Source organism: Chenopodium album, chromosome 5 (assembly GCF_948465745.1).
Source record: "Chenopodium album chromosome 5, dcCheAlbu1.1, whole genome shotgun sequence".
Classification (NCBI taxonomy): Eukaryota; Viridiplantae; Streptophyta; class Magnoliopsida; order Caryophyllales; family Amaranthaceae; genus Chenopodium; species Chenopodium album.
Window position 1 is genome coordinate 51,088,261 of NC_137838.1, and position 72,089 is coordinate 51,160,349.

Consider the following 72,089-nt stretch of genomic DNA (forward strand, 5'->3'; position numbering starts at 1 on the left):
TGAGTGACTAAGTGATGTTATAAGACTCGTGGTATGATCGTATGGCTAGACATGTGAACAATAACCCAAATGACTGACGCGACGACCAAATTAACACGGAAGACTTAATTGACGCGGTTTTTTTTTTTTTTTTTTTGGGAAATCCACTATGTCACGGTGGAAATTGCCGTGACACGGTGAACTTTCCCGTGCCACGGTGGATGCTGACGTGGCACGAGATTTTTTTTATTTTTTATTTTTTATTTTTTTAAAAAATCCACCATGTCACGGTGGAAATTTGCCGTGACACGGTAGAGTTTCCCGTGGTGCGACTGACTTGTTTTTTTTTTTTTTTTTTTTTTTTTGCTGTAAGTCCACTGCGCCACGTTGGACTGTGCCGTGACACGGTGGACAGTCCCGTGTCGCGGCAACTCTTCCCCTTTTTTTTTTTTGGAAAATCCACCGTATCTCATGACAAAAATGATGTTCCCCCTGTTTTTTTTTTTTTTTTTTTTTTTTTTTGCTAATTACTAAGTGAGTACATTCCATTGGCAATCGTTAGTCATAAAATAATCCACCATAGACAAAGAAAGATCATTAAGGTTAGGATCAAAACGACCAAATATAAAACATGTAGGCACAATGATGCAAAGAATAGTTCGCAACCTAAGGTCAAGTTATATATTCGACTATGGTCAAGTTTATTTGGTGTCAATAGGGTACCATGGTTAAGAGTTTGGACGCGTTATCAAGGAAGCCTCCCTTGAGGGTGTATGCCAACAGGCGGCTCCGCGAGTTCGTGATGAAATCGAACTCGACTCCATAGTTTGGGTTGATATAATAACTCGGATGAACCCTTATTGCCATGAGCGTTTTTGGGTTGATAGAGCTTAAATCCCCCGGGGCTAAGACATATGTAGAACACATACGTTTTTTCAGAAAAATCAAAGGAAGTTGACTGTGAGAAGAGAAAATAAGCCACCGGACTGATTTTAGGACTGCCGTGACACGGCAAAGATTCCCGTGCCACAGTACGGCACACCGTCAGACGGTGCACTGTACCGTGACACGGCAGATTTTGCCGTGGCACGGCAGTCAGAAAATCTGACTAGTGCCCTGTTTTCCTTCATACCCAATCACGTTTTTCAATTTTTCCTACGGGACAGACCTAAATGCGACGTTAAAACGTCTATTCGTATGCAAAAATGCCAAATTAATCACAGGAATATTTTTAAAGAATCTTTCAAGTCTCATCCACTCATCTTAATTTAATATTGATCACTCAAATCGATAAATAACCAAGAATCCTCCCCAGTGGAGTCGCCAAATTGTAGGCGTCGCTCGAAGTGCACCTACGTTAAAACTTGTTGTGAATACGCTTGGCACTCATAGGAAGTGGGAATTGACATAATACAATTAGGGACAAATAAAGTAGGGAGCCGCCAACAATTTTTTAAGGAACTTGTAAACCGTTCACGGATCATAAAAAGGCAACCACGATAAGGGACAACGATAGGCAACAACGATTAACCCGTGAAGGTTACACCCCATTCATAATCCATGAGATTACTAACTCCATATGGTTCGGAACCACGAAAGGAGGATCGGGGATGATGGTACGAAGTGAGTCATGGAGTCACATTCGCCCGTATTGGCCTCTACTCGATTCTTATAGTGAAAAGTGATTCCTGCGATCTCAAAGGCATACAAATAAACTATTCAATTTGCTCCAAACTATTATTAAGCTAAATTGGTTTAATATTAAATACAACACATAATTCTAAAATATTAGTGATCACTTTAATTAAAAACAAGATTAAAAAGGATCCTAAACCGGTTGTCCAAATTTTCTTATTAGGCGTGATTTTCAATTACGTATTCCCTTTAACATGCAATATGGTGATCATAAATAAATAATAGAATATACAATAATATTGGAAGCAATTTAACCATAATAGCTTTAGTCAAATTAAATATAAAATAACCTAATCATGATACTAGCAATAAGAAAATAAAATAAGAGTAATTAAATTAATTAATTACTCACATTCCGCGCGTTCCTTTAAATTACTACATCATGAACAAATTGTTAGTAACTTCAATAAAAAATATAAATCAAATGGAAATTAAATTAAAAAAAGATTAGATTTGATTTGGTCCAAACCCTCAAACAATTATACCTTTCACGCCTTGGTTAAAGTATAGAACTTCAGGTATTGTATGGACTCCTTGGAGTGCTTAGGGGAAGGAATGAAAGAATATGGAGGCTAGTGTTAGGCTAAAGAGGGAGAAGAGAATGATTTTGTGACCAAGCTTGTTGATGATGGAAAAGGGTAAATATGACCTCTATTTATAGAGAAAAAAAAAGGTCGAAGAATCAAGAAAAGATAAGAATTCTAATCGGATAAAACTCTTGCGATAGACAGCAGTTTTTGCGGTTTTTGTTTTCATCATATCGTTTGATACAGAAATCGGAATAAGATGAATAAGATATTGTTGAAAAGCTCTTGAAGTCTACTTTTTAACACAATTAGAATCAGATTAAAATATTTTTTAGAAGAAAAGATATAGCCGAAATAGTGAGACGGTGTCTGTTTTGGATAGAGTTTGACATTTTATTCATATCTTTTCGGTTATAGCTCGGAATTGATATTATAATATATCATTTTAAAGATAATTTCAAAGGCTATCCAACCATATAAAATTTAGATAAAAACTATAAGACACGAAAATATTATCTGTCTATCTTTGAACGTCTTTCAATTCGGATAGAAATGGGATTTTCAAAAAGAAAAATTTTATTCAATTTCAAACTCTTTAATCTTATCTTTTCAAAAAGGATAATTAGGATCTTTTAGAAACCTATAGAAGCTTCCAATTAATCCTAATTGGTTTAGGAATTGGATTAAATCATTTGGACCCTACACATGATCATTGGGTCGTAGGTAAGGTGGACTTAGGTTCGATTTGGGCTCAATTTAATATTTTGGTCATAATTTATTCGTTATAACTCGGACTTGGGCTTATAATATATCGTTGGAAAGCTATTTTCAAGTCTCATCCAACTATTTAATCAATGGACCCATGTTATGGACCAAAATAAACTGGAATAAACGTTTTTATATAAAGGACACGAAATGAATTATTTTAAAGGACATGAAATGAATTATTTTGGGTTTAAAGGCATGAAAAGATGAAAATAAGTTATGGTTTTTGGAAATGGGCTAGGAATTAGGTTGGTTTATGAAATGAAAATATGGAATTAAGCACTCCAAAAATTAAATACTCAACCCGACCAATAATGACGGTGAAAGGTGTTCATCATCGGGTTTGGTTTTGGTGAGACATTTTTAGGTGTCTACACCCTACGATGGGATCACCCTCCTTACATGGTCTGGCTGCGGTCCCACCACGGGCGCGGCCCCTTCGTGCCCTGTTTCATGCAACTTCCCCTGCTCCCCCTCACGCACCTCCTTTCCACCTCTTATTCGATCAACTAAAAAATAACCAAATCCACCACTTTCACACTTTATTGCAGCCGAACCTGACCACCACCTCACCGACCAGCCACAACTGTTAATTCATCCCCCGCAACAACTCATAGCCACCTTTCTCCCTCATACAGCAAACTGCACCTTCCTCTGTTCTCCCACGCAAACTCCGGCAGCCCACTGAATTCACCACCAACATACCGCAACAATAAACGACCAACCGAAATTCCCTAATCCGACACCAATTTCACCACCGCAGTAGCAGTCCCGCAAGTGCCTCCGAGCAGCCCTGCCATCATTCGAACCTCAGCAGGCGCGGGCGCGCATTAATTAATCGCGGTCGAGAACTTCTGTGTTTGACTTTTGGCCGTTGATATTGATTAAATTGATGATCGAACGGTTATGATGGTGTGTGATTGGTGATGCGCAAATCAGGGGATAATTTCCCATTTTCACGAGCTTCGAATTATCGAAGTTAGTGGTCTTCGTTTTCCCCTTTTAATTTTACTTTGTTTTTCTTTTAATTTCCTTTAGTTTCCTTTTATCATTATTTTTCTTTTTCTTTTCTTTTCCTGTCTTATTTATTTTATTTTCCTTTTCTTTTCTTTTATTGTCTTTCCTCTTTTATTTTCACTTAACCTTGTAATTATAAATACCAAATTTTGGGTTAGAGAGAAAAACAATTAGAGAATTAGAATTAGAATTAGACCACATATTTCTTAGCTTAGTTGAGAGCTTCTCTATCTAGATATAGGGTTAGTTTTAAGAGTAGACTTTAGAGAGAGAATGTGAGGAATTTCAATGGTTATTTGAGAGGTTGAAGATTCAAGATGACAATTTTAGTGAAAATCTCCATTATCAATCAAATAAGATTTCTAAATCTCTCTCCTCTTTACTGCTTTATACAATTTCATGTTTGTTTGGTTTAATTTTGATGCTTGATTAGTGTAATTGTTCTTGATATATTGTTGATTCTTGATTTCTATAGTTGTTTATTGATAGATGATGATACTTGAGTAGTTGTTGGCTAGGAATTGGGTGAAACTTGTATTATTGATTAATTGGGATTAATTTAGGAATTGTGTGGATTGATTGTTGAGATTAAAGAGATTAATGAAGGTTTGCATGTGTGTAATTCAAATAGGCCTTGAGAATTATAATAGATTGCATTGTAATTGCTAATGACACGAACAATTGATTTAGGAACTGCAATTAATCGATTGGTTTTGATTGTGATTCTCTTGGTTTGTTATTCATAGTGAACCCTAGCTTAACAATTAGGAGATAGCTCTTTGATTCCAATTGATTGCTCTTATCATTAGTCTTCACAACCTTTGATTGGCATGCTCTTCCTAAGTTGTTGCAATTGACATGATTACTTGTTGATCCCCGTTCCTAGTGTTTTATTTCCTTGGTTACATTTTTCGTTAGTTGTTAGTATTCTCTCTTATCTTCGTCTTCGACCTAGCTTAGGCGCACAATTGAAAGTGCTTGAACATTACAGTTCCTTTGGGTTTGACCCTTGACTTGCCTCTATACTCGTATTTAGGTTTGTTAAGTGTTTATAAATTTAGTTTGACGGAAGGAAGATTAGATAACGACCTAGTTTTCCCCTTGTCAAAATGGCGCCGTTGCCGGGGAACGGTTTATATGTTAGAGTGTTTTTTATTGCTTGAGTCTAGGTCTTTGTGTATACTTTTCATTTATTTAATTTTAATTTTTTTGTGGAAATAAAATAAAATAAAATAAAATAAAAATGGTATGTCTATCATTTCCTCAATATGACAATGAGCCTTTTTATGAATATTTCAATAGACCTGAGGGATTTTTAGACTATAATTGTTGTAATATTTGGGAGGCTTGTGAGAGTTGTTATTTTGGTTTGAATGAGCAAACTAGGGATGAAGTTTAATGCATGCATGATGGTGAATTTAGAGCATTGTCAATAAATAATGCTTGGGATGTTTATGTTGGGTTTGCTAGGGATTTCTATAATAGGGGTAATCATGTTTCTAATATTGATGTGCAATGTCTTGCTTCTTCTAGTATTAGCATGAATTCCCATGATTTGTCACATGATCCCTTAAGTGAACCTAGAACACATGATTTCAACTTTATTTCTACTTTTGTTCATGATGATGAAGTGCATGGTCAAGTTGATGCTAATGGTGTGTTGTAATATTCTTCATTATTTATCATGCCTTCTTGCGATGTGCTTCGTTCCCTTAATGATGAATCTCATGTTAATAATTGTGCCCCCACTCCCCAATGTGATGTATATGCTCATGATCTTAATGTTGATTCTTCTAATCTTGGTTGTACTTATTCCTCTCTTGTTGAGCCTTAATTTTCTACATCTTTTGAATCTCTTGTTGATATATTTGAGTCTCAAATTAGGCGTATTGAGCTTGATAACGACCTTGGGCCTAGTAATCGGATGAGTCTTCAATCTATGAGAGGTTAATTAGAGATAATAAAAAAGAATGTGGAGTTTCTTGAAGAGGGAAGGAGAAGAAAAGAAGAGTTAGAAAGCCAATTGTCATCCTTGATGCTTGGTTTTGAAAAATCGCAATTTAATGAGTGTGTTGAGGATGATGATGATCATTTTGAGGAACCAAGAGAGTGTGAGGTTCTCAATGGTGAGCAATTGAGTGATGGTGAAGGAGTTGAGAATGAAGATCGAGAGTATTGATTTTGAAAATCCTAACCCTCTTTTTAATCTTGATGAGTCTCAAGTGCATGATTGTGATCCTTTTATCCATGAGTATTTTAATTCATTTGAGGTTATGTCCAATGTATTCTTTGAGTGTCAAATGAAAACCCATAGCCTTTTTAGTGAGTTCATTAAGAATGCTTCATGGGAGAGAGATGAGTTTGAATTGAATTTTCATCCATTCATGCATGGTTTTGAGACGTTAGGCTTTAAGGAAGTTGAGGGAGTTGTTGTTCATGGTTGTAGTGAAGGGGCTTATGTAGTTCCTCTTAGAAGTTAGATGTTTGAGGGAGATAATGATCATGAGTGTTCTTCTTTTGAGGATTATATGATTGAATTTCATGCTCTTATTGGTGATTTGAGGCATGGTGGTGAGAAATAGTTCATTTGTGAGACCATAACCCCTATTCCCTCCTATCATGTCCCTTTTTCAAGTAATTTCAACCACATCCCCTACACTCCTATATCCCTCCCTTCCTTTGTTGATGAGCCTATTGGGGACCCCCTTGTCTATGATGATTTTCATGTCCCTCATTTGTCTTATATTGAGGAAAATGATGATGTAGCCACCCAAAATATTTTGAGGAAAGTTTGCCTTCTTCTTCTTCTTCTTTTTCATTTTCTTATTTTGTTGAATTTTCTTTTGATTCTTCTTCCTTTTCTTGGCATGTTTCTCCTCATTTGCGTGCACTATCCTTGTTGCATGTACCCTTCTAGTCACTTGCCTACCTTTAATCATATGAAATGTGTATTAGTGCATTTGACAAGCTCTTGCATGCGTTGAATTATTATTTTCTAGAGCGGTCAAGCTTGGACCTTAAGCAAGCCTTTCTTCAGAAGTAACCCGTGTTTTATTGCTTTCATTTTCTTTTCTCTTTAGAATAAATTTTCTCTCATGGAAATGTTTGTGTGCCTTTTGCTAGGTACATGACTTGATGATACACTTTGGTGCATTGGTTTGGATCAAGAATTAAGGAAGATTGGCACCACAATTGCTAGCACATGGAAAGCAAGTTTCAATTCTTGAAAAAATTAGCTTTGAAAGGTTAAATTGGGTCATTTGCGGGTATTTACACCCACGTAAATCCGGTAATATCTTTCCTTGCTCTCTCTCTAATGGTTGATGCCTTGTTGGACGTGTGTTGGTATTGTTGGAATAATCTCTTTATTTTCCCCTCTCGTGGAATATTTGATTTAGGTTTGAGCATGTTGTCTCATTCAAGATTGGGGGAGGGTATTCTATCATGTTTGGTGGAATGTTGATTCATATATGCCATGCACAGTTGTATATGTTTTTCCATGTTCTTTATTTTGAAAAATCCTAAAAAGATTTATGTTTCTATCAAGGCAAATTTGCAATGTGTTTTCTTTTATTCTTGCTTTGGACATAATACTTTTTGACTTGTATAGTTGAATGCTTTTCTTCTTAAATGGTAACGGTGTGCACGGTTTGAGAGTACGCTTGGTTTATTCTAGGATAAAGCATGCTAAGGTAGTTGGTTAGAACTAGTGGGACCATGAAACCGGATTCTACTAGTTTGTGGCATGATGGTAGTTGCTTCCTATAGTAAATTTGACACCAATAGTGAGTTTTTGCTACATCCATGTGAGGTTCATTATTTTTCAAGACTTCAACAAATATTTGCATGAGCAGCATGGATCCTTGACAAATGTGGACCTAATCTAGAATCTTGACTCATAATTCTCAAACTCGAGACCGAACCATCTAGAGAGGACAAAGGCATCTTTTCGGGGTTGTAATTTTTCATTTCTAGGTTAATTTTCTTTCTTTTTTAGTTCATTGGGTTTACATTTTCTTTCTTGCTAACCATTTGAGTCTTTTCCCTTCTTTTCAAGCCACATCTTTAGATCTTGAGCCTTTTGTTTCATTTTCGTTTCCATTCTTTGTTTTTGTGAACCAATTGCTCATTATTGTTTGATTTTGTGGTGGAGGAGTTTGGATATTTGGTTCTCTTGAAAGCTAGTTTATGTTGTAATAATTGTGTGAATAATGGAAAATGAATAAATGAAAAAGCTGTCCAAACTTACAATAAAAAAAAAAAAAAAGCAAGCACAAAGCAAATGCAAAATTGTAAAAGCTGTCCTGAGTTAAAGAGGCATGGATAATTGCTTTGAAAGAAATGAAAATTAAAAAAAAAAGGAAATGAAAATAAGAAGAATAAAAAATAATTTGATGTGATTCTTTTCCCTTTTTTCAAGCATTGAGGACAATGCTTCCTTTAAGCTTCGGGGAGAAGCGTTTACGCTTTTTGTATATATGCTTGTGGATATAGCTTTGAGGGGTGTTAGTTTGTTTTTGTTTGGCGATTGCTTGGTTATGAGTTGAAGGTTTGATCACCCTTTGCTTCACTAGATTACCGCCAAATTTTAAAATTTTAAGCCTACCCTCACCCTTTTTGCCCTTACGTTACCTCCTTTGGGAAACTCCTTTTACCCTAGAGGTTGAGTCACATACCGATGGAGGGCATTATGAGTTTAAGCCTAAGGGCAGGGTATGCATTTTCAAGACGTCGAGTAGCCTAAAATTATCTCTTTTTTCGGTTTCTTCGTGGAACTTTTGAGATGCTCACTAGGGGAAGATATGAGACTAGTAGGGAGAACGCGGTAAGACCATTTGGGATGAAAGTGGATTGTGAAAACTAGTTCCTATGCTTAGCATATTTATGTTTCAATCAACCTTGGGTATCTTGAAACGTGCACTCCCTTACTTGTTTAGAAAGATTTGCATTCATTTGTGCTTGTACATTGGGAAAAGTCCTTTCATGAACATGTGTTTGCTCTTCTTTTATTTTCATTTCCTTCTCATGCTTTGCCTTACTTGTATTAATATGAGAGTTATATGTTAATCTCTTATTGTACATTGGGAAAAGTCCTTCCATGAACATGTGTTTGCTCTTCTTGTATTTTCATTTCCTTCTCATGCTTTGCCTTACTTGTATTAATATTAGAGTTATAGGTTAATCTCTTAGGAAACCTTTACAAGAGCATCACTCGTCCTCTAGGGCGATCTAGGGGTTTAAATGGCTTGTCATTTGTTGCTAAAATTGACCGTGATTCCTACGAAAGTGAGTTAGCGTATATTCCTATCCTCTCTAGTTTTCTTGTTTCTTTCTTTACGTGAATAATGTCATCATTTTTCCCTTTGGTTGGATTTTGTTTTGCTCGAGGACGAGCAAAAGTTTAGTTTGGGGGAATTTGATGAGGGTCAATTATGGCGCTCAAAAGAATAAGATTTAGGTCCTTTTTCTATATTTTCTTTCTATATTTTCATATAATTTTCTTAGTTTTCCATTTTAATAACTTATTTTGGGTTTTGATTAGTGTTTATTAGTTTTTCATGATTTCAGTCCTTAATTCACAGTTTAAGTTTTATTTCTTTTATTTTTACTTTATTTATTTCCATTGTATTTATTTTATTTTGTTTGTCTCCTATTTCTCCCTTATGATTGGTTGTTCGTGTAGGTGATTGCTCGGGACAACACACGACTCAAATTGTCATATTCGGAGTTCCGATGTTCAAGCTTGATGTTTTGAGGTTTTAGATTCAAAATAAATTAAGTGTTGCAACATAACAAACCAACAAGTCTCATCACAATCCGACAACAATGATAGCCGCGGACGTGAATCTACAAGCCGCCGGCGCGAGCTTTATTGCACCAAAATAACAAAATCAACCAGGAACTCTCTGCGGTCTGGCCGCGGGCGCGACTCTAGCATTGCGGGCACGATCCCTTCGTACCCTATTTCACGCAGCTTCCCTTGCTCCCCCTCACGCACCTTCTTTCAACCACCAATTCAATCAACCAAACAGAGTAACCAAATCCACCACCTTTGCACTTCATTGCAGCCGCACCTGATCACCACCTCATCGACCAGCCACAACCGTTAATTCTACCCCCGCAATAACCCATAGCCACCTCTCTCCCTCATACAGCAAACTGCACCTTCCTCTATTCTCCCACGCAAACTCCGGCATCCCGCACCAACATCCCGCAACAATAAATGACCAGCCGAAATTCCCTAATCCGGCACCAATTGCACCACTGCAGCAGCAGTCTCGCAAGTGCCTCCGAGCAGCCCTGCCTTCATTGGAACCTCAACAGACGTGGGCGCACATTCAATAATCGCGGTCGCGCACTTCTGACTTCGATTTTCGGCCGTTGATCTTGATTAAATTGATGATCGAACGGTTGTGATGGTGTGTGATTGGTGATGCGCAAAGTAGGGGATAATTTCCCATTTTCATGAGCTTCGAATTATTGAAGCCAGTAGACTTCGTTTTCCCCTTTTAATTTTGCTTTATTTTTTTTTTTTTTTTTGTTTTTTTTTTTGAAAGAAACGGAGTGATCGAAATATATTAAATCAAGCTCCGCCAAATATGGAGTGTTTGAGGGAAAGATTTCATACATATTCGTTCCTCATATCGATTTGTATCCCACCTAGCCACCGTATGAGCAACACTATTACCCGCTCGCTTAATGTGATTACATGAGAAATAAGAAAAACTACCACTCAATCTAGCAATATCCTCATAGAATAGGAAAATAGGAGCTGCACCCATAGTTTGCTGTTGAATTGCTCGAACAGTAGAACTTGCTTCACATTCCAGAATGACCATATCGAAGCCCAACCTTAAGGCCAATTCAACCCCATACTTAGATGCACCTGCTTCTGCCATTTCGGGGGTCCAGTTGGCATTAATTCTCTTCACCGCCGCTGCCAACAAACCACCTTAGTCACATCGAAACACCACCCCCAGCTGCACAAATCCCTGACCAGAAATGTGAGCATCGACATTAAGTTTAAATACCCTAGTTGGAGGACACAACCAACGAGTTGCAGATAGTACCTGAGCTCCCCTAAATACACCCCCAACTCGTGCTCTATAGAGGCAATAATCAACACATAATATGGAAAAACCAGCAACCACCATGACATGATTGAAGTTGTCATCCTTCTCCATCACGTGCAAGTTCCTGCAATACCAAGACGCCCAAGCAAGGGCTGCAAAGACCCTCAAATTGTCTTTATTAATTTTCTTCGCACACCACACTAGACAATCAGCAAAAGAAGAAATAGGGGCTTCATTTAAAAGCTCCAAGAAATCACTAGTTGCTCGAATTTCCTTTGCATACTTAAAGTGAAAGATAGTGTGCATAATTGTCTCTTCATTTGCACCACAAATTGTACAAGCCATGGAGTCTTGCATATGATGTTTGTGTAGCACCCCCATGACTGCCATTTACCCTTTGCACGCTCTCTAGAGGAAGTGGCTTAGCTTTGGCGGACCGTCAATATTATTCCATATAAAACTCCAGCAGTCTGTCTCACCTAATCCATGAAACAGCTCCTGTAGACACCCATTTGTGTCTCCCCAAAACCAAACCCAGTGATGAGTACCTTTCATGTCGAATCATAATCGAATGAAGTGAAAGTGTGGAAAGTTTAGTGTTACGGATAGTTTTTAATTTCTTTTCTCTTCTCTCTGTTTTTGAAAACTTATTTTAAGAAAACATTTAATCATGTTTGGTTGGTCCATCATATGGGTCCAATAGTAGTGTATTTGGATGGTGCTTGACAAGAGCTTTCAAACGATATATTATAAGCCCAATTCCGATGAATATTGAGGAAGTTATGGCCAATTTACTGAACTGGGCCCGGTTTGAGCCTTATATGCGGCCCAATGATCTAGGGGAGGGCCTAATATAGATTTATCATTCCTAATGCAATTAGGAATGGTTTTAGTGTTCTAGATTCTTCTAGAAGAAACTTTTCATTCCTAATTCAATTAGCATTGATAAATTGACTTTCGTTGACTTTTTAAGAGTTTTAATTAAAATCAAAGAACATATTTGAGGGAAACGATTTTATCCTCCTGTACGGCAATTTTTATATGATTTTAAGAAAACGCGTGAATTTCCAGATCAGCGCCAAACGCCAGCTGTAGCGCCTGGCGCCAAAAGCCAGCATTGGCGCTGATCAGGTTTTATCTGCGCAAGAACTCTATTTTGATATTTTATCTTTTAGCTGATTTTCTTTATAAATAACGTCGTAAAAACTCCGTTTTCGATAATCAGTTTTCACTTACAATTATCGATTCTCTCTTTTACCAACTCTCATCAAGATTTTCTTGATTACTCTCTCTCTTCTAAACTAGCTTCTCTCAAATATAAAAATTCCGCATTCACTAGATTTAGATACACCATGCCATATTCAAAGTTGCTTTCGTCCTAGACGTGAAAGGTTTAATTTCTAAGGGTTTGGTTCCAAATCTCTCTTTCAATTATTTAATTTAATTGTTTTGTTTATTTTTTTCCTTGAAGTTACTAACGCGTGCATTTTGTTATTAGAAAGAGGTACGAGGTATCAAAGTCAGTATCTTAATTGATTTATTGATATTATGATATAGAAATCATGTCTAGGTTGTTATTATGATTCCTAGTATCATGTTTAGGGAAAATGTTATAATATCAAATATGCTTATTCTGATTCCTACAATGCTTCCTATTTTCTTACCTAGTATATATTCATGTTAGTATCATGTTAGGGTTAAAGATTTGATCTTTATATGTTTAGTGACATGCTAGAGTTTGTTATTAATCTTGTTAGTATCATGCCTAGAATCTTGCTATTTTTATTATGGTTTAACATGACTCATGATTATTATTATGATAATGATTGTATTATTATTATTATTATTATTATTATTATTATTATTATTATTATTATTATTATTATTATTATTATTATTATTATTATTATTATTATTATTATTATTATTATTATTATTATTATTATTATTATTATTATTATTATTATTATTATTATTATTATTATTATTATTATTATTATTATTATTATTATTATTATTATTATTATTATTATTATTATTATTATTATTATTATTATTATTATTATTATTATTATTATTATTATTATTATTATTATTATTATTATTATTATTATTATTATTATTATTATTATTATTATTATTATTATTATTATTATTTTTATTATTATTATTATTATGATGATGATGAATATTATTTTGTTACTTGATACACATTTTTATTGTTATTGCTTGATCACGCCTTTTATGCATCTTTAAAGGGAATTGGTACTTATAATCACTCTTAATAAGATATTTAATAACCTTTTTTAGGGTTAATTATGATTATAATTCAAGTGATCGCCAATAATAGATTTATTTGTGCATTAAATTCAACCAACATAGATTAAATAGGTTTAGGGTTAATACTATTGATTGTATGTTAGTCAGAAAGCGCACATGATTACGATCTGAATAAAGTAGAGGCCTATTATTAGGGCAGGTTCAATCTCTTTTAGGTTGAATTTGTACATTCATCCCCGAATCCTGTTTGGTTCAAGACCTTATGGAGTTGACGATCTCTTGGATCGTTAAGGGGTGTAACCTTCACCTCGTGAACGGTTTACAAGTTCCTTAAAAAACTTGTTGGCGTCTCTTTTGCTCTATCTTTTTTCCCTTTGGACGCCACCGTACTTTAGTGTATGATCACAGTGGGGTTCAAGCTAGGGGATTAACGCTTGAAATATTCCCTAAATTTTTTGGTGACTCCGCTGGGGAAGATTTCTATTTTAATTCCTTAATTTGTTTCGGCAATGATTTAGAATGAGTGGATGAGGCTCGAAACGTTCTAAGTATTTCATGTGCGTAATTTTGATTAACATTATCGTCATATGCATAAAAAAGATCTCATTGGAAAGACAATCCGTAATGAGTTAAAAACATAGGATTTTACACGTAGGAAATTTGAGAAATATCTTTCACAACTAGGACCGAAATAACACTGCGCGAAACTGGAAAATTTTATCGAGCATAGAAAGCTGATGAGGCATGTAGGAATTAGCGTCAGCGAATAGAAGCTGGCGCCAGACATTTAACTGTACCGCCAGACGACAGCTTTGTCGCAAGGCGCTACAACTAAATCCTGGCGCCAACCTCTGTTTGCTGGCTTCAAATTCTTTCAATATCGAGCCAGAAATATGCGTTCTAATTTCGACCAGTTTTTCGCATTGTTTGCTCGATCCTACTTCCTGATTGAGTTTTTCTCTCTTTTTTGAAACCCATATGTGTTCTACATATGGACATAACACTCTGGGAATTCATGCTCCATCTACCTGATTGAACGCTCTGTGCAACAAAGGGTACATCCAAGAATGTTGAATTCACCAAACCATGGAAGCGAGTTTTTTCTAAAACTCGCGGTGTCCCATCCACTCGCGCCAATCCTTCACGGTTAGGCTTCCGCACGGTGCATCCGGACAATTAACCATGGACCCTCTATTGACTAAACCATATCCCGAACTTTAGAGAACTAGAACCATGGTTAGGTTGCAAACTCATTGCATCATATTGTGCCTACTTGACTAATTGTCCATTAATTGTTGTGCATATATTTTATGTTTCTCTTAACCGTTTGTTTGACTTGTGTTGAGATTTAATAAATTAATGACTTAAAGAACTTTGCCTAATTGATTAATTACTTTGAGTAAATAAAGTCTAATTTTTTTTAATCAGAATTGACCTAGTACGACTTTAGGCATACCCTTGTTGATTAATAACACCGAAATAGTCTCAGATTGAAGTTCCAGCATTTGCGCCAAAGTCTGGACTGTAGCGCCACTCTGTGGAGTGTGGCGCCTGGCGACAACTCTGTCGTTTGGCGCTACACTACACTGTGCGACGCCATTCCTGTCGTTTTGCCGACAGTTCGGATTATTGGTCGAGTCATCACCTAGTGTCTAATTAACCAGTTTGCTAATTAATTCGGCTGATTTTCGCTGTCAATAATACCTTGTTAAGTCATTAATTGAGTCTAGGCACTAAGTCCCATGGTCTTACACAAGAGTCCAAACATTTCACCTACACTCACTAGTCTTAGCACACACTTTGAGTATATGTCACCATGACCATGTCTTAGGTTCATGCATGAGTCGGTTTTTTCCGTCATTTAAGTTGGGGGTACATTATATTCCTAGTTCTTCATATCCCTCCATCTACATTAGTTTCCTTCACATTGTATTCCAATCTTTCTTCACTCCCTCCATCCATTGCATGTTGAATAAAGTTTGAGTCAAATATTTAACAATGAATATCCCCAAATTCCTTTTCCACAGTACTTGGTCGAGGAGAGAAGGGCGATTAATCAAGGACAACCTCTTTATTCAAGTTTCACTTTTTGATAAACCAATTCGTCAAAAGAGGAAGGCTAAAAAGATAATGGCAAGTCAAGAAGAGGTCAATGAACTTAGGAATCAACTGAATGACGTGACTGAGGTGTTAAAGGCTTTAACCCTCAAAATTGATGACCTTGTGAAGCAACAACAAATGAACCTCATGCAAGAAAGTTTGAGAAAGCTGTCTAGTGACTATAAATTTCAGGGCATGAGTTCACAAGGGGTCTCGCTGGACAAGGAACTTCTTCCTCATAAGTTCAACGCCACTGACATCCCTAAATTCAAGGCAACAGATAACCCTTACTTTCATCTAAGAGCTTTTGAAACTATAATGAGCATTAAGGGTATCGATAAGAAAGTATTTCCCTCTCTGTTCCCTCTATCTCTTGAGACCGTTTGCCAACAATGGTTCTTTTCCCTTGACAAAGAGAAAACCTCTTCTTGGGAGTCGATAGCAAACGCTTTCATAGATAGATATAAGTGCAACATCCAAAACGAAACAGACTATAGACAACTTGAGATGTTAAAACAAAAAGGAAACGAAGGGTTCACTTCTTTCTTCAATAAATGGAGGGAAACTTTCGCTAATATGGTGAAGTCTCCTACCGAAAAAGAATCTGTGAGGATGTTTATCAAGAATCTCCAAGGGAAGTATTCAAAGCACTTAAAGTATCAACACAACTTGAATACCTTCAAGGTTGTCTATGATATAGGTATTGACATTGAAGATGACCTTCTGAAAGATAATAGTGCAAGAGGAAAGAAGAACGACCATCCTTCTTCCTCCTCTCCCATTAATGAAGTACGTGCTACGAACGCCTCTAAATCACGAATCCAAAGGTCGAAAAGAGTGTTCACTCCACTTGGTATGAGTTATGAAATAGCTTTCGAGAAGCTACACCACAAAGGACTAGTCATGCCCATAGGGCCCATCAAATATCCAGTTCCAGAAGCCAGGCCACCTAAGTGGGACCCCAATATGCACTGCAAATATCACCAAGGAAAGGGTCACGACACTGAGGAGTGTTGGAAACTCAAAGAAGCTATTCAAGATCTGATCAATAACAATGAAATTTCCGAGATTCTAGCCATCGAAGATGATCAAACATCCTTCGATCCATCACTTCTTATCACACCTGTAGGAGAGCCCATGATCGAGACAGCTTATATAACCTCTCTCGATGAAGGGGCCATGATTGGGGAGGATGGAAGTCTTTTCTTAGATAGTACCAGGGAAGACTCGTCAACTCTAAAAGAGAACGTTCGAAAATTGCAAGATGTCGTTGCCATGCTCTTAAACGTGGTATAAGGATTAGCAAATCGGGTGATGGTCATCGAACAAAATCCTCGCCAAGGGTTTAATGAAGAACTCAATGCTCTTAAGCCACGGGAAAAACGGACCATTGAAGAATACACACCAATAGGAATGACTTACAATGAAGCTTTTGACTGTCTTCACGATCAAGGTCATATTCACTCCATTGGTCCCAGTCAAGACCTTCCACATGAAAAACGTTTTCCTAATTGGGATCCAAATTCCTATTGCCGATACCATAAAGGTCGCGGTCACACTATTGAAAAGTTTCTCGCCCTCAAGGATCGTGTTAAAGACTTCATTGATTCAAATCTCCTTCATGTTCCTCCGCGCGACAAGAAGGCCAAGATCAGTAACAATAACAACAGTGGCTGTAAAAAGGAAGAAGAACGACTATCCTTCTTCTTCCGAAAACACCTACTCTAGCAACAGTGTTGGTACTTTCAACCTTAGTGAGATCCTAGCCATGGATAGTCGAGGATTTAGAAAGCAACATAAAAGGGATTTTACCCCTATTGGAATTAGCTACGATGACGCTTTCGATCGACTCCATGCCAAGGGACTCATTAATCCTATTGGACCTTTTCAAGATCCCCCGCTTGAGAAGAGATTGCCTAATTGGAATCCAAATGTGCGCTGCAAGTACCATCAAGGTAGGGGTTATGCTACTGAGAGCTGTTGGAAGCTAAAGGAGGCTATCCAACATTTGATTGATAATAACAAGCTTCCCATACCTCCAGTTAACAAGAAGAGTGATTGATGATAAAACAAACAACACAGGACAAGAGGCGAGCTTCAAAGACGAGATTTCATGACATCTTTTTTCTTTTTCTCTATTTACCCTTTCCCTAATAAGTCCAGCATAGGCACCTTTTCTTTTTCCATTATATTAATTTTGTAGATTCTTTCTTTTCCCCTTCTTAATAAAATGAGAATTTATTCTCTTACATATGATCATTTCATTGCATTGCATAAAAAAAAAAACAAAAACAAATCCATGTCGAATTAAGCACAAGGTATACCGATGATTTAAGGCACCCTTTGTAGGCACATGATATTGCCTTTCACCTTTCTAATTTACAATCCTTTCTTGATAAACCCCTTTGAGCCTTGTCTAACGATAGACCTTTCTTTTTTCAACCCACATCTACCTAACCTTGGGATGGGATGGTGTGTAACTTATGCAATCTCAAGAGCTTGAGTGATTTCAAAAAAAATAAAAAGCAAAAAAAAAAAAAAAAGTGTACAAAAGGGTAAATGTTCCAATGTCTTTGACATGAACATGTCTTTAATATGAACACATCTCAGATTGCGTCTCTGTCGAGTGCTCGGTACCGTGCTTGAGAAACATGAATGTCAAGTGAGTGATAGACCGCATGATTAGGATTGCCCACACTTTTAAAAATGAAATAAGTGCTAAAGCAATAGAAAAAGCTAAAAAAAAAGAGTAAAAAGCCTCAAGCATAAAAATACAAAGATTTAAAAGCATGGTTGCACACCTTGGGGGTTTATCTAGGGTCTTGAGCCTTTATCCCCTTCTTCTTCAACCTTTAGCCTAACCACGTTACAACCCTTAAAAAGACCTTTTTGAGGTATACATGCTTGTGCGAGGTTCGGCTAGAGCTACGTCCGGCATGATTCCTAACGGATACGTAGGCAACCTCACATTAAGGTGCGACCGTAATAAAAATGCATTCATATTCACATTCATACACCATGATCATATCAAGGGATCTCCTACGCTCATCCCTATTCATGTAGAGCTAGACTTGGGGGGCTTGATCCCTACATCATTAGCTTACCTAGCCTAAGAGTCACCACCATTTGACTTTTTTTTAATATCTTTCCACACACTTAGCCCTTGTGGCCTAACCTTAGTGTCACTTTCACACACCGCACAGATACATGACCAAATATACCTTCCATTAGGAACCCTTTGTCATAAAATCTTAACAAAACACTGAAGCATGCCTAGTCATGTCAAAATGCCCAACATCACTCATCATTGCATCACGAAGTATGAAGTGCTTAGCCTCCGTGCCTAAGTTACCTAAATACTTTCATTATCGAGTCAACTAGGATAGTCTAAGATGTTACATTCCTTGTACTGTGAGAAACAATATTTGACTAAGATCATTCAACATGCACCTTCAAAACCTTCGATTCTTTTTCGTGTCTTTCTTTTTCGGGAGAAAGTCGGTACCCTTAACAAAAATGACGAAATTTTTTGCCTTTTTGCATTTTCGAGTCGCACAATCACATTACGATGCACACACGGGTCATGAGTCACACGTGTGATTTCACTTTGAGTCGAGTCAACCTCGAGTCAATCACAGAGAGTCAAGTTTATACCTTGAGTCGTGTCGTGTCAATGAGTCAAGCGACGTTAAACCTTAGGTCAACCCTAAGATAATTAAAGAGATTAGCAAAGTTCTATAAATAAAAAAATAAATACAGGTGCAGCAGAATAGGGAAGACCCTACTCCAGCGCCAGACGACAACATCTAGCGTATGGAAATAGATTTCAGCGCTTAGCGCTAGATCTCAGCGTCTGGCGGCAGAGTTAATTCTTGGCGCCAGAGATATTTCAGCAGCGATAGAGCTCGAAGCCTCTCAGAAAGGTGATTTCGACCTCATACACCAATTTCGGGTTCCTTGGTACGCCAGTTAGCCCCTTTAAGCAATTTGACATGATTAAGTAGTCAGTTTGATTACAATCGCAACGATCGACCTGATGAAAGATCGTCTCACTTAGCTTAAAGCGCCTAAGAATTGGCTCATCACGGAGAGATCGACATACTGGTTTTAGCGGAGGCTAAGTTCAAGCAAGCTTTAGAGATTGACAAGCGTTGGTCTTCAGAATTTTTTTTTCGGAATATTATCATTCAAGCTCTTTTGTTCAGAGACGGGTGGACAATCCTTTCAAGCTCTTTTGTTCAGAGATGCTTGGACATACCATTCAAAGCTCTCTTGTTCAGAGACGCGTTGACATGTCATTCAAGCTCCTTTGTTCAGAGACGCGTGGACATATCATCAAAGCTCTTTGCTCCAGAGACGCGTGGGCATATCATTCAAGCTCTTTTGTTCAGAGACGCGTGGACATATCATCAAAGCTCTTTGATCCAGAGACGTGTGGGCATATTATCAAAGCTCTATTGTTCAGAGACGCGTGGGCATATCATCAAAGCTCTTTGCTCCAGAGACGTGTGGGCATATTATCAAAGCTCTATTGTTCAGAGATGCGTGGACATTTCTTTCAAGCTCTTTTGCTCAAGAGACGCGTGGGCATCCTATTATCAAGCTCTTTGTTTAAAGACGTGTGGACACATCATTCAGAAGTTCATATCCAAAAATTAAAGAAGCTCTATTGTTCAGAGACGCGTGGACATATCCAAAAAAAGAAGCTCTTTGTTCAGAGGCGCGTGAACATATCCAAAATAAGAAGCTCTTTGTTCAGAGACGAGTGAACATCGAAACAACAAGATGACGTTCCCTAGATTGTGGAGAGTTGTCATAAACAACTAAAGGTAATTTCAAGCGAAGTTGTCTTCGATCATGTTCCCTTAGACGTGGAGGATGGTCATAAAGCGGAAGAGGATTGTTTTAAGTGAAGAAATCTTCGATAGTATTCCCTTGGACGTATAATATTATCAAAGCGGAAGAGGATTGTTTTAGGTGAAGAAATCTTCAATATTTGAAGCAGTTACAAGCGTAGCAGTTTTCAAGCGGGATGACATTCTCTTGGCAGAAGGTCATCAAAACAATATAAAAGCGGCAACAAATCGGTTACCTTCGAGACGTGTGCTCAACAATGCAAGATACGCGTTTCTTAACTCTTTTATCTGTTTAACTAATGCTAGTTTGCAGGTATCGACGTTACAAGAGTGATTTAGGATCGCAGAACATTCGGAATCATTCTCCGTCCCTATCGCTAATTTGACTTTTGTTTTCGAAACTCGCGTTTCTCCAAACTCAATAATAGTGGGGGCTTCTGTAGACACCCATTTGTGTCTCCCCAAAACAAAACCAAGTGATGATTACCTTTCACGTCGAATCATAATCGAATGAAGTGAAAGTGTGGAAAGTTTAGTGTTGCGGACAGTTTTTAATTTATTTTCTCTTCTCTCTGTTATTGAAAACTTATTTTTAGAAAATAGCCAATCCAGTTTGGTTGGTCCATGATATGGGTCCAATAGTAGTGTAGTTGGATGGGTCTTGACAAGAGCTTTCCAATGATATATTATAAGCCCAATTCCGATGTATATTGAGGAAGTTATGGCCAATTTACTGATCTGGGCCCGATTTGAGCCTTATATGCGGCCCAATGATCTAGGGGAGGGCCTAATATAGATTTATCATTCCTAATGCAATTAGGAATGGTTTTAGTCTTCTAGATTCTTCTAGAACGTTCTTTTCATTCCTAATTCAATTAGCATTGATAAATTGACTTTTGTTGACTTTTTCAGAGTTTTAATTAAAATCAAAGAACATTTTTGAGGGAAATACGATTTTATCCTCCTGTACGACAATTTTTATCTGATTTTAAGAAAACGCGTGAATTTCCAGATTAGCGCCAAACGCCAGCTGTAGCGCCTGGCGTTAGCATTGGCGCCTAGCGCTAATGTTGGCGCCTAGCGCCATTAGCCAGCGTTGGCGCTGATCAGGTTTTATCTGCGCCAGAACTCTGTTTTGATATTTTATCTTTTTGGCTGATTTCTTTATAAATAACGTCGTAAAAACTCCGTTTTCGATAATCAGTTTTCACCTACAATCATCGATTCTTTCTTTTACCAACTCTCATCAAGATTTTCTTGATTACTCTCTCTCTCTCTCTTCTAAACTAGCTTCTCTCAAATATAAAAATTATGCATTCATTAGATTTAGATACACCTAGCCATATTCGAAGTTGCCTTCGCCCTAGACGTGAAAGGTTTAATTTCTGAGGGTTTGGTCCCAAATCTCTCTATCAATTATTTAATTTAATTGTTTTGTTTATTATTTTCCTTGAAGTTACTAACGCGTGTATTTTGTTATTAGAAAGAGGTACGAGGTATCAAAGTAAGTATCTTAATTGATTTATTGATATTATGATATAGAAATCATGTCTTGGTTGTTATTATGATTCCTAGTATCATGTTTAGGGAAAATGTTATAATATCAAATATGCTTATTATGATTCCTGCTATGCTTCCTATTTTCTTTCCTAATATATATATTCATGTTAGTATCATGTTAGGGTTAAAGATTTGATCTTTATATGTTTAGTGACATGCTAGGGTTTGTTATTAATCTTGTTAGTATCATGCCTAGGATCTTGCCTTTTTTATTATGCTTTAACATGACTCATGATTATTATTATGATAATGATTTTATTGTTATTATTATTATTATTATTATTATTATTATTATTATTATTATTATTATTATTATTATTATTATTATTATTATTATTATTATTATTATTATTATTATTATTATTATTATTATTATTATTATTATTATTATTATTATTATTATTATTATTATTTTTATTATTATTATTATTATTTTTATTATTTTTTTTATTGTTATTGCTTGATCACACCTTTTATGCATGTTTAAAAGGAATTGGTACTTGTAATCACGCTAATAAGATAATTAATAATCTTGTTTAGGGTTAATTATGATTATAATTCAAGTGATCGCCAATAATAGATTTATTTGTGCATTAAATTTAACCAACATATATTAAACAGGTTTAGGGTTAATCCTATTGATTGTAGGTTAGTCAGAAAGCGCACATGAATACGATCTGAATAAAGAAGAGGCCTATTATTAGGGCAGGTTCAATCTCTTTTAGGTTGGATTTGTACCTTCATCCCCAAACCCTATTTGGTTCAAGACTTTATGGAGTTGACGATCTCTTGGATCGTTAAGGGGTGTAACCTTCACCTCGTGAATGGTTTACAAGTTCCTAAAAAAACTTGTTGGCGACTCTTTTGCTCTATCTTCTTTCCCTTTGGACGCCACCGTACTTTAGTGTATGATCACAGTGGGGTTCAAGGTAGGGGATTAACGCTTGAAATATTCCCTACAGCTCCCAAGTCCTCAAATTCCCAAGACGCCCAAGCCAATACCCACTCTTAACAGTATAAATACCGTTCGATGTAGGCTACCAATACCGTCTGTCACACGGCCAAGAATTAGAGAGAGGCAAATTGAGGATTTCCCTCCTATCATTCACTGCAAATGTGGCGTCAATCACCTCCCTATCCTAGCAACCCCTTTCAACATCTATCAGATCACATACCCTCAAATTCGTCTCGCTATTCGGTGAAGGTGTTGGCATAATGTAAGATCCTTCTCCCATCAACCATGCATCATCCCAAACTCGAATTGAAGAACCGTTTCCATCTCTCCATTTCATCCCATCAAGCAACAAAGCCTTAGAACCCCATATGCTCCTCCAACTATAAATCAGATCATACCCCAATGAAGCATGAATGAAATCGGTGTTCTTGTAGTACCTAGCCTTCAACACTTTATATAGCATCGAAGAATTGTTGTTGCTAAGCCTCCACCCTTGTTTAGCTAGCATTGCTTGATTAAAAACCCGAAGATCTCTAAAACCCATACCACCCATAGATTTCGGGAAACAGAGGGCATCCCACTTTTACCAATGCATTTTACGCGTCGTGTCTGTTGAACCACACAAAAAGCGAGCCAAAATAGCACGGATCTCATCAATTAAACCATCGGGAATGCGAAAAATACTCATCATGTAAGTAGGAATTGCTTGAGCTACCGCTTTGATGAGAACCTCTTTTCCCGGCCGAGACAACAATTTTGTCCTTCTAACCCTGAAGCTTTTTCCATATCCGAGCTTTCAAACCTGCAAAAATTGCTTTCTTCGATCTCCCAATAATGGTAGGTAGTCCCAAATACTTCTCATGCCTATCGACCACTCGAACTCCAAGGGTTTCCACAATAGCATTCCTTCTTTCCAGATTCACACATTGTATTTGAAAGAAAAAGAGATGTACTGATTCACACATTTGCTAAAGGCTACTTCTGTCTTGCTTAGATTAACATTCTGACCGGAAGCCCTTTCATATGTACTGATAATTTCAGCAATTTTAGAGCATTCTTGCAATGTAGCTTTTGCAAACAATATACTATCGTCTGCAAAAAACAAATGTGAAATCCTAGGAGCTCCTCTGCAAACACGAGCCCCATGGATGGCATTATCCCTAGAAGCTTTCGAAATAAGAGAAGAGAAAGCATCAGCACATATCAGGAATAAATATGGGGATATAGGATAACCTTGCCGCAGACCCCGAGACGGAATCAACGACCCAGAAATTCCACCATTGTATTTGAAAGAAAAAGATACACTAGTCAAACATTGCATAATTCGACTAATCCAACTCTGCGGAAAACCCATTTTTTCCATCAGTTTTCCCATAAAACTCCACTCCACCCTGTCATACGCTTTACTCATATCAAGTTTAAGCGCAATTGTACCATCCTTCCCTTCCCCTTTCCATTTCATACTATGAAAAATCTCGAAAGCAATAAGAGCGTTGTCCGTGATAAGTCTATTAGGGACAAAAGTACTCTGATTTTTCGAAATAATCGAGCCAAGTATTGTCTTCATCTTAATTGCAAGAGTTTTAGAAATAATTTTGTACAACACGTTGCACAAACTAATGGGTCTAAACTCCATCATCATCTTAGGCTCTTCGCATTTCGGGATCAAGACTATACACGTACGGTTCACCTCCCCCAAATCCACCCTCCCATGCCACCAAGATTTTACAAACCTGATAACATCCCCTCTAATAGTATCCCAAAATTTCTGGAAAAATAATGCATGCATCCCATCAGGCCCCGGCGCCTTGGTTGGTTGCATTTGAAATAAAGCTTCCCAAATCTCTATACTAGTAGGCTCCTTCTCCAATTCTCTACGCATTTCTGAAGTGACAAGTGGTTCAATCTCGCTTACTGCCTCCTCAAAGTTACTTTTATGGTCTGAAGCAAATAGACCACCAAAGTATGAAGATATAATGGTATCCAACTCCTTCTTTGTCGTTCTCCACTCACCATGCTCGTCAAATAAGACCATAATTGCATTGCGTTTCTTCCGTTGACTCGCCTTATGATGAAAGTAAGTGGTATTTTTATCACCATCCTGGAGTTCATTAGATCTTGCCCTTGCATACCAATAAGACTCTTCAAGTCTCCGCAGCTCATCAATCTCCTTTCTAATTGCATTACACTGATCAAGCAAAGCCTCATCAAGTCTACTACCCTGGATTTCTCTAAGACGACTTTCGGCATTTTTAATTTTCTTTTTAAGAACTCCAAAAGTCTTGGCTGCCCAAGTAGAAAGACCCCCAACAACATTTGCGATCCTAGCATGCATAGGCTCCCCTACCCTCGCACTCCAACAATCCGACACTACCTTGGCACATTCCTCATTCGACAACCATATTGATTCAAACCTGAAAATTTTCTTTTTCTTTTTTTTCTCTAACATCCTCCTTCCCACATTTTAATAGAATAGCTCCGTGATGCGAGTGACAAAAGGGGAAATTAATTACCTCATTATACGGGAACAACGAGCACCATCCCTCCATAGCAATGAACCTGTCAAGCCGTTCTTGAACTAAAGTTTCCATACAAGTCCCTCGCAGCCACGTGAAAGTATTGCCTTTGAACCCAAGATCACGAAAACCACATTCATCCATGACCTCTCTAAAAGCATCCATTTCCATTTCACCTCTCACCGCCCCACCACATTTTTCGTTCATGCTAAGAATCTCATTGAAATCACCGAAACCCAATATAGGAATGTTGCTTCTATTTTTTATCTGCTTCAAAAGTTTCCACGTCCGATACTTATTATTTGCCTTGGGCCATCCGTACACTCCTAGAGCTTTCCAACTTGGAACTCCATTATTATCACACACATTTGCTTCGAAGTGATGAGCTGAGTACGAACACATACTCACCTCGATATCTCTCCACCAAAAACACATACCACCCGACCTCCCATTACTACTCAAACATATGCCATTTGTGAAACCACATATGTTTCTGATTACTTCTAGTCTTTGTGCATCAATTTTCGCCTCCATTAAAAACACGATATTTGGCATGTCCCTCCAACACCAATCTTGGAGGGCTTTTACTGTTGACGAGTTGCCAAGCCCATAACAGTTCCAGCTCAATATTTTCATTGTCCTTCGCGGTGTTGGTCATCACGAACCACCGCTACTTGGATAGTTTGCAACCCATCCGAACCATCAAAACACATCTCCACTTTCTTTGCCTCTCCTTCATCCGGAATATCCACCGTACCACTCACATTACACACACTCTTGCACTTACCCATGCTTGTCTCATCAACAGCCTCATCTGTCACCATAGCAGTTTGTCTAGTCCCCTGCTTACAGACAAATTTTTTAACCCTTCTAATATTAGCATTTGTAGGCAGAGTACCACTTGAAAAAACAAGAGGAGGAGTAACTGGTATCTTTGTAGCAGAATGTTCCGAAGTCAACAATTGATCACCAACCCCATCACAATTATTATTCTGACTCTCCCCAATCACAATATTAATATCATAAGAATTTCCACCCATAGGTCCCACCTTATAATTCAATGATTCCTGCTCATGAAAATAAGGAGTAGACTTTTCCCCACTAGCAGAGGAAGTTGTTTGTACCTAAGTAGTATCATTGTCTCTAGTAACAAACAATTACTTCCTACTTTTTTTAATCTGAGCCATCTCATCAGCATTTTTAACAACCCCTTTTCGAGGGGAGGCCCTTAGGAAGAGCCCCCACCCAAGCCTTTTCTCCTTTTCCTCATCAGATAGAGCCACACAGTCTTTTTCGGAATGTCCAATTCTACCACAAGCAAAGCAAAAATACGGCAATCGTTCATATTTAAATTTAACTTTCATATGCTCCCCACGCTTATCTTTCATCCATTGATATCGACGCAAAGGCTTTCTTATATCTACCATCACCCTAACCCGTCTATATCTATCCAGACCAAATTTAACATCCTCAATATCAATGAATTCCCCTAAATTAGCATAGATTGCTTTTACAAAAGAATTCAAATGACAATTAAAAGGTAGATTCATAACCCTTACCCAAAACGGAGAAAAATTTAACTCGACTTGATCCGGCTGTTCATTGCCTTCAACCTCCTTTAGCACGAGCATGTGATTTTCCCAACACTACGGTCGTCCTTGTCATACTTTCTCCTTGTCCCTCTAGTGAAAAAAAAATGAAAACCATACAAATTAGGGCTAAGGACTCTAATTATCAACTTGTCCTGGAGCGCCCAGACCTTCAGCATTGTTCTTTTGAACGCATCAAAATTATGTGGTCGTTCAGTGCATTGCCTACCCACCAATAATAGATCAATATTATCGGCGGCCTCCTCATAGTCAATGTTACCAACATCAATAAGATCCCTATCTTCCTCTTCGAGTCTAAGAGAAGAACACGTCAGAGCCAATTCGTCGGCCATAATACGGAAGCTTTTCGTCCAGGACGGAGACACAGCGTTCAAAACGGAGAAACTTCTGTCTTTTGAGAGAGCAAACCCTATCTTTCGAGGGAGTTTTTCTCTTTTGCTTTGTTTTTCTTTTATTCTTTCTTTTAATTTCTTTTAGTTTCCTTTTATTATTATTTTTCTTTTACTTTTCTTTTCCTTTCTTATTTATTTTATTTTATTTTTCCTTTCTTTTATTTTCTGTTCTCTTTTATTTTCTCTTAACCTTGTAATTATAAATACGCATATTTGGGTTAGAGAAAAAATAATTAGAGAATTAGAATTACATAATTCCTAGCTAAGTTGAGAGCTTCTCTCTCTTGATCTACGGTTAGTTTTAAGAGTAGATTTTAAAGAGAGAAAGTGAGGAATTTCAATGGTTATTTGAGAGGTTGAAAACTCAAAATGACAATTGTATTGAATATCTCCATTATCAATCAAAAAAGATTTCTCACACTCTCCCCTCTTTATTGATTTATTCAATTTCAAGCTTGTTTGGTTTAATTTTGATGCTTGATTAGTGTAATTGTTCTTGATATATCAAAAAAGATTTCTCACACTCTCCCCTCTTTATTTTTTTAGTTGTTTGTAGATAGATGATTATATTTGAGTTGTTATTGGCTAGGAATTGGGTAATGCAATTATCGATTGGTTTTGATTGTGATTCTCTTTGTTTGTTATTCATAGTGAACCCTAACTTAACAATTAGGAGATAGCTCTTATATTCCTATTGATTGCTCTTCTCATTAGTCTTGACAACCCTTAATTGGCATGCTCTTCCAAAGTTGCGACGAATGACATGATTACTTGTTTATCCCCATTCTTAGTGTTTTATTTCCTTGGTTACTTGTTTCGTTAGTTGTTAGTATTCTCTCTTACCTTCGTCTTTGACCTAGTTTAGGTGCATAATTGAAAGTGCTTGAAAATTATTGTTCCTTTGGGTTCAGTTTAGGTTAAAAATACCCTAGACAAGTGGACCAATGAGAGGAGGCCACGTGGTGAGTTTAGGATGGCCCAAGTGGCCCAATACCCTCTTGACACTTGGCCCCTTCATTTAAGCCCCTGAAATGGCGGCCTTCAAGGGCCTAAATCCAAAGAAGCGCTGTAAAATGGCGCAGCCTACTAAAATCTAGGTCAAGTGACCTATATTGGGGCACACTCTCCAATGATCCTATAAATAGGGAGATATTTCCCCATTTTGGGGACACATTGAATCATTTTTTATACCAACTTTCTCTCTCATCAGAGAAACACCTGAGCTTGGAATCGGAGCAGATCCCCACCTAAATTTCCGCACTCTTTATTCTTCTTGAAGTTACTAACTTGATCATCGGAGGCGGAGCTCCACCACCCGGAGTCTCCGTTGCTTTTGCAAGTACAGCTCAACCGGACCAATCTTTGTGGCGTAACTCTCCCGAGGGACAAAAACACCTAAAACATTTTGCGCCGTCTGTGGAAAGAGTACCTCAGGCATGGTTCAAGATTCTGTACCGCCTCCTGATCGCCCGGTCAATGAACCGGAAGTTTTTACGGACCAGGAAGATGATGATCCTCAGGTCGAGACCTATATAGCTAGTGATGGCTCTCTGATAACCAAGCGTGTCCGGCCCAGAGACACTCTGGAGCGGGGTACCAGCCAGGCGGGTACAAACCGACCCCCTGGACAGCCGGAAGGGGAAACCCATATAGCCAGTGGATCAGCTCCCATCACTCGAGACGAACTCATGAAATTCATGACAAGTTTCAAGGGTAAAATTAAAGATCTGATCACGAAGAGTCGGGCAAGAGAAATACACGCTGTCTAAGTCGGCAAGAGAAATACACACATCTGCAGGGAATTTACCTTCCCTTTATGAGAGCCATACAGGTTGTAATACGGTCCATTATGGTCCTCAGATGATTGGGATTGCACCGTGTGTACCGTCTCTGTTCTACGGTCCATATTCTCCCCATTTCATGCAGCAGGCCCTCTTCGGAGGTGAGTAGGCATACAACAATGTCCTGCCACTGGACTGGTAGCTTCGTCTGCTCCGCGTGGGTGAACAACCTTCTGCGTTCACTCGGGAGATAACTAAGGCGGCACAGCCGGCCAAGGTTAAAAATGTGTTGGTAGGCACCTATGACGGTACCTCCAACCCGGAAGATCACCTCATGGCTTACACAAATCTCATGTACTTACAGGGGTTGGATGATGTCACTTGGTGCCGATGCTTCCCGGCTACATTGAAGGGCATTGCCCAACAATGGTTTGGCAACTTGCCAGCCGGGTCCATCGATATTTTCAGGAAGCTTGCCTTCTTGTTTGCTTCCAACTTCTCGATGAAAATCCTTGCGAAGAAAATAAGTCTTGACTTGAGCACCATTAAGCAGGGAGAGAGAGAAGGATTGCGCTCCTATGTTAGGCGGTTCAATCTGATCAGAATTCAGATTAAAGAACTGTCCAATGAGGTAGCTTTTACAGACTTTTTTAAGGGTCTGAGAGACGGGTCGACCTTTTAGTTTGACCTAGTCAGAAAAGGGGCTTTCACTTTACAGGAGGCTCTAAGGGAGGCGGAAATCTATATTCAAGCAACCAACCTTTGCTCGCCTGGTAACCAATCGGACTCTAAGAAATCTGACAGGCAGAAATAAAGTCGGACTACTCAGCCGGCCAAGGAAAAAGAAGAGAGAAAGAAGAGAAAAGAAGTGTGGGCGGTTAGCCGTCTCAAAGAAGAAGAAAGAATTTAAACCGTACGTCCCTAGGTACAAGTTTAACAAGGATTGCAACTCCATAGCAAGCGGGTTCTCATGCGGTGGCCCTACCATCCGGGGAACCAAGAGCCATCTTCGAAAGATGGACAATGATGATGATGATGATTAGGCAGGAAGTTCCTCCTTCCTAGACATTCTGATCACTGAAAGGGATAGGGGCACTGTCCGGCGTCCGCATGATGACCTGGTTGTCATTGAATGTAAGGTCGCTAACCAGCTGGTTGGACGAATCCTTATTGACATCTGCAGCTCGTCAGACATCATCAGTCTCCGGTGCTTGTAAAAGCTGAAATACAACCTAAGCAACATGCATCCGGTTACGCACCCCTTGGTTGGTTTTGGGGGTGGGATGGTTTACCTAGTCGGTAGGATTGGTTGACCAATCCGGCTGGGTGAAAAAGGAAAAGGACGACACCTGGTCGTCAAGTTCTTAGTCGTTAAGGAATTGACCGCCTATAACATTATCCTAGGATGGCCAACCCTCAACGAGGCCAAGCCTGTAATCATCCCTTCTCTCGTGCTCATCAAGTATGAGAGGGATGATGGCTTTGTTGGTTCCTTAAATATGGATCAAAAGACGACCCGGGAGTGTTACTTCTTAGCCTTTAAGGATACGATGGTCCTAGACGGGAAAGCCCCGGAACCAATAGAACTTAGTAATGTCAAGGATGCCGCTCCAGCCCCACAAGCAGCCGGGAAGAAAAGAAAGGCTCCTTTGCTGGTGGAGGTGAAAAAAGAGAAAAAATAGCAATCACTAACCGGGGAGCGGTCAGCTGAGCTCTGTCCCCAACCAGCTGGAGGCCATATTAATATACCTCTGGACGACAGCCGTTAAGAGCGTATTGTCAAGGTTAGGACGGCTTCTTATGCTAAGCTGGGTGCAGACCTGCACCTATTGCTGAAAGAATTCAAAGACATCTTTGCTTTTGAAGTGGAAGAGACGCCATGTGTCAGCCCGGATCTTGCTGTCCACAAACTCGTCGTGGATCCAAAAAAGAAGCCTATCCGGCAAAAGAAAAGAAACCACGACGAGGAAAGAAGTCAGGCGGCAGCTGCCGAAGTAAAAAAGTTGTTGGAAGCCGGGTTCATTCGGCCATGTAATTTTCTCGCCTAGGTGGCGAATGTTGTGCTTGTAAAGAAGCCGAATGGTACCTGGCGTATGTGTGTTGATTACACAGACCTCAACAAGGCATCTCCCAAGGATATTTACCCATTTCCAAAGATCGACAGTCTTGTGGATTCGACAGCCGGGCAAGCCTTGATGAGTTTCATGGATGCCTACTCCGACTTCCATCAGATACCCCTGTGGAAAAAAGATCAAGAGAAGACGACCTTCGTCACTGAGCAGGGGTTATTCTGTTACACTGTGATGCCGTTTGGCTTGAAAAATGCGTCGGCTACATTCCAACGGTTGATTAATACGGTCTTCATTAATCAAATTGGGAGAAATGTGGAGGCGTACATTGATGATATGATAGTTAAATCCAAGCAGCAGGCGGATCACCTTGCTGGTCTCCGAGAAACCTTCACCACACTCAGGCGGCATAAGGTTATGTTAAATCCTAAGAAATGCTTCTTTGGTGTTGAGTTTGGGAAGTTTCTCGGATTCCTGATTGATCAAAGGTGGATATAGGCTAACCCCGAGAAGATACAGGCGGTAATTGATATGAAGTCACCCCGCACTGTCAAGGAAGCACAGAGACTAACTAGTTTCTTGGCGGCACAGGGGAGGTTCGTCAGACGGTCAGGTGACAAATGCCTTTACTTCTTCCAAGCAATCAGAAAGAAGACCAAATTTGAATGGGAGGATGATGCCGAGGCGGCCTTTCAAAAGCTGAAAGAACATCTGCACTCTTTGCCAAGGCTTGTTAGCCCTCTGCCCAAAGAGACGTTATATATGTACCTAGCCGTCTAAGATCATGCTCTCAATGCTGTTCTCCTTGCTGAGAGACACGACATTCAACTCCCGGTTTATTTCATTAGCCATGTGCTAAAAAATGCTGAACTCCTGCACCTGATCGAGGTTAGATAGTGTCGTTAGTCTACTAACCCTAATCAAATTAACAATTTATAATACCTAAACTACCCTAATACGAGTATAGGGGTAAGTAAAGGGTCGAACCCAAAAGGACTAAGTGTATCAATCTATGCTAATTAGACTACTAGGAAAGCTTGTGAGGTAAGAGAGGTTCAATTAAACACTACTAAGAGCAAATAACTAAAACTAGGGAAAGTGGAATCCAATTACATCAATACATTCAACAACATCAAACAATTAGATGAAAATGACCTCAATTAGGACGATTTACACATTTAACTCACTCTCGCGCAATTAAACATGTTAATAATCCTACTAGACTAATTCACTCTCGTGCAACTAGCCTAGCAAAGATATGGAGGAATTTAGGGCTCTCAACCAACTCACTCTCGCACAATCGATTGAAAACACAATTAAAAGCATAGAATCAATTAGCTAGAAAGATTCTAATACATAAAAGCATCATCAATACACAATAATCAAGAAACAATTCCACACTAATCACAATCAATCATTCAACTTATTAACATGACCTTCATCCATTTCCCTAGAACAAAACCTAAACTAACATGGTGAACAAAAACAAGGAAAACAAGGTAAAATAATAATAAAAGCAAGAATCAACCACTAAACTAATTAATCTACTCAAATAAACAAATAAATAAGCAAAAACAATAATAAATGAAAGCAATAAAGGTGAGAGAAAGTTAGGAAGACTCATTGAATTTATGAGAGGAAAAATCCACAAATTTGCTTCTTCAAAATCCCAAAAACTCCATGAAAAATCCAAGCTTTCTCTCTCTAAACTACTCCTAAACTAGAGAGAGAAACTCCTAATCTAACCCTAAGAGTGAGAAGCTCTCCTAAACTAACTAAGAAAATAGCATAATAGATCCCCCCTTTTTTACAAAGAGTCCCGTCTATATATATGTGGCTCCACACAAAAGAAAGAGACTTGGACAACAAGGCGCAAATAAATCGTAAACCCAGTCGTGCGCGCCCGCACATGAGTCCTGTGCGCCCGCAAACAATGTGTGTGCGCCCTCTCATCGTAGTGTGCGGCCGCAACTTTGTGGGTACGGGGAAAATAAGCGCGCCCGCACATGAGTCATGCGCGCCTGCGCAAAGGTGTGTGCGCCCGCACAGAGGTCGCGCATAGGGTCGCGCAAACTCTCTGGTTTTGCTCTGTTTCTTCAGTCTGGCTGTGCGGGTTCTGACAGGGCTGCGCGCCCGCACAGCCTCACATGTGCGCCCGCGCATAAGCCGCACAGCACCCCGCGCACAACAGATAACTTGGCTTCTTGATATCCTCTTTCTTTCGGCGCATAATTCCTACAAAACCAAAGCATGGAGATCAAAATAAAAACAAAGAAGATAAATTAAATAAATTAAGAAAATAAGCTAAAAACTATTAAAAACCACTTAAATACTCGAAATCAAGATAAAAGACAAGAATAAGTAAATAAAGAAATAAAGGACAAAAAGGGTTAAATTATTGGAAAAATAAGCCGAAAAACGACTCAATAAACACCCTAAAAAGTGCATAAAAGTCACTTATCAAACTCCCCCAAGCTAACCTTTTGCTCGTCCTCGAGCAAATTAACATGAAACACGAAAGAAGGAGAATGATTTATTCAAGCAAAGCTAGAACACTTAAGGAGACAAGAATGTACACTAACTCACTTTCGTAGGAATCACGGTCACTTTTAGCAACTAATGACAAGCCCTTTAAACCCCTAGATCGCCCTAGAGGACGAGTGTGCTCTCGTGAGGGTGTCCTAAGAGTTTAACCCACAACTCTAAATAAAAACCAAGGCACGGCAATAAAAAAAAGAAAAGAAAAAGAAACATAAAAAAAAGAAAGAAAACACAATTTCATATTTGGACAAGAGATAGGAACAAACACCAATGAATGCGAACCTTTCTAAATAGACAAATGTATGCACGTTCTAAGATGTCAATGGTTGATTGAAACATAACATATGCTAAGCATAGAGAACTAATGAGGACTCAATCCACCCTAGCCCCAACCAATCGGGCCGCGTTCTCTCCACTAGCTTCAAATCAACCCTTAAGCTAGCTTCTCATGATTCCACGAAGGAACCGGAAAAAGATAAAGAAATGAAAAACTTTGAGAAGGTAATCCCGACATCTCAACTATGCATACTCTCTCCATAGGTTTGAGATCTATCTCCCTCCACCGTTCTTTGACTTAACCCCACTAAAGTCTAAGGGTCTTTTATTTGGTTGTAACGTAAGGCTAAGGGTTAAGGCGGGGTAAAATTTTGAAAATTTTGGTGATATTTCCTAAGTGAAGCAAAAGAGTGGCCTACTCTCAAAAACAAACTCAAGAATTCACAAAATATCAAACAAAAATACCAATAATGCCATCTCCCCCAAGCTTACTCAACACTAACACACAATATATACAAAAAGAAGGAACGTTCCCCCCCCCCAAGCTTGAACGAAGCATTGTCCTCAATGCTTAAACTAGGGTAGAAAACGAAACCAAACTAAAAAATATTTGTGTTTTTTTTTTTTTTTTTTTTTTTAGCTCTTATTTGATGTCCTCGCCTTTTTTTTTAACTATGGACGGCTTTTTCTTGAAACTTCCTTTGATTTTCTTGAATTGCATCTTTCTTCTCAAACTTTTCTTGCATTTTCTTTTCAAGCTCAACTTTCAATACCGTACTTAAACCAATTCACAAAGTTTTCTTGCTCATGAACAACACTCTCAAAACTCAAACCTCACATGCCTATGCTTCACTAACTAAAAGGGTTGGTAAACATAGGCCATTGGGTTTGTAATGCGGTTTAAACAAGAGCGGGAAACATTAGGCTCAAATTGGTTAATAAGTAGGTTGATGCAAAATAGAAAATCAAATTTGTAACAAAATAAAAAGAAGATAAAGAAAAATGAGAAAAGGTGCCATTTTCCTCCCCTAGAGTGGCTCGGTCACGATCTTGGGAGCTAGAGGTCAAAACAAGGATTAAGACATGCATAGTCAAGGATCCTAAATAGCCGCTCAACAAGGTGATGAAGGCTAGAACAAATGAAGCTCACAAGGGATTATAACCAAACAAATAGCAACCAAGGGTTTCAAATCCACTATAGAGAGCAACTCCATCTTACCACATTCCCGTGAACTAAGGCTTCATGGACCCCTAAAAGTTCTTAAACCGGCTACCTTAGCATATAGTATCCTAGAGTCAACCAATGACACTCTCAAACCGTGCATACATTTACCACTTAGGAAGAAAAACATTCAAGAATGCAATTCCAAAACAAAATGTCCAAAATAAGAACAAACAAAACACATTTTGCCAAAATTACCTTGAAAGTAAACAAAAATAATCTACTTTTTTCTCTCTAAAAACTATCTAATCTAACCCTAAGAGTGAGAAGCTCTCCTAAACTAACTAAGAAAATAGCATAATAGATCCCCCCTTTTTTACAAAGAGTCCCGTCTATATATATGTGGCTCCACACAAAAGAAAGAGACTTGGACAACAAGGCGCAAATAAATCGTAAACCCAGTCGTGCGCGCCCGCACATGAGTCCTGTGCGCCCGCAAACAATGTGTGTGCGCCCTCTCATCGTAGTGTGCGGCCGCAACTTTGTGGGTACGGGGAAAATAAGCGCGCCCGCACATGAGTCATGCGCGCCCGCGCAAAGGTGTGTGCGCCCGCACAGAGGTCGCGCATAGGGTCGCGCAAACTCTCTGGTTTTGCTCTGTTTCTTCAGTCTGGCTGTGCGGGTTCTGACAGGGCTGCGCGCCCGCACAGCCTCACATGTGCGCCCGCGCATAAGCCGCACAGCACCCCGCGCACAACAGATAACTTGGCTTCTTGATATCCTCTTTCTTTCGGCGCATAATTCCTACAAAACCAAAGCATGGAGATCAAAATAAAAACAAAGAAGATAAATTAAATAAATTAAGAAAATAAGCTAAAAACTATTAAAAACCACTTAAATACTCGAAATCAAGATAAAAGACAAGAATAAGTAAATAAAGAAATAAAGGACAAAAAGGGTTAAATTATTGGAAAAATAAGCCGAAAAACGACTCAATAAACACCCTAAAAAGTGGCATAAAAGTCACTTATCAGCACCCCGTGGTTCAAAAATTTGGCCTTGCTCTATATATACCCTTCAATAAATTGAAACCGTACTTTCTGGCTCATCCGTTGGTAATTTACACCGATCAGCCCCTCAAGCGGCTAATGTCTACCTTTGAGTCATCCGGTAGAATGCTGAAATGGGATATTGAAATGCAATGTCTTGAAATCACTTTTAAATCTAGAAAGGCAGTGAAAAGTCAGTCGTTTGCCGACTTCATTGTTGAAATGACACAACCGGTACCTCCGGATAACATTGATCGGGTTTGGAAAGTGTACGTAGACGAGAGCTCGACGAAGAACGACTGTGGTGCAGGAATTATATATGAGTCCCCTGAGGGAGAAAGATTTTAATATGCACGGCGGTTTAATTTTGAAGCCTCAAATAACGAGGCGGAATATATAGCCCTACTAGCCAGAATTCGCATGTGTAAGGCAGCAGGGTTAACAAAAATTGACGCCTACTCTGATTCACAGTTGGTCGTAAGCCAGTATGAGGGAGCATATGAGGCAACTCATCCGGCTATGATCAAGTATCTTCAGGCAGTCAAAGAAGAGGCCGGGACACTTAAGGAATTCCTTCTAAGTCAAGTGCCCAGGTCAAATAACAACCAGGCGGATGTGTTGTCCAAATTAGCATCTTTCGCCTGCTATGATACGCCTCGATTAGTCTTTTGGGAAGTTCTTGAAAAAAGAAGTATATATGAGGAGCCCATTGGAATCTTGGACCGAAGCTCTACCTAAATGGATGGCATCCGGGCATATTTAACAGACGACACGCTTTCTGATTCACCATAGGAGGCAGCCGTCATGAAGAAGCGACCAGAAAACTTCGAGATGAGAAATGGAGAGCTCTTCAAGGCGGGTTTCCTTAAACCTCTATTGAAGTGTGTTACTCCAGAAAAAGGGAAAGAAGTTCTTGAAGAATTGCATGCTGGATACTGCGCCTCTCATTTAAGCGGCAGATCCCTAGCCGTTAGAGCCAAGCGGCATTACTTTTGGCCTACTCTTGAAGCAGACACTAAAGAGTTTGTGAAGAGGTGTGACAAATACCAGAGGTTTGTGTAATACCCCGTATTTTTATGTATTTTTATAAAGTATTTAAGTATTAATAAAATGTATTGTTAAGGGCTCAAGTATTTTATTTAAATATTTTAAAGGGTAAAATATTTTAAATATAAGGTTTTATAAAAGTAAAATATATTTTTGGCCCAAACGTTTATTAATTATTGGGTAATGTAAAATTATTCCTACATACTCTTGTTGGATTAACCCATTCCAAAACCCATAACTTAAGCCCACATTTTTATAAGCCCAAATTTAACCCTACACTCTCTACTCTATAAATACCCCATGTATCTCCAAAATTTCCCACACAAAAAGGTTAGTCTTGTTTTCTTTCTCCTTTGTTTTATTAATTTGTGTAATTATAATTATTGATTTATGAGTTTTGATTTTATTGTTTGAAATTAATTTGATTAGTATGAAATTGTATTTTTGATGATTAAACTTTATAATTTTCAGATTTTGTAAATTTATAACCTAGGGTTTTAATTCTTGAAAATAATGATTTTAGGGTTTTTATGAACAATTGATTTAGGACTTTTATAGTAATGATGTTTTGAAAATTTGGTGATTATAAATACTGATTAGTTTAACTTAATTCCAAATTATTTTGAACACGTAAATTCGCGTTTTAATTATTACATTTCCGTTAATTAATATTAACCCCGTTTTAATCCGATAGGTTCTGAACTTGATGAGTGGAATTTATGCCACGATTAAGGTTCATTTTGATTGTAATTTTCCCACATTTGCGGATTGTTTGCATCCTTTTCGTTGCACTTAGTTCCCTTCCCCTTTATGCATCTTCTTTCCTAGATTTTGCCCCTTTTTCCTACTCTTTACTTTAATTTCCATGCTTATGCTTTCTAGGAAACATCGGGATTTTCAAGAGGAGGAAGCTAAGCTCAAGGGAAGCTGAAGGAAGCAAAATTAAGAAGAGGTTCGACCGAACCTCCTTAAGGTGTGGCCGAACCACGGTGTGGCCGAACGTGCTCAGTTGTTCGGCCGAACGTCAAGGCAGGGTTAAGAAACAATTTGGCAATTTTGCAGGAGTGGTCGAACCACAGAAGTTCGACAAGACCAGGATCAGAGAGGTTCGACCGAACCTACCCATGGTTCGGCCGAACCTTCCCTGTAGTCCAGCCGAACCTTCCAATGGTTTGGCCAAACCTACCTTGTAGTCCGGCCGAACCTTCCCATTGTTCGGTCAGACCACTCCTCTTTTTCAGCTGGCTTCGTACGGACTATATAAGTCCCATCATAGAACGTTTTGATGTAATTTAGATTAACTTAGTTTTAATTTTCTACACTTTTAGCTTAATCTAGAGAGAGAAACACTATTAGTATTCATTTTGGTAGAGAGAGAAAGTGTGGATTTCTTCATTGATGAACTTGGATTTTTAAGAAAAAGCTTGTTTAATCTTTTGTAGATCTTCAACTTCAAATAATGAGCAATCTCTTACTCTTTCTCTTTACTTTTGCATTTAATTTTGCTTATTTACTTTGATTTTCCTTCTTTACTTATTAATCATGTTGATGCTTATTGATTTGATGATTGATATTGTTCTCAACATGATTTCTGAGTAGTCTCTTAGCCAAGGGTGTGGGGATGGTGTAGTTGCTAATTGTTCATGCTTATAATATTGGGATTAAGTTAATTGTGATTAAAATCTTTGCATGCTTGATATTCTTTGATCTTCTTGCAAGTGCACATTGTTAGTTGATTAAAGGTTAATCTTTGCTAACAAGATATGGAAGTTGACTTAGTTAGGATTCATTATTATCGATTTTTCTTTGATTGCACCTCCCAATATATGGTTCTCGTGTGGAAACATATAGGCTATGTTAGGAGAAATCGATCAACCCCGGAAGGCGGTTAGATTGAACCTTATATCGATATTCATGCATGTTTAGTTCACTATTGATTTGCTTTTGTGTTATTGCATTCAAGCGGCATCTACATCTACCCATCTCCCTTGGTGTTTAGTTATATTGATTTTAACTCGTTTTACTTTTAGTTTAATCTCTTAGTCATTCCTATCCTTTGTCCTGAGATAGCTTAAAGTCTAGTGATGAATGCGGTGTTTATGTGCTTCTTCCTGTGGTTCGACCCCTCTTCTTACCATATACTTGTATTAGGATAAGTCGAGTGTTAAAAATTGTATTTGATTTAGGTGTAGTTGTCTAACGACGCAATTATTCCTCTATACAATTAACGCGCCGTTGCCGGGGAGACGACTTCCATTGCTATTTCATTGCTTGTTTGAGACTATCTCATCTTTTATTTGTTAGTGTTTGATAATTTTGTTACTTGTCAGTGCTTACGTTCTTCTGAGCTTTGTTGTATGAATAGAGGACAAACCCGCTCAAGATCTTTGATTCCCATCGATCTAGAGCTAGAGAGGTCTTTGTCCCTACTTCAAAGAGAAGCAAGAGCAAGGAGTAGAAATTCTCACACCCCGACGAGAGAAGCAAGAGAATTAGAAGATACTCAACCCTCTTCACCCTCAAGTGAAGAATTAGATATCCCTAACTCATCATCGAGTCCGGAAATCAACCCTTTCTCAACCTATAAGTTCGAGTGTGAAGAAGGTCCTAAAATGGGAGAGAATATACCTTGTCTTGGGGCTCCCAAAGCCTTTAGAGCACAAAGTGGGATCCTAACTCCTACTACTCAAGCCAACAATTTCGAGATCAAGCCTAATTTAATTGCTTTGATTGAGAGGAAACAATTCTCGGGTGGAAAGTTTGAGAGTCCTCATGAGCACTTAAAAGAGTTTGAGAAATATTGTGACACGGTAAAGGTCAATGGAGTGACTCAAGAATATATTCGCCTCAAGATGTTTCCATTTTCACTAATTGGGAGAGGTCTAGAATGGCTAGAGAAGGAGGTGCCCCCTAATTCTCTCACAACATGGGACCAAGTGACTACGACTTTCTTGAGTAGGTTTTATAAGCATAGGAAGACCGCCAAGGCTCAATCTTTGATTCAAGGTTTTCGCCAAAAGAGTGGTGAGTCTCTAAGTGCGGCATGGGAACGATACAAAAAGATTCAACGACAATGCCCACACCATGGGATACCCATGTATCAACTCATTCACACTTTCTATGGAGGTCTCACACCTCAAGGAAGAACAAGCCTAGACGCCGCGCCCGGTGGTCCAATCATAAACAAAGGAGAGCAAGAATTGGAGTGTATTATAGAGGAGGCCACAAAGCACTATGTTGATTGGTATGAAGGAGAAAGGGATGCTACTTCTAGTAAGGATGTTTATGCATTGGAGCAAGCCAACGCAATCAACAACCTCTCTACCCAAATCTCCAAAATGACCAAGCAAATGGATGAATTGATGAAAGAAAGGTCCAACCCTCATGGTAATACCTCCCCTTCAACCAAGGGAGGCAATGGTATGGATACTTCCTCCTCCTCTTCTTACAATACAATGCCCCAAGGATTCATGTTTTCTTCTAATTGTGAAACCTATGATCATGATACCTCTCATTGTGTATATGCTTGTGAAGTTCCACCCCTTTCCCATGAACATGATGATAATATGGAAAATGTCAATGCTATGAATTTTGCTCCTAGAATGGGAAATGTAGGGAACTTGAGGCCAAACTCTAATTAAATGGGGAATCGGAATCAAGGTGAAAACCGTAGTTGGAATCAAAGTGGTGGTGGTTATGATAACCAATAGCATGGTGAGGGAGGCCCTTCCAATTTCAATGGAAGAGGCTACTCTAACAAAAGGGGGTATGGTAATCAAAACCAACAACCTAATTCCCGATACCATGACCATCAAAATCAAAATTTTGGTGATCAAGGTAACATGGGAAATAATCAACAACGCAATGTTCCTAACCAAGGCACCAGAGGCAATAGGGGTCAATATGTTTCTAACTATGCCAAAACTAATAGGCCTTCGGGTTTCTATCAAGCCAAACTTCCTCCACCTCAACAACCTCTTCAACTTGAAGCCCCTCTAAATGATCCCGTGATGGCTAAATTACATGCTCTATTGAAAATGCGTAAGGAGGATCAAAAGAAGCATGAAGAGGCCCAAAAATGCACCAATGCTCACATGAAAATGCTTGAGATCCAAATTGCTCAACTTGCATCTAATTCATTCCCCTCTTCTAATTCTTTTTCTTCTCACATTCCAAGTCAAGGAATCAACCCAAAACCTTTGTATGCCATGACAACCCGAAGTGGGAAGGTAGTAGGGAGTGACCCTTTAGTTGAGGAAGAACCCCAAAAAGAGGTGGAGTCAGAGAATGAGGGTGAAAAAACGAATGAGCCATTGAGTGTTGAAAAGGAAAAAATTATTGAGGTGCCAAAGGAAAAAGAAGCCACCCCCTTGCCCTTAAATCGCCAACCTAGAGAGGAGAAGCTACCCTTTCCACAACGATTTGTGAGAGCTAAACTTGATGCCCAATTTGGGAAGTTTTTGGAAGTCATTAAGAATTTGCATATTTCCGCCCCTTTTGTTGATGCTATGAATCAAATGTCCCACTATTCCAAATTTTTGAAAGATCTTTTGAGTGGGAGAAGGGAGTGTGAGATGGTGAGTTTGACTGCCAATTGTAGTGCAATTCTTTCCAACAAACTTCCTACCAAATTAAAGGATCCGGGTAACTTTTCCATCCCTTGTTCTATCAATGGCATTGAATTTGATAAAGACTTGTGTGATTTAGGAGCAAGTGTGAGTCTCATGCCCTATTCCGTCTACCAAAAGCTTAGTGTAGGAACCCTCTCCCCCACTAACATTACTCTCCAACTAGCGGACCGTTCCGTTAAGTTTCCCTTGGGCAAGGTTGAGGACATTCCCCTTAGGGTAGGAAAGTTCACATTCCCCGTGGATTTCTATGTGCTAGAGATGGATGAGGATGAGAGGATTCTTATAATTTTTGGTAGGCCATTTGTAGCTACTTCTAGAGCTATCATCGATGAGAAGGAGGGTAAGATATCCTTTAAAATTGACAATGATTCCATTGAGTTTGATTTGAATAATGTCATGCAACAACCCTCCTCAAGTGGTGAATGCTTTAAGGTAGATGTTCTTGATACCGTTCTTAATGAATTTTCTCGCTCCTACTTGCATGCTACTAATGATCCTCTCGAAAGTGTGTTGTTGAATGAATCAAAGATAGGTACTCACAAAGAAGACATACATTTCTATGAGAATTTGCTTGAGGAAAGCAAGAAGGAGTGCAAGGGTGCGAGCATGGAAGAAGAGGCTCCTTACATTAATGATTTCTTTCAAGTTGAAGAAAGACAACAGAGCCCCAATGGTAAGGGAGCACCAAAGGTAGACTTGAAACCTCTACCTTTTGGCTTAAGGTATGTATTTCTTTGTCCCGATGAGTCTTTCCCCGTGATTGTCAATTCTAACCTAACGGATGAGCAAACCTCCCTCTTGATCAATGTTTTTAGAAAACACAAGAAAACTTTGGGTTATACCATTGATGATATTAAAGGTATAATTCCATCTTTATGTATGCACAAAATTGATCTAGAGGGAGATGACAAACTCGTTAGAAAAAGGCAAAGAAAGCTTAACCCTTCCATGCAAGAGGTCGTGCGGAAGGAAGTGGCTAAGCTTCTTGATGCGGGAGTTATTTTCCTAATTGGTCGTAGTGATTGGGTATCTCCCGTGCAAGTTGTGCCTAAGAAAGGGGGCATGACGGTAGTGAAAAATGATCATGACCAACTAGTGCCCACTAGACTTGTTACCGGTTGGCGCATGTGTATTTACTATCGCCAACTTAACACAAGTACATGCAAAGATCATTTTCCACTACCATTCATTGATCAAATGTTGGAAAGGCTTACAAATCATTCCTTCTATTGTTTCCTTGATGGTTACTCGGGAATTTTCCAAATCCTGATTGACCCGAAGGATCAAGAGAAGACGACTTTCACATGCCTCTACGGTACTTATGCGTATCGTAGGATTCCTTTCGGGCTTTTTAATGCCCCCTCAACATTCCAACGTTGCATGGTGTCCATTTTTAGTGATATGATTGAGGATTAGATAGAATTCTTCATTAATGACTTCCCATTGGAGGAGCCACCTATGAAGATTGTCTATCTAATTTATCTCGTTGCTTAGAAAGGTGTGAGAGGGCTAACCTCGTGTTGAATTAGGAAAAGTGCCACTTTATGGTGGAAAGTGGGACTGTTCTTGGTCACAAAATTTCCCATGTCGGCATTGAGGTAGATAGAGCCAAGGTAGAGGTCATTGAAAAACTTCCTCCCTCCACCAACGCGAGGGAAGTGAGATCCTTTCTTGGCCATGTCGGATTCTATCGGCGCTTTATAAAAGATTTTTCAATGATTGCTAAGCCTCTCACCTCCCTTTTGCAACAAGATAAGGAGTTTGTGTTTGATGATGCTTGTCAAGAGTCTTTTTGTAGGTTGAAAGAAGCCCTTTGCACCGCTCCTATTGTCCAAGGCCTAGATTGGTCTCTTCCATTTGAGCTCATGTGCGATGCAAGCGACGAGGCCATTGGATCGGTTCTTGGACAACGAAAGGATGGGAAACTTCATGTCATACATTATTTGTCTAAAACTATCAATGATGCCCAATGAAACTACACAACTACCGAGAAGGAGTTTCTAGCGGTTATTCACTCATTTGAGAAGTTAAGGACCTACCTCATTGGTTCTAGGACAATTGTGTATAACGACCACTCGGCTCTAAAATATTTGATAGGAAAGAAGGAAGCTAAATCGAGGCTCTCAAATATTTGATAGGAAAGAAGGAAGCTAAACCGAAGTTGTTGAGATGGGTTTTAGTCCTCCAAGACTTCGATTATGAGATGAGAGACGAGAAGGGAGCCGAGAATGTGGTGGCGGATCACCTTTCAAGGTTGGGCGGTGCAAGGTTTGAAGATGATGGTTTTCCAATAGAGGACGCTCTAAGGGATGATGTGCTATATGTCCTTGAAGTGAAGTCGGGGCCATGGTATGCGGATATTGTGAATTACTTGGCTTGTAGTGCCGTACCACCGGATTTCACTTCACAACAACGTCAAAAACTCAAGCACGAGGCCAAGAGATACATTTGGGATGATCCCATTTTATTGAAGAGAGGGGTCGATGGTTTGTTGAGGAGATGTGTCCCTGACGATGAGGTTCAAAGTCTTATCCATATGTGCGGCTCTTCTCCTTGTGGTTGGCATATGAGTGCTCAAAAGACCGCCTAAAAGGTCCTACAATCTATGCTCTTTTGGCCTTCTCTATTCAAGGATGCTTGGATTTTTGATAAGACTTGTGATAGATGTCAAAGGATGAGGAATATTTCTAGGAGGGATGAAATGCCGCAAAACCCCATCCTTGAGCTTGATGTTTTTGATGTATGGGCTATAGATTTCATGGGCCCTTTTATTTCTTCACATGGGAACAAATATATTTTGGTTGCCGTTGACTATGTCTCAAAGTGGGCGGAGGTCGTGGCTTCCCTACGAATGATTCTAAGGTTGTGGTTAATCTTTTCAAGAAAGTTATTTTCCCGAGATTTGGTGTTCCAAGAGCCATAATCAGTGATGGGGGTCACATTTCAAGCTCCACACCTTTGTTCGACTTCTTGATAAATATGGAGTGTCTCATAAGCGAGGGCTTGCTTACCACCCTCAAACGAGTGGTCAAGCGGAGATCACCAATATAGAGCTCAAGGTGATCTTGGAGAAGACGGTTGCTAGAACAAGAAAGGATTAGTCTTCTAAACTCATCAACTCTCTATGGGCGTATAGGACCGCCTTCAAAACTCCAATAGGGACCACTTCCTATAAGCTTGTCTATGGGAAAATTTTCACTTGCCCGTAGAGATGGAGCATCGAACGCATTGGGCAATCAAGCAAATCAACTTTGATCTCTATAGTGCGGGTGAGCAAAGGCTTCTAGAGCTACATGAGTTAGAGAAGTTGAGGATGAATTCCTACGATAGCGCAAGCATGTATAAGGCGCGGATTAAGGATTGGCACGATGCTAAAATTGTCAAGAAGGAATTTGTCAAAGGCCAAAAAGTCCTCCTATTCAACTCCCTCTTGAAGCTTTTCCTGGGCAAGCTTAGGTCAAGGTGGAGTGGGCCGTACATTATCACGGAGGTGTTTCCATATGGCGCTTATGAGATTTCCCAAGACGGGCATACTCTATTCAAAGTGAACGGTCAGCGGCTCAAGCACTACCACGAAGGATTCCCAAGTGATGAACCAATTTCTGTGACTCTTCTTGATATGCATCATCAATTTGACCCTCCTTGATCGATTCAAGGAACGTCAAGCTAACGACTTAAACCAAAAGCTTCCGAGAGGCAACCCGAGTCTCTAACCCTTTTCTTTTTCTTCCTTTCTTGATGCTTTGTTATTTTCCTACCTATAATGTTGGATTGTTGGATTTTTGAATTTTGATTGTGTTGGAATTTTTGGTATGCTTTGCCTTAGCATGATGGTATGGTGTTTAGTGTGTTTTGAAGAGGGATGTTTGTGCATATTGTGTTGCAAAATGTGCATTTTTTGAAAAATCCAGGTGGTTTGACCGAACTCCCTGAAAGTTCGGTCGAACCTTTTGAAAGGTTTGCCCGAACCTTCTTGAGTTCGGTCGCACCTCCTCTGGAACCTCAAGTTGAAAACTTTCTGCCTGAATTGCAGAAATTAATAATCTAGAGTAGGTTCGACCGAACCTAGGAGAGGTTCGACCGAACCTTAGTTCACCCAAACATTGCTGTGTTCGTTCGCACCTGCTCTGGAATTAAAATATGAAAACTTTCTGCCATTTTTGTGAATTTCAAGTTAGAGAGAAGGTTTGACCGAACCTTTAGCAAGTTCGGCTGAACCATTTCAAGAGTTCGACCGAACTTACCCATGGTTCGGCCGAAACTTTGTCGAATTTTCAAAAAAAAAAAAAAGGGGGTTGCTTTTCTTTTCTAATTCATTTCATTCGGCCCTCTCTCTCTCTATTCTCCTCCTTCTCACTCTAACCTCCATTGCAATCCTCTCCTACAACCTCAAACCTCCATCAAAATCACTCGAATCTTCGCTTTTTCTAACTTATTTTCCATCCCCTACTCCATTTCTACAATCTCAACCAAAAATTCCTCACAAAAATCCCATCTTTTCATTTCCCCCAATTTCTAGGGTTTGAGTGTTTTGGTGTTTTTGGGTTTCTACTTACTTACAATCAATTGTGGTATGGTTTTCTTAACTTTTGCAAGTTCATTTCTTCAATTTCTCATAGTTTTACCATGTTTTGCATGTTTAAATATGAATTGTGGTATTCTTGAAATTGTTAGTAATAACTTGCTTGATTCTTGTGGTTCTTTGGATTTACATGTTGCAATTGATTGGTAATTGATAGTAGAACATGTCGTTATCATGATTATGCATGTATACCTTGGTTTTATTTGATTTCAATGTCTTTGCTTAAAAAAATTGATTTCATGCTAGGTGTTCATGCTACTATTTGATGATTAAGGAATTCATGAATTGGATGTTGTTGGAGAATGATTCTTGTTGTTTTTGGTTTGATTTTGATGGTTTGGTGAATGATTGTCACGTAATTAGGAGACATCATGCCAAAATTCACCTAGAATTTGTTAGGAATTATATATGAATGTCATAGGGTTTCTTGCCCATGCCTTGGTTTAAATGTGTCCGTTTATGCCTTAAATTGTATTTTTGTCATCCTCTATATCTATTTCACAACTCAAGGAAACTACTTTCACGGATACACTTTTACCGTGGCTAGCTTCTTATGTCATCTCTTATCAAATTTTCCTAATAATAGCTCTTGGTAATTTTGTAGAATTATGGTTTTCGGCAAGAGCGAGTCAAAGAGGAAGAGAGTGGGTGAATCATCATCAACGAGTTTCCCGCCACCTCCCGGCATAAATGATCATAGCATAATTTTTCCAAATGAGCACTTTTGGGACGTCTACAAAGCCCTCATCAATCGTCCCATCCGTTCAACAAGGTTCTTTTGTACTAAAATGTTGCAAAAGCTCGATATATTGGATGAGGTAGTCCGGTTAGCACAAAATTTTGGATGGGGTGAATTCATCTACCTTCACGCTCACACCTATGAGCGAGTGACTTTGGAATTCCTTGCCTCTCTCCGCAAGGAAGTCATAGAGCCGGAGTTTAACGATGAGGAACCTGAACTTGTGATACATTTTTGCATGTTCAATGAGGATCACTCCCTCACTGAGAGTGATCTAAACGAGATTTTCCATTGGCATGCGACCAGGCTAGATCAAAGTAAGTTCTATAATGGTTTTAATTGATATTATGATGTAGAAATCATGTTTATATTGTTATTATGATATTCCTAGTATCATGTTTAGGGAAAAGGTTATAATATCAAATATGCTTAATTATGATTCCTATGATGTCTTTTATTTTCTTCCTAATATTAATTCATGTTAGTATCATGTTAGGGCTAAATATTTGATTTTTATTGCTTAGTGACATGCTAGGGTTTGTTATTAATCTTGTTACTATCATGCCTAGGATCTTGCTATTATTATTATGCTTTAATGTTAACATGAACATGATTATGATTATAATTGTTATAATGATTATGAATATTATTATTATTATTTTGATGATGATTTTATTTATGATGATTATTATTATGATTATTATTTTTATGATTATTATTATCTTGATGATGATTATAATTTTATTGTTGTGATGTTGATTATTATTATGTTGCTTGATATTTATTCTTTATTGCTTGATCACAATTTTATGCATGCTTAAAGGGAATTTGTACTTGCAATCACGCTTAATAAGATGATTAATAATCTTGTTTAGGGTTAATGTGATTATAATTCAAGTGATCGCCAATAATAGTTTATTTGTGCATTAATATTCAACCAACATAGATAAACAGGTTTAGGGTTAAACCTATTGATTGCATGTTAATCAGAAAGCGCACATGAATACGATCAGAATAAAGTAGAGGCCTATTATTAGGGCAGGTTCAATCTCTTTTAGGTTGGATTTGTACCATCATCCCCGAACCCTTATTTGGTTCATGACCTTATGGAGTTGACGATCTCTTGGATCGTTAAGGGGTGTAACCTTCACCTCGTGAACGGTTTACAAGTTCCTTAAAAAACTTGTTAGCGACTCTTTTGCTCTATCTTCTTCCCTTTTGGACGCCACCGTACTTTAGTGTATGATCACAGTGGGGTTCAAGTTAGTGGGATTAAGGCTTGAAATTATTCCCTACAGTTTTTGGCGACTCCACTGGGGAGGATTTCTATTTTAATTCCTGAATTTGTTTCGGCAATGATTTAGAATGAGTGGATGAGACTCGAAAAGTTCTAAGTATTTCATGTACGTAATTTTGATTAACATTATTGTCATATGCATAAAAAAGATCTCATCGGAAAGACCATCCGTAATGAGTTAAAAATATAGGATTTTACACGTAGGAAATTTGAGGAATATCTTTCACAACTAGGACTGAAATAACACCGCGCGAAACTGGAAAATTTTATCGAGCACAGAAAGCTGCTGAGGCATGTGGGAAGTAGCGTCAGGGGCCAGAGCTTGGCGCCAGCATTTTAGTCGTAGCGCCAGACGCCAGTATTGGCGCCAGGCGCTACAGTTAAAAGCTGGCGCCAGTCTCTGATTGCTGGCGCCAATTTCCCCCAATACCGAGCCAGAAATATGCGTTCTAATTTCGACCAGTTTTTCGTATTGTTTGCTCGATCCTACTTCCTGATTGAATTTTTTCTCACTTTTTTGAAACCCATATGTGTTCTACATATGGACATAACCCTCTGGGAATTCATGCTCCATCTACCCGATTGAACGCTCCGTGCAACAAAGGGTACATCCGAGAATGTTGAATTCACCAAACCATGGAAGCGAGTTTTTTTCTAAAACTCGCGGTGTCCCATCCACTCGCGCCAACCCTTCACGGTTAGGCTTCTGCGCGGTGCATCCGGACAATTAACCATGGACCCTCTATTGACTAAACCATATCCCAAACTTTAGAGAACTAGAGTCATGGTTAGGTTGCAAATTCATTGCATCATATTGTGCCTACTTGACTAATTGTGCATTATTTGTTGTGCATACTCTATGTGATTTTTCCTAACCGTTTGTTTGACCTGTGTTAAGACTAAATAAATTGATTAATGACTAAAGGACTTTGTTTAATTAATTAATTAATTAATTTGAGCTAATAAATAAACAAAAAATCGAGTCATAGTTCCTTTAAGTCAACCCGGATTTTTATTCCCGTATACTGCACAAACGTCAACTTGTTTTGGTCATATCGGGAGTTCTAGAAATAACTACGAGTCGTACAGCCTATGGATCTGTAGCCCCGAGTTTTTTCTTTAATTTGGCGTTGGTTTCATCCCAATCAGAGTCGCAGATCAAAAGTTATGACTAAAATACCACAGTCTGTCCAGTTTAATGCATATACGTGAAGTCTTAACTTAGTCTTTGCTTGAGTCTAGCCACATGGTCATGACACGAGTTTTAACATGTCACCTACACTCACTAGTCTTAGCACACACTTTGAGTACACATCACCATGGTCATGTCTTAGGTTCATGCATGAGTCGGTCTTTTCCGTCATTTGAGTTGGGGGGTACATTCTATTCCTAATTCTTCATATCCCTCCATCTAAATCTTCTTTCACATTCTATTCCAATTTTTCTTCACTTCCTCCATCCATTGCATGTTGAATAAAGTTTGAGTCAAATAATTAACAATAAATATCCCCAATTTCCTTTTCCACAGTACTTGGTCGAGGAGAGAAGGGCGATTAATCAAGGACAACCTCTTTATTCAAGTCTCACTTTTTGATAAACCGATTCGTCAAAAGAGGAAGGCTAAGAAGATAATGGCAACTCAAGAAGAAGTCAATGATCTTAAGAACCAACTGGCTACTGTGACTGAGACACTGAAACTTCTCGCACTTAGGGTCGATGACCCCGTGAAGCAACAACAGATGAACCTCAGGGCATGAGTTCGCAAGGGGTCTCGCTGGACAAGGAACTTCTTCCACATAAGTTCAACGCCACTGACATCCCAAAATTCAAGGCAACAGATAACCCTTACTTTCATCTAAGAGCTTTTGAAACCATAATGAGTATTAAGGGTATCGATAAGAAGGTTTTCCTCTCTCTGTTCCCACTATCTCTTGAAACCGTTTGCCAACAATGGTTCTTCTCCCTTGACAAGAAGAAAACCTCTACCTGGGAATCGATAGTAAACGCTTTCGTTGACAGGTACAAGTTCAATATTCAAGTTGAAACTGACCATAAACAACTTGAGATGCTAAGACAAAAAGAGAATGAAGGCTTTACTTCTTTCTTTAATAAGTGGAGGGAAACTTCCGCTAAGATGATTGAGGTCCCCACCGAAAAGGAGTCTGTGAGGATGTTTATCAAAAATCTCCAAGAAAAGTATTCAAAGCACTTAAAATATCAACACAACTTGAATACTTTCAAGGCCGTTTATGACATCGGAATTGAAATCGAAGACGACCTAGCAAAGCAAAAAGCTACTAACAATAGTAACCACGGTGGCTGGAAAGGAAAGAAGAACGACAATCCTTCTTCTTCAGAAAACGCCCACTCTAGTAATAATGTTAGTACCTTTGACCATAATGGTGTCTTAGCCATAGATAATCAAGGATCTAAAAGGAAACCCAGGCGAGAGTTCACACCCATTGGAATGACCTACGATGCTGCTTTCGATCGTCTCTATGACCGAGGATTAATCAAACCTATTGGCCCTACCGAGGATCCAACACCAGAAAATCGATCTTCAAGATGGAATCCAAATTCCTATTGCAAGTACTATCGAGGAAACGGTCATACCACTGATGAATGCTACAGGTTTCAAAACCTCATTCAAGATCTCATAGAGGCAAATAAGGTCCCATTGCCTCTAGCTAGCGAGAAGACTGGGTGATGATGAAGCGAATGACACAAGACAAGAGGCGAGCTTCAACGACAAGATCTCATGGCCTCTTTTTCTATATCTTTTTCATCTTTTCTTTCCCCAATAAGTCTAGCATAGGCACCTTTTCCTTTCCTTAGATTAATTTTGTAGATTCTTTATTTTCTTTTAATAAAATGAGCATTTATTTTCTTGCATATGATCATTGCATTACGTTGCATCGTAAAAAAAACAAAAAAAAAATCCATGTCGAATTAAGCACAAGGTATACCAATGATTTAAGGCACCCCTCGTAGCCACATCATATTACCTTTCACCCTTCAATTATACATCCTTTCTTCATAAACCACTTTGAGCCTCGTCTAACGATAGACCTTTCTTTTTTTCAACCTACATTTACCTAACCTTGGGATGGGATGGTGTGTAACTTATACAATTCTAAGCTTGAGTGAATTCAAAAAAATTAAAAATAAGCAAAAGCAAATATAAATAAAAGTGTACAAGAGGGCAAGTGGTCCAATGTCTTTGATATGAAAATATCTTCGATAAGAACACGTCTCAGATTGCGTGTCTTATCGAGTTCTCGGTACCGTGCCTGAGAAACATGAATGCCAAGTGAGTGATAGACCGCATGATCGAGATTGCTCACACTTATAAAAATGAAATAAATGCTAAAGCAAAAGAAAGAGCTAAAAAAAGAGTAGAAAACCTCAAGCATGAAAATACAAATATTCAAAAGCAAGGTTGCACACCTTGGGGGCTTATCTAGGGTCTTGAGCCTTTATCCCTTTTTTCTATAACCTTAAGCCTAACCACGTTACAACCCTTAAAAGACCTTTTTGAGGTATACACACTTGTGCGAGGTTCGGTTAGAGCTACGTTCGGCCTGATTCCTAACGGATACGTAGGCAACATCACATCGAGGTGCGGCCGTAATAAACATGCATTCATATTCACATTCACACACTTGCACCATGATCATATTAAAGGATTTCCTACGCTCATCCCTATTTACTTAGAGTTAGACTTGGGGGCTTGATCCCTACATCATAGCTTACCTAGCCTAAGAGTCACCACCATTTGACTCTTTTAACAAATAACATCTTTCCACACACTTAGCCATTGCGGCCTAACTTTAGTGTCACTTTCACACACCGCACAGATACATGACCAAATACTTCCCCTAGGAACCCTTTGTCATGAAATCACAACGTTAAAGCATGCTTTGTCATATCAACATCACTCATCAATCATAATTGTCATTACATAGAAGTATGAAGTGCTTAGCCTCCGTGCCTAAGTTACCTAAATGCTTTCATCATTGAGTCAACAGTTGAGATAACCTAGGATGGATTAATCCTTGCACCTTGAGAGATAGTATCAAATGACATTTGACTAAGCTCATTCAATATGCATCTTCAAAACTTTGCTTCTTTCTTTTCCGCGTCTTTCTTTTTCGAGAGAAAGTCGGTACCCTCCAAAAAAATGACGGAAAATTTTTGTTTTTTTTTTTTGCATTTTCGAGTCGCACGATCACATTACAATGCACACACGTGTCATTTCACTTCGAGTCGAGTCAACCTCGAGTCAATCAGCGAGTCAAGTTTATACCTTGAGTCGTGTCAAGTCGATGAGTCAAGCAACATTAAGCCTTAGGTCAACCCTAAGATAATTAAAGAAATTGGCAAAGTTCTATAGTCAAAAATAAATACAGGTGCAGCAGAATAGGGAAGACCCTACTCCAATTCTTGGCGCCAGAGATATCTCAGCAACGACAGAGCTCGAAGCCTCCTAGAAAGGTGATTTCGACCTCATGCAGAAATTTCGGGTTCCTTGGTACGCCAGTTAGCCCCTATAAGCAATTTGACATGATTAGTAGTCGGCTCGATTACAATCGTAGTAAGTGATTAACCTGACAAAAAATCGTCTCACTTAGCTTAAGCGCCTAAAACACTGGCTCATTACAATCGGTTCAAAAGCAAGCACTTAAACGACAATATTTCCAAATATGGATTGTCGCGCATTCTTATTAAACGATAAAGTTTTCCAAAAATTGGATTGTCATCCCTAACTGACAATATTTCCAAAAATGGATTGTCGTGCATCTTCTTCAACGACAATTTTTCCAAGATTGGATTGTCATCTCTGGCAAAGTTTCCAAGCGTGGATTGTCGTGCTCCTTTTTTGTTTGGCAATTTTTTCCAAGTTCGGATTGTCATTGCTGGCAAGTTTTCCGAAATTGGATTGTCATACACCTAGTTCCCTATGGCAAAATTTCCCAAAGGGTTGTCGTAGGTCTCTACTCATCATAAATTTCGGCAAAAGTTCCTCAACGTGGATTGTCATTCATTTCACCAAGTGGCAAATTTTCCCGAAGTGGATTGTCGGTCGACTCTTTTTTGCAAATGTTCCAAGACGCGGATCGTCAATAGTGGCAATATTTTCCCAAAAGGATTGTCGCATAGCGTTGGCAAATTTCCAAGGTGGATTGCTTTCAAGAGTTATATTCCAAGATGTGGATTGTCGATCGTAGCAAAGTTCTTATGAAAGATTGTTACGAAGCATTGGCAACTTTTCCAAAAATTGGATTTTGGCAAATTTTCCGAGGTACGGATTGTCGCTTCATCGTGACAACATTTCCAAGGATGGATTGTTACGTGGCATTGACAACTTTCCCTAAATCGGATTGTCATACATCATACAAGAGTTGTGTTGGCAACTATTACTAAAGAAAAGAGGATTGTCATCACAGCAAAAGCACCGACGTACAGGTTCAAAAGCAACGGAAGCGCCGACGTACTGGCATAGCAAACATTAAGAAGCAGTGATCTTTTCGAAGACTATCACATCGGAAATTGGAACATATCCAAAAGAAGCTCTTTGTTCAGAGACGAGTGAACATCGAAACACCAAGGTGGCGATCCCTAGATTGTGGAAAGTTGTCACAAACAGCTGAGGATTGTTTCAAGAGAAGCAATCTTCGATGGTATTTCCTTGGATGTGGAATACTATCAATGCGGAGGAGGATCGTTTCAGGCGAAGCAATCTTCTATATTGGAAGCAGTTACGGGCGTAGCGGTTTTCAAGCGGGATGACATTCTCTAGCTTGCACAAGGTCATCAAAACAACGAGGATACATCAACAATCAGTTACTTTCAGAGACGTGTGCTCGACGGTGCAAGATACGCGTTTCTTAACTCTTTTATCTGTTTAACTAATGCTAGTTTTGCAGGTATCGGCGTTACAAGAGTGATTTAGGATCGCAGAACGTTCTGAATCATTCTCCGTCCCTATCGATACTTTGACTTTCGTTTTCAAAACTCGCGTTTCTCCAAACTCAGTCAAAGTGGAGGCTTCTGTAGACACCCATTTGTGTCTCCCCAAAACCAAACCCAGTGATGATTACCTTTCACGTCGAATCATAATCGAATTCAAAACTCCGTTTTCATTCACCAATTCTCCTCATTCGCAAGTTATTCATCAACAATCATTAATTCTTTAGCATTCTTTCTTTCTTACTTTTTCATACAAAATTCCGCATTCGCAAGATCTAGAAACACCTAGCCATATTCGAAGTTGCCTTCGCCCTAGACGTGAAAGGTTTAATTTCTGAGGGTTTGGTCCCAAATCTCTCTTTCAATTATTTAATTTAATTGTTTTGATTATTATTTTTCCTTGAAGTTACTAACGTGTGTATTTTGTAATTAGAAAGAGGTACGAGGCATTAAAGTAAGTTCTTTAATGGTTTTAATTGATATTATGATGTAGAAATCATGTTTATATTGTTATTATGATATTCCTAGTATCATGTTTAGGGAAAAGGTTATAATATCAAATATGCTTAATTATGATTCCTATGATGTCTTTTATTTTCTTCCTAATATTAATTCATGTTAGTATCATGTTAGGGCTAAAGATTTGATTTTTATTGCTTAGTGACATGCTAGGGTTTGTTATTAATCTTGTTACTATCATGCCTAGGATCTTGCTATTATTATTATGCTTTAATGTTAACATGAACATGATTATGATTATAATTGTTATAATGATTATGAATATTATTATTATTATTTTGATGATGATTTTATTTATGATGATTATTATTATGATTATTATTTTTATGATTATTATTATCTTGATGATGATTATAATTTTATTGTTGTGATGTTGATTATTATTATGTTGCTTGATATTTATTCTTTATTGCTTGATCACACTTTTATGCATGCTTAAAGGGAATTTGTACTTGCAATCACGCTTAATAAGATGATTAATAATCTTGTTTAGGGTTAATGTGATTATAATTCAATTGATCGCCAATAATAGTTTATTTGTGCAGTAATATTCAACCAACATAGATAAACAGGTTTAGGGTTAAACCTATTGATTGCATGTTAATCAGAAAGCGCACATGAATACGATCAGAATAAAGTAGAGGCCTATTATTAGGGCAGGTTCAATCTCTTTTAGGTTGGATTTGTACCATCATCCCTGAACCCTTATTTGGTTCATGACCTTATGGAGTTGACGATCTCTTGGATCGTTAAGGGGTGTAACCTTCACCTCGTGAACGGTTTACAAGTTCCTTAAAAAACTTGTTGGCGACTCTTTTGCTCTATCTTCTTCCCTTTTGGACGCCACTGTACTTTAGTGTATGATCACAGTGGGGTTCAAGTTAGTGGGATTAAGGCTTGAAATTATTCCCTACAATTCCCTTGATTTTCTTCCTCACTTGCACGCCCGATCGGGCGTGCTTCGCCCGATCGGACTATTATATGATCCGATAAAATCCATATTTCGTGCTTGATCAGGACTCCTTGCCCGATCGGGCGAAATTATGCTCAATTCTGACCCTTAGGTGCGCGCCCGATTGGGCGAGGCTCGCCCGATCAGGCCCGTACCCAATCTGGAGCTTCTCTTTTCTCCGTCTTTTTCTCTTGAAATCTCCGTACTTTGTGATCTAAAACCTATACAAAACACTCATGAAAGGTAAAATTTCACTCTCCTCACCTCTCTAAAAAAATAAAAATAAAAATAAAAATAACGAAAAAATTAGTCTAGAAAGCAAGAAATACGGGTTACCTCCCGCAAAGCGCTGGTTTATCTAGGTCCCGCACGACCCTCTTACCACATTAAAGCTCTAAGTGAATCGGAACCACTTAGGTGAAGTAATTCAACAGCACCTATCGTAGCCCCCTCATGATATAGCTTAAGTCTTTGGCCATTAACCTTGAACTCGTTACCATGTTCATCGAAAACTTCCACATAACCGAATTTATTGGCCCTTTTTACAATAAAAGGACCCGACCACCTTGACCTCAACTTTCCTGGGAATAGTTTAAGTCGAGAGTTGAACAACAACACTTTATCACCCTCTTTGAATTCTCTCGGAAGGATCATCTTGTCGTGCCACCTCTTTGTCTTCTCCTTGTAGACACGAGCACTATCATAGGCCGCCAACCTAAACTCATCGAGTTGGTTAATTTGAAGTAACCTCTTTTCTCTCGCTAGTTTGGCATCCAAATTGAGCTCCTTAATAGCCCTATATGCTTTATATTCTAATTCGACCGGGAGATGGCATGCTTTACCGTACACGAGTCTATATGGAGTAGTACCTATAGGGGTCTTGAATGCAGTTCTGTACGCCCAAAGGGTGTCATCCAACTTATCGCTCCAATATTTCCTTGACTTTGCTACCACTTTCTCTAGAATGGCCTTAATCTCACGGTTAGAAACTTCAACTTGGCCACTAGTTTAGGGGTGGTAGGCTAAACCTGTCCTATGGTAGACACCATACTTTTTGAGGAGGGTGTCTAACTTCCACTCATGAAAGTGAGATCATCCGTCACTGATTATCACTCTAGGCACGTCAAATCTTGGAAAGATGGTCTTATTGAAAAGTCTATGGACCACCTTGGCATCATTAGTAGGAGTAGTGATGGCCTCAACCCACTTGGATACATAGTCAACGGCGACAAGTATTTAGCGGTTCCCTTTTGAAGAAGGGAACGGTCCCATGTAATCAACACCCCAAACATCAAAAATTTCAACTTCTAGAATTCCGGTTTGAGGCATCTCATGCCGCTGCGAGATGTTGCCAGTCCTCTGGCAAGAGTCACAAGCCTGCACAAAAGTGTTAGCATCCTTAAACATTGTAGGCCAATAAAAACCCGACTCATTAATCTTGGCCACCGTTTTAGTGGGGCCATGATGTCCTCCATATGGTGAGGTGTGGCAACTAGTAAGCACACCGTGGACTTCCCATTCGGGAACATACCTGCGAAATAATCCATCTGCACACTCACGAAACAAAAAAGGATCATTCCAAAAATAATGCTTAACATCAAAAAGAAATTTCTTTTTTTGTTGGTAGGACAAGTCAAGAGGTAGAGTACCACGCACTAAATAATTAGCAAAATCGGCATACCATGGGTGTTGCTCTACAACTGCATATAGGTTGTCATCAAGGAAAGAATCATCTATAGGAAGAGAATTCTTACCCTCATCTTACCTGATACGTGACAAGTGGTCTGCCACTACGTTCTCTGCTCCCTTTTTATCTTTTATTTCGATGTTGAAATCTTTGAGCAAAAGAACCCATCAGAGTAGCCTTGGCTTTGATTCCGCCTTAGCTATCAAGTACTTCAACGCTGCATGGTCAATTAAAACAATGACTTTAGAACCAACAAGATATGATCTAAATTTTTCTAAAGCATATATAACAGCAAGAAACTCCTTCTCCGTAGTAGCATAGTTGACTTGGGCTTCATCCAAAGTTTTGCTTGCATAATAAATAGCATGCAAAACCTTGTTCTTTGTTTGTCCGAGCACGGCTCCTAGTGCAAAGTCACTTGCATCACACATGATCTCAAAAGGAAGATTCCAATAGGGAGCACATATGATGGGTGCCGATATCAAAGCCTGCTTAATCCTGTTGAAAGCCTCAAGACACTCGTCAGTAAAAATAAAAGGAGCATCCTTGAGAAAAAGCTGAGTCAGTGGTTTAGCAATTTTAGAAAATCTTTGATAAATCGACGATAAAACCCCGCATGACCCAAGAAACTTCTAACTCCCTTAACATTAACTGGGGGAGGTAATTGCTCAATCACTGAAATCTTAGCTTTGTCTACTTGTATTCCTTTATCAGATACAATGTGACCTAGAACTACTCCCTCTGTCACCATAAAGTGACATTTCTCCCAGTTTAGAACTAAGTTGCATTCTTCATATCGTTTTAAAATTTTAGCGAGATTAATTATACATGAATCAAATGAGGAACCATACACGCTAAAATCATCCATAAAGACTTCCATAATAAACTCTATGAAATCAGAAAAGATGGTCATCATACAACGTTGAAAGGTAGCGGGAGCATTACATAAACCGAAAGGCATTCTACGATATGCAAAAGTGCCATAAGGGCATGTAAAGGTTGTCTTTTCCTGATCTTCAGGGTGAATCAAAATTTGGAAAAATCCCGAATACCCATCCAAATAGCAAAAGAACTTATGGTTAGCTAACCTCTCAAGCATTTGATCTATAAAGGGAAGAGGGAAGTGGTCCTTTTTAGTGGTGATATTCAGTCTATGATAATCAATACACATGCTCCACCCTGTTACAGTTCTAGTGGGAATTAATTCATTTTTTTCATTAGTTATCACAGTCATCCCACCTTTTTAGGAACTACCTGCACAAGACTTACCCACTTTGAGTCAGAAATAGGATAGATAATACCTGCATCAAGTAATTTCATAACCTCTTTTTTGACTACTTCCTGCATGTTAGGATTCAATCTTCTTTGGGGTTGAATGCAGGGCTTATAGTTATCCTCTAGATGTATCCTGTGCATACAAAAATCAGGGCTAATACCCTTGAGATCATCAATACTGTACCCAAAGCTTTCTTATGGGTTTGAAGAACCCCTAGAAGTTGGGAAGTTTATCGGTCATTAAGTGCAGTACTGATGATTACGGGGTATAATTCCTATTCATCTAGAAAAATATATTTTAAATGAGAAGGGAGAGGTTTTAGTTCAGGTTTCTTGACCTCTGCAGGTTTCGATTCCTGAACTAAATTTACTACCTTCATTGTTTCCTTAGGGCCTAACTCTTTTAAGGAAAGAGCTCTTTCGATATCATGTACCTCATTACCCAAAGCGCTTGCATTGTCTGTAGATAAATTCCCACAAAGAATTTCCTCCATGGGATCCCTTGCAAGAACCTGTGGCAAGCTATCATCACAAATATCATCCATTATATCAATATAACAACAATTTTCCTCTAGCATAGGCCCTTTCAAAACATTCCCTAGATTAAAAGTAATATTGTCATCACCAACGGAATGGGTTAGTTTGCCATTTTTCACATCAATAATGGCTCCTGTAGTATGGAGAAAAGGCCTACCTAATATAATGGGTATTTGCGTATCCTCTGCCATGTCTAAAACAACAAAATCAACAAGAATAAAAAATTTACCAACTCTGACAGGGAAATCTTCTAAAATACCTAGGGGGTATTTTACAGAACGATCCGCCATTTGCAAAGTTATATTAGTAACTTTTAATTCCCCCATATTAAGTTTAGCACAGACAGATGATGGCATAACACTGACACTGGCACCCAAATCACACAAAGCTTTATCAATATAAACATTCCCTATATGACAAGGGATAGAAAAATTACCGGGATCCTTTAATTTAGGAGGGGATAATTTTGCAATAGAGCGCTACACTCCTCTATGAAAGCTACAGTTTTTACTTCATTAAAGGCCCTTTTCCTAGTCAGAATGTCTTTCATAAATTTAGCATATGCAGGAACCTGAGTGATTAAATCAGTGAAAGGAACTGTTACCTGCAGGGTTTTCACAACCTCTAAGAACTTACCAAATTGTTTATCAAACTTACTCTTCAATTGTCTATTAGGGAACGGTAGTTTGATAACCAGGCTCTGCACATCTCTTCCCTTATCCTGAGATTTACCCTGCACAGAAATATTAGAAGTGTAAGTATCTGTTTGTAGCCCTGCAGGGTTAGCAGGATTAGCGTTTGGTATAGAGGAATCTAGATCAGGAACTGGTCCATCTTCCTTTGGCATAGGAGGTCCATCATAATGTGAACCACTCCTTAGAGTGATTTGACAAGGGAATAAACGCGTCGTCAATTGTCTATCCCTAGATCAAATACAATTTATATAACCTAAATAAACCTAATATGAGTATAAGGCAAGCATAAGGGTCGAACCACAGAGAACGGATAAACACCACCAAATGTTATCGGCAATTAAGCTAGTCCGGAATAGGAGATAAATAAACTAAAGTCTAAAGATGCTAAAACAAGAAATAAAACATTAAGGGAAATGGTTTAGGTATAACATTCACTTGAACATAAACAAAGGCATAGAAATTGAATTAATTATGAACTAAACATGCTTGAATATCGAAGTAAAGGATCCAATCTAGCCGCCTTCCGGGGTCAATTGGCTTATCCTAACATAGCCTCTATGTTTCCACATTAGAACCATATACTAGGAGGTACTATTAAATAACAATCGATAGTAACGAACCTTAGCTAAGTCAACTTCTGTTTCTTGTTAGCAAAGATTCACCTTTAATCAACCAACAATGTGCACTTGCAAGAAGATTAAAGAATATCAAGCATATAAAGACTTTAATCACAAATAAATCAATTCTAAAACCTAGAACATGCTCAAGATCCAACTACACCACAACCATCCCCTTAATGGGGAAATTACTCACTAATCATGCTAATAACAAGATTAATTAACAAATAATCAAGAATAAACATGATTAACAAGCAATACCAACAACTAAAATAATAATCAAAATAAAGCAAATAAAAATAGAGAGAGAGTTAGAGATTCTCATTGATTGAAGATTTCTATAGAAAAGATGATCAATTTCTTCTTCAATATCCAAGTTCATCAATGGTGAAACCCTCACTTTCTCTCTCTAAACTACCCTAATCCTAAACTAAACCTAGAGAGAGAAGCTCTCCTAAAACTAATTCGAGAGTAGAATACATGGTGGTTTTGCTTCTAATTACCCCAAAAATGGGTATATATACTCAAATTTTGACAGGGTAAAGTCGTATCCCCTAATCAAAAATAATTACCTAAATCTCTAAGTAAAGTAGATAGGGAAGTAGGGTCGAAGTCCACAGGGAAACAGGTCTTTTTAATTCTAATTAATTATTATAATCTAAATTATCTAAGTAACCAAAAATTTTAGGTATGAATTCTATACTACGAAGAATAAGTTTAAGGAGAAAAGAAACAATAATAAGGAAGCCTAGGGTCACAGGTTCACCAATAATTAATATTCCGGGATAGAACGAAGTAATTAATAATTAACAATGCACAGATAACATAATTAACAGGCTCTCGCAATTTATTAATCAACATATATCTAACAGTCTCTCGCAATTTACTAGACCTAAGTTCCTATTAAAAATAGCCTTTAATATTAAATTAACATCTGCTCAATTCATCAATTCAATATTGCTAAACATTCACAATCAAATTACATCTGCTCGATTAATAATCTAATTGCAAAGAATTAAAAGAATTCAATAGGAAATTATCATGCAAGATCAATAATCAATAATAACAAACTATCCCTTCATATTAATTATGGATCCCCATAAACCCTAGAATAGAACTACTCACTAATCATCATAACTAACCCAATCAAGTAAATAATTAAAAGCATGATCAAGAAAGCAATTAAAATAGCTGAAATTAAAAGGGAAGAAATTGTACCAAGAATAAATCTGGAATTAAAGGAAGTATTAAGAACAAAAGTTTAGAGAGAATTTAAGAGAGAGAAAAATACTAAGTAGAGAGAGAAAGTCTAAGAAAGAAGGTAAGCAAATAATTCCGTACATAATCGTATTTAAACCTTTCCTAAAACAAGAATTAAAACTAAACTAATCAGCTACTAAGAAAAACACGCGCCCGATCGGACGAAGGGCCGCCCGATCGGGCCCGCCTTTTCACTCTGCCCTTGCTTGGTATGATGCGCCCGATCGAGCCTACGCTCACCCGATCGGGCGCGCTTCTTCCTGAGGCTTGCTTTTGCGTGCACTAGCCCGATCGGGCGTATGCTTGCCCGATCGGGCCCGGCTTCTTCCCTAAGGCTTGGATTTCGATTGGGCTCGATTCCTCGGCTCAATCTGGATTTCCTCATCGGGTCGTGATTGATTGATCCAATAGGCCCGGTATCACATACCGAGCCCTTAATCACCGGCTCTCACCGATCCTGGGCTTCAAGAGTGGTCGTGTCCTTCTAGCTTCCGTAGTCGATCCATAAAGCCCGAGAAAATGCTCCAAGAGTGCAATTTCCTGTAAAATACAACTAAAACTACGAAAACACTAGAACACACAAATTAGTAATAAAAGTGGCCCGAAAGAGCCAAAAACACTACTAATAACGACCAAGGGACGGGGGTAAAACACTATATAAAATGGACATATCAAACTCCCCCAAGCCAAACCTTTGCTTGTCCCTAAGCAAAGAGCTCATCAATGAACATATAAAACATACTTCACCCCAATAATCAAATCAAAAACCGACGATTCAAGGCAAATCTAATGAACACGCTTCAACATCAATCAATCTTATTCATCTAATCACCCTTCCTCCCCAACAATTGTCAAGTAGAGCAAACCACAAGAGCATATAGAATTCAAGACTAGTGCTCACACACTCAACTCTCATTTATGTGGCGAGTAAAGAATGTACTCGATCGCTCTCCAACCAACCCCTTTAATGTGAACAATGCCCTCCCAACTCACACTCTCGTGTGTATAAAAACATTAAACGCTCATCCTACTAGTCGACTCGAAATATGCCAAGTCATAACTTGCATTGATAAACAACACTTTCACATTTACATAACTCTATGTACAAGGTCGGAAGGTCTTTAAAGCTTGTAATGTAAGGCTAGGGTAAAGGGTAGGATAAATTTGGGATTATGTGAGAGAAAAGCTATGCTAAAAGGGAGCCAAATCCTAATAAACCCATGATCAAAAATAATGATCATACACATCTCCAACATAACCAACTCCAACAACAATCCACCAAGTATACTCCAAACAATATAAACAATCTCAACACTTACAATTTCACTCATAAAAATATGATAATATGGAACAAGAGTGAATAACAAACTTTGAACTCATAACTTGAAATATTTACATTGAAACTCAACTTTTTTTTTTCCTTTGTTTTCTTTTGATCAACCTTCATTTAGAACATTTGAACATCAAACACTTTTTCTTTTTTTTTTTTAGAAGTTCACTTTCTTTTTTTCTTCAAATTTCTCACTTTTTTTTTTTGAACTTCTTTTTTTCATCACACTTTTATTTTTTCTCAAATATATACAACTTTTAAACTCATCAAAACAAAAATATGATCAAGAACAAATTACTTCTCAAAACCCACCCAAATTGTGCAAATAATGTGCACACTACAAACTCTCTCACCTCACTCACTAATAGCTCCCCCAAGCCAAGCTTGGGACTAGTAACCAATGGGTCAATTAAGGCTTGTAATGTGGCTATAAACAATAAAAAGTCAAGGCAACAACATGGGTAGCAAGAAGGGAACAAATGTATCTAAATAAATCTGAAGGCTACCTAAAAGAATGAACGCCTTCGTCCTCCTCATGTGCATAATAATAAGTCATGAAACGCTAGTCATAGTTGCAAATCAATACTCAAATTCATTGACATACCAGGAACTATGGAACTATCACACATTTCCTAACCAAATCAACTAGTCAAGCACTATATTCACAAGTAGTTGGGCAAAATTGATGCATGTTAAGGTTCCAAGGAAATCAAACATCAAATCATGATAACTAATCCACAATATTTATCATCAAAAACCAAGAATCAAAACAATTTCGAAAAATTTTAATCAAGGGGCAAAGGGAAGCATGATTCATAATTCATTGGAATAAAACAAACTAAGAAAGCAATAAAATCTATACTAAGCACACCAAAAGAAAACAAAAAAAAATAAGTAAATAAATAAAAAGAGAGAGTGAAAGATATACCATGTGAATACGAGAACCTCCCCCCAAGCTAAATTGGACAATGTCCTCATTGTCTTAAAGGGAAGCTAGTAGTCAAGGTGACTACTCATCATCATCACCACATCAATGTCACCAAAGCCTCGAGGATTGCAATGCATCTCTTTGGAACAAATTTGGGCAAGAATGAAACAAAGTGTTAGTGGGAAAAAGTCTAAATTTGAGTCAGGTGCACTATTCTGATCATAACTTTTTATCTATAAATCATAATGCAGTGATTCTAATTGCATTGGAAAGAAGACTTGAAGAGCTTTCCAATTATAGGTCACATGCCAAGATCCGATAAGAATCGCAAAAGTTAAGGCCTGTTGAAGTTGACAAAGTTTTGCTGATCCGCTCTCGCGCCCGATCGGGCCGAGCTCTGCCCGGTCGAATACGAGTGCAATTCAGCTTATTCTTCTCCTTTTAAATCAGCCTTCTGGATCAAAATCTACACAAAAATAAACTCCCACAAGCATAATTTACACTCTCCTTACCTCTCTAAAACAAAAAACGAAAACACACAACAAAAAAAAAAAGACTAACTAAAAAAACAATAAAATACGGGTTGCCTCCCGCAAAGCGCTAGTTTATCAAGGTCCCGCTCGACCATACTCTTCCTCTCAATCGGAAGAATTCAATGCCTTGAGTAACTTATCAAACACTCCTGCAAACATTTCATTAGGCACTAGATAGGGCTTAATTGCAAGCACATTAACCCCTACAAAGAAAAGGTTAGGAGCACATAATGAGAACTCAAGGTAAAAGGAAAAATTAAAAGAGAGAGATGAAAATACACCACAACCTTCTACTTCCTCCGGTAAAAATTTAGAATTAATAAAACGAACATGGAGGTAGTCATTGTCTTTATCATCCAATAATGATTTGAATATTTTACCCTCATGAATAACCTCATCATCAACAAAGGAATTTTCAACCACCGTTTCTACAACTAATGATTTTTCAATCACTAATTCGTCAACCAATGATTTTTCAACCAAAAATTCTATAACCGATGGTTCTTCATCCTCAATAACATTCATATTATTATAGTGTCCATAGACTTTTTCATCAAGAGCCTTCCAATAACTTTCATTAGCAACTAATCGTTTCCGAATATGATCATATGTATACGGAAAGACTCTAAAATCATCCGGAGCACGCACAAAAAACTCACTATAAGGGCATTCAGGATTTTCATGACAAAGACGTTGATAACTACAGTAGTTAGGTGCTGCATAAAAATTATATAATTCTTGTAGTGACATAAGCATGTATATTTTCAACTCGTAAAAAAATAAAAAAAAATAAATAAAAAATTAAAAAAAAATTTAAAAATTAAAAAATAAATAAATAAATAAATAAAATAATAAAAATAATATGGACCCTAATAATAATTAGAAATAAAAATAAAACCGTTTCCCCGGCAACGGCGCCAAATTTTGACAGGGTAAAGTCGTATCCCCTAATAAAAAATAATTACCTAAATCTCTAACTAAAGTAGATAGGGAAGTAGGGTCGAACTCCACAGGGAAACAGGTCTTTTTAATTCTAATTAATTATTATAATCTAAATTATCTAAGTAACCAAAAATTTTAGGTATGAATTCTATACTACGAAGAATAAGTTTAGGGAGAAAAGAAACAATAATAAGGAAGCCTAGGGTCACAGGTTCACCAATAATTAATATTCCGGAATAGAACGAAGTAATTAATAATTAACAATGCACAGATAACATGATTAACAGGCTCTCGCAATTTATTAATCAACATAGATCTAACAGGCTCTCGCAATTTACTAGACCTAAGTTCCTATTAAAAATAGCCTTTAATATTAAATTAACATCTGCTCGATTCATCAATTCAATATTGCTAAACATTCACAATCAAATTACATCTTCTCGATTCATAATCTAATTGCAAAGAATTAAAACAATTCAATAGGAAATTATCATGCAAGATCAATAATCAATAATAACAAACTATCCCTTCATATTAATTATGGAGCCCCATAAACCCTAGAATAGAACTACTCACTAATCATCATAACTAACCCAATCAAGTAAATAATTAAAAGCATAATCAAGAAAGCAATTAAAATAGCTAAAATTAAAAGGGAAGAAATTGTACCAAGAATAAATCTGGAATTAAAGGAAGTATTAAGAACAAAAGTTTAGAGAGAATTTAAGAGAGGGAAAAATACTAAGTAGAGAGAGAAAGTCTAAGAAAGAAGGTAAGCTAATAATTCCGTACATAATCGTATTTAAACCTTTCCTAAAACAAGAATTAAAACTAAACTAATCAGCTACTAAGAAAAACACGCGCCCGATCGGGCGAAGGGCCGCCCGATCGGGCCCGCCTTTTCACTCTGCCCTTGCTTGGTATGATGCGCCCGATCGAGCCTACGCTCACCCGATCGGGCGCGCTTCTTCCTGAGGCTTGCTTTTGCGTGCACTCGCCCGATCGGGCGTATGCTTGCCCGATCGGGCCCGGCTTCTTCTCTGAGGCTTGGATTTCGATTGGGCTCGATTCCTCGGCCCAATCTGGATTTCCTCATCGGGTCTTGATTGATTGATCCAATAGCCCCGGTATCACATACCGAGCCCTTAATCACCGGCTCTCACCGATCCTGGGCTTCAAGAGTGGTCGTGTCCTTCTAGCTTCCGTAGTCGATCCATAAAGCCCGGGAAAATGCTCCAAGAGTGCAATTTCCTGTAAAATACAACTAAAACTACGAAAACACTAGAACACACAAATTAGTAATAAAAGTGGCCCGAAAGAGCCAAAAACACTACTAATAACGACCAAGGGACGGGGGTAAAACACTATATAAAATGGACATATCAAACTCCCCCAAGCCAAACCTTTGCTTGTCCCTAAGCAAAGAGCTCATCAATGAACATATAAAACATACTTCACCCCAATAATCAAATCAAAAACCGACGATTCAAGGCAAATCTAATGAACACGCTTCAACATCAATCAATCTTATTCATCTAATCACCCTTCCTCCCCAACAATTGTCAAGTAGAGCAAACCACAAGAGCATATAGAATTCAAGACTAGTGCTCACACACTCAACTCTCATTTATGTGGCGAGTAAAGAATGTACTCGATCGCTCTCCAACCAACCCCTTTAATGTGAACAATGCCCTCCCAGCTCACACTCTCGCGTGTATAAAAACATTGAACGCTCATCCTACTAGTCGACTCGAAATATGCCAAGTCATAACTTGCATTGATAAACAACACTTTCACATTTACATAACTCTATGCACAAGGTCAGAAGGTCTTTAAAGCTTGTAATGTAAGGCTAGGGTAAAGGGTAGGATAAATTTGGGATTATGTGAGAGAAAAGCTATGCTAAAAGGGAGCCAAATCCTAATAAACCCATGATCAAAAATAATGATCATACACATATCCAACATAACCAACTCCAACAACAATCCACCAAGTATACTCAAAACAATATAAACAATCTCAACACTGACAATTTCACTCATAAAAATATGATAATATGGAACAAGAGTGAATAACAAACTTTGAACTCATAACTTGAAATATTTATATTGAAACTCAACCTTTTTTTTTCCTTTCTTTTCTTTTAATCAACCTTCATTTAGAACATTTGAACATCAAACACTTTTTCTTTTTTTTTTTTAGAAGTTCGCTTTCTTTTTTTCTTCAAATTTCTCACTTTTTTTTTTGAACTTCTTTTTTCATCACACTTTTATTTTTTCTCAAATATATACAACTTTTAAACTCATCAAAACAAAAATATGATCAAGAACAAATTACTTCTCAAAACCCACCCAAATTGTGCAAATAATGTGCACACTATAAACTCTCTCACCTCACTCACTAATAGCTCCCCCAAGCCAAGCTTGGGACTAGTAACCAATGGGTCAATTAAGGCTTGTAATGTGGCTATAAACAATAAAAAGTCAAGGCAACAACATGGGTAGCAAGAAGGGAACAAATGTATCTAAATAAATCTGAAGGCTACCTAAAAGAATGAACGCCTTCGTCCTCCTCATGTGCATAATAATAAGTCATGAAACGCTAGTCATAGTTGCAAATCAATACTCAAATTCATTGACATACCAGGAACTGTGGAACTATCACACATTTCCTAACCAAATCAACTAGTCAAGCACTATATTCACAAGTAGTTGGGCAAAATTGATGCATGTTAAGGTTCCAAGGAAATCAAACATCAAATCATGATCAACTAATCCACAATATTTATCATCAAAAACCAAGAATCAAAACAATTTCGAAAAATTTTAATCAAGGGGCACAGGGAAGCATGATTCATAATTCATTGGAATAAAACAAACTAAGAAAGCAATAAAATCTATACTAAGCACACCAAAAGAAAACAAAAAAAAAATAAGTAAATAAATAAAAAGAGAGAGTGAAAGATATACCATGTGAACACGAGAACCTCCCCCCAAGCTAAATTGGACAATGTCCTCATTGTCTTAAAGGGAAGCTAGTAGTCAAGGTGACTACTCATCATCATCACCACATCAATGTCACCAAAGCCTCGAGGATTGCAATGCATCTCTTTGGAACAAATTTGGGCAAGAATGAAACAAAGTGTTAGTGGGAAAAAGTCTAAATTTGAGTCAGGTGCACTATTCTGATCATAACTTTTTATCTATAAATCATAATGCAGTGATTCTAATTGCATTGGAAAGTAGACGTGAAGAGCTTTCCAATTATAGGTGACACGCCAAGATCCGATAAGAAACGCAAAAGTTATGGCCTGTTGAAGTTGACAAAGTTTTGCTGATCCGCTCTCGCGCCCGATCGGGCCGAGCTCTGCCCGGTCGAATACGAGTGCAATTCAGCTTATTCTTCTCCTTTTAAATCAGCCTTCTGGATCAAAATCTACACAAAAATAAACTCCCACAAGCATAAGTTACACTCTCCTTACCTCTCTAAAACAAAAAACGAAAACACACAACAAAAAAAAAAGACTAAACTAAAAAAACAATAAAATACGGGTTGCCTCCCGCAAAGCGCTAGTTTATCAAGGTCCCGCTCGACCATACTCTTCCTCTCAATCGGAAGAATTCAATGCCTTGAGTAACTTATCAAACACTCCTGCAAACATTTCATTAGGCACTAGATAGGGCTTAATTGCAAGCACATTAACCCCTACAAAGAAAAGGTTAGGAGCACATAATGAGAACTCAAGGTAAAAGGAAAAATTAAAAGAGAGAGATGAAAATACACCACAACCTTCTACTTCCTCCGGTAAAAATTTAGAATTAATAGAACGAACATGGAGGTAGTCATTGTCTTTATCATCCAATAATGATTTGAATATTTTACCCTCATGAATAACCTCATCATCAACAAAGGAATTTTCAACCACCGTTTATACAACTAATGATTTTTCAATCACTGATTCGTCAACCAATGATTTTTCAACCAAAAATTCTATAACCGATGGTTCTTCATCCTCAATAACATTCATATTATTATAGTGTCCATAGACTTTTTCATCTAGAGCCTTCCAATAACTTTCATTAGCAACTAATCGTTTCCGAATATGATCATATGTATACGGAAAGACTCTAAAATCATACGGAGCACGCACAAAAAACTCACTATAAGGGCATTCAGGATTTTCATGACAAAGACGTTGACAACTACAGTAGTTAGGTGCTGCATAAAAATTATATAATTCTTGTAGTGACATAAGCATGTATATTTTCAACTCGTAAAAAAAAAAATAAAATAAAAAAAAATAAAAAAAAAATTTAAAAATTAAAAAATAAATAAATAAATAAATAAAATAATAAAAATAATATGGACTCTAATAATAATTAGAAATAAAAATAAAACCGTTTCCCCGGCAACGGCGCCAAATTTTGACAGGATAAAGTCGTATCCCCTAATAAAAAATAATTACCTAAATCTCTAATTAAAGTAGATAGGGAAGTAGGGTCGAACTCCACAGGGAAACAGGTCTTTTTAATTCTAATTAATTATTATAATCTAAATTATCTAAGTAACCAAAAATTTTAGGTATGAATTCTATACTACGAAGAATAAGTTTAGGGAGAAAAGAAACAATAATAAGGAAGCCTAGGGTCACAGGTTCACCAATAATTAATATTCCGGGATAGAACGAAGTAATTAATAATTAACAATGCACAGATAACATGATTAACAGGCTCTCGCAATTTATTAATCAACATAAATCTAACAGGCTCTCGCAATTTACTAGACCTAAGTTCCTATTAAAAATAGCCTTTAATATTAAATTAACATCTGCTCGATTCATCAATTTAATATTGCTAAACATTCACAATCAAATTACATCTGCTCGATTCATAATCTAATTGCAAAGAATTAAAACAATTCAATAGGAAATTATCATGCAAGATCAATAATCAATAATAACAAACTATCCCTTCATATTAATTATGGAGCCCCATAAACCCTAGAATAGAACTACTCACTAATCATCATAACTAACCCAATCAAGTAAATAATTAAAAGCATAATCAAGAAAGCAATTAAAATAGCTGAAATTAAAAGGGAAGAAATTGTACCAAGAATAAATCTGGAATTAAAGGAAGTATTAAGAACAAAAGTTTAGAGAGAATTTAAGAGAGGGAAAAATACTAAGTAGAGAGAGAAAGTCTAAGAAAGAAGGTAAGCTAATAATTCCGTACATAATCGTATTTAAACCTTTCCTAAAACAAGAATTAAAACTAAACTAATTAGCTACTAAGAAAAACACGCGCCCGATCGGGCGAAGGGCCGCCCGATCGGGCCCGCCTTTTCACTCTGCCCTTGCTTGGTATGATGCGCCCGATCGAGCCTATGCTCACCCGATCGGGCGCGCTTCTTCCTGAGGCTTGCTTTTGCGTGCACTCGCCCGATCGGGCGTATGCTTGCCCGATCGGGCCCGGCTTCTTCTCTGAGGCTTGGATTTCGATTGGGCTCGATTCCTCGGCCCAATCTGGATTTCCTCATCGGGTCTTGATTGATTGATCCAATAGCCCCGGTATCACATACCGAGCCCTTAATCACCGGCTCTCACCGATCCTGGGCTTCAAGAGTGGTCGTGTCCTTCTAGCTTCTGTAGTCGATCCATAAAGCCCGGGAAAATGCTCCAAGAGTGCAATTTCCTGTAAAATACAACTAAAACTACGAAAACACTAGAACACACAAATTAGTAATAAAAGTGGCCCGAAAGAGCCAAAAACACTACTAATAACGACCAAGGGACGGGGGTAAAACACTATATAAAATGGACATATCACTAGGAAAAATAGAAAAATAAAAGAAAATAAAATAAAATAAATTAAAAAGGAAAGTAAAATAAGAAACAAGACATAAAAATAAAAGAAAGAAATAAGAAAAGGGAAAAGAAAAAGAAATAAAAATAAAAGAAAAACAAAATAAAACCAATTCCCACGAAACATAACCAGCCTCTAATGTTCTTCTTCGAACTTAGGTGCTTGAACTCCACTACCACTGCACACCATCATCACCGCACATCATCATCACAAATCGAAGATTAACGGCCATCACCAAGCTTCAATCGTTCGATCCTCATTAAACGTCATGTGAGAAGCTCGTGCTACGGTTCAAAATGAACCTAGAAGACCGCGCCCGCGGTGGTCTGAGCCGCGCCATCTCCCATACATCTCCTCAGCATCTACCGAAAGTTGGATAAGGGGTGGAAGGACAGGGCCGCGCCCGCGGAAGTAGCAGCCGCGCCCGCGGTGGTCTGGGTAGCTTCTAGCTGCGGGAATTTGCCAATTGATTGCGGATTAG

General features: G+C 38.2%; 1 protein-coding gene and 1 non-coding gene across 2 annotated transcripts; both read right to left on the reverse strand.

The window, feature by feature from the left end:
* Window positions 1-22,991: 22,991 nt before the first annotated feature.
* LOC145632888 (putative mitochondrial protein AtMg00310) lies at window positions 22,992-23,360 on the reverse strand. The gene has a single exon (XM_081685217.1). The coding sequence runs from the start codon at window positions 23,358-23,360 to the stop codon at window positions 22,992-22,994; it is 369 nt and encodes a 122-aa protein (XP_081541343.1).
* A 16,875-nt stretch (window positions 23,361-40,235) lies between these two features.
* LOC145633443 (small nucleolar RNA R71) lies at window positions 40,236-40,341 on the reverse strand. The gene has a single exon (XR_014112768.1). It is a non-coding gene; the product is annotated as a small nucleolar RNA R71 (small nucleolar RNA).
* Window positions 40,342-72,089: the final 31,748 nt, after the last annotated feature.

Bases quoted from the DNA above. Each gene is read 5' to 3' on its own strand.
- LOC145632888 (XM_081685217.1), bottom strand. From the start codon at position 23,360: ATGGGTGGTATGGGTTTTAGAGATCTTCGGGTTTTTAATCAAGCAATG.